Source organism: Girardinichthys multiradiatus, chromosome 8 (assembly GCF_021462225.1).
Source record: "Girardinichthys multiradiatus isolate DD_20200921_A chromosome 8, DD_fGirMul_XY1, whole genome shotgun sequence".
In the NCBI taxonomy this organism is placed as follows: Eukaryota; Metazoa; Chordata; class Actinopteri; order Cyprinodontiformes; family Goodeidae; genus Girardinichthys; species Girardinichthys multiradiatus.
The window spans coordinates 12,672,792-12,744,087 of NC_061801.1; the positions used below are offsets into that span (position 1 = coordinate 12,672,792).

Sequence of the window (71,296 nt, forward strand, 5' to 3'; positions counted from 1 at the left end):
TTACCTCATGGAAACAGGAAGTGTAGAATTATTAAATAAAGGTTCCTAGACACAGTGATCAACATTAAAAAGCAAATTGTTACCTGAATTCTATATGAGTTCTTAAAGAGAAACAATTTTGTGAGATTCTGCAGCTGCAATTATTCATATGATCATATGAGGTAAATAAACTTCCACAGCCCCTATGGTAATGACATGTACAGTATATACAGGGGTTGGACAATGAAACTGAAACACCTGTCATTTTAGTGTGGGAGGTTTCATGGCTAAATTGGACCAGCCTGGTAGTCAGTCTTCATTGATTGCACATTGCACCAGTAAGAGCAGAGTGTGAAGGTTCAATTAGCAGGGTAAGAGCACAGTTTTGCTCAAAATATTGAAATGCACACAACATTATAGGTGACATACCAGAGTTCAAAAGAGGACAAATTGTTGGTGCACGTCTTGCTGGCGCATCTGTGACCAAGACAGCAAGTCTTTGTGATGTATCTAGAGCCACGGTATCCAGGGTAATGTCAGCATACCACCAAGAAGGACGAACCACATCCAACAGGATTAACTGTGGACGCAAGAGGAAGATGTCTGAAAGGGATGTTCAGGTACTAACCCGGATTGTATCCTAAAAACATAAAACCACAGATGCCCAAATCACGGCAGAATTAAATGTGCACCTCAACTCTCCTGTTTCCACCAGAACTGTCCGTCGGGAGCTCCACAGGGTCAATATACACGGCCGGGCTGCTATAGCCAAACCTTTGGTCACTCATGCCAATGCCAAACGTCGGTTTCAATGATGCAAGGAGCGCAAATCTTGGGCTGTGGACAATGTGAAACATGTATTGTTCTCTGATGAGTCCACCTTTACTGTTTTCCCCACATCCTGGAGAGTTACGGTGTGGAGAAGCGCCAAAGAAGCATACCACCCAGACTGTTGCATGCCCAGAGTGAAGCATGGGGGTGGATCAGTAATGGTTTGGGCTGCCATATCATGGCATTCCCTTGGCCCAATACTTGTGCTAGATGGGCGCGACACTGCCAAGGACTACCGAACCATTCTTGAGGACCATGTGCATCCAATGGTTCAAACATTGTATCCTGAAGGCGGTATCGTGTATCAGGATGACAATGCACCAATACACACAGCAAGACTGGTGAAAGATTGGTTTGATGAACATGAAAGTGACGTTGAACATCTCCCATGGCCTGCACAGTCACCAGATCTAAATATTATTGAGCCACTTTGGGGTGTTTTGGAGGAGCGAGTCAGGAAATGTTTTCCTCCACCAGTATCACATAGTGACCTGGTCACTATCCTGCAAGAAGAATGGCTTAAAATCCCTCAGACCTCTGAGCAGGACTTGTATATGTCATTCCCAAGACGAATTGACGCTGTATTGGCCGCAAAAGGAGGCCCTACACCATACTAATAAATGATTGTGGTCTAAAACCAGGTGTTTCAGTTTCATTGTCCAACCCCTGTATGTCCTTTAAGTTGGAAGGCAGAGAAACCAGAGCAAAAAGGACAAGGGAAGGATATGCTTCCTGCTTTGTTTCCTGTGTTCTGCTGACAGAAGCTGGAATTTAGGAGATGAGCCCATGTAGAGCCAGATTACTGATGAGCCTGGAGTCTGTCTGCTCTTTCTGCATTAATCAGCTATTAGAAGAAACTTTTTTATAACCTCCTATTTTATAAAGTGGAGCTTAATGAAAGACATCTGCGTATACTTGAGGAAGAAAAAGAAACACATAGATGAATAAGACTAGGCTTTTATATATTTGTTTTTCTAATTTATTTTTTACATGTGTCACTACAATAGTTTCTAATTTATAGGCTGCCGTGGATTTAGGATAGACAATATTTTGTAGACATTTTCCATTCCTAGGTGAAATGTAATAATAGTTGGAAAAGCAGGGCCATCATTATTTTTGGTCCCAAAAATACAATTATAATAATAGTAATAATAATTACTATTATTATTATTATTATTATTATTATTATTTGCCCACAAGTACTTTCAACTTGAGGATTTAGGCCCATTTAGCGCCACCGTGTTCTTCCCTTCTCAGTAAGCATTGGAAAAATCTCTATTGGCAATACAGCAATCAAACCCTTCTTATAATTTGTGAACAGCTGTTTGGATACTGGTATTTTGATGTTTATCTTTGATGATGAGCTCCAAGTCTTTCAGGTAGGAAGGTCTCCTTCCCATCACTTTAATCTTTAGCACCCTCCAACGATTCTCTATCCGATGCAAGTTTGCTCTTTGGCTGGACCACTTTTAAATTTAATATTACTTTCAGTCAGAATAAATTTGTTGGTGAAAATAATGAAATGTAAGTAAGTAGTGTGGTTGTGACTAGGTGGCTAACCTTAAAGGGCCCCCAAATGAAATTGTGCTCAGGGACTCACCTAACCTTGGTTATGCACTGCTGAAAGGGTTTAGTGAGACATACATCTGTTCCTCTATTATTGATTTCTTTAGAAGGGACATACATTAAACTTTTTACTGTAGTACAACAGATTTGTTGAATGTCATTCATAAATCCACAGCTTTATCTTGACAGAGCAGGGGTGGTTTCAGGAAAAAAAGATCAGAATGACGGCAAACTAATGAGAGGGTTTATTTTTATGACGAAATGCTGACAAAGCCAAGCTCATGGGATGTGTCCTTTCCTCAGTTTACAACAGGAAGGCCACACAATTTAAACATCAAGCTTTTAAGGGCGTGAATTATGGAACTCTCTTCCACCGCAGCCAGAACCTAAGATAGCCACTTATCTCTGGGCCATAATTGAGGTAGCCATAGATTTTATCCTTTGTTTCCTTCCCTGTTCTTTAAATCCAGCCCCCCACCATCCCAGACTAACAATAAAACAATAAGAAGTGCTGCAAGTAACAGAGGAGGATCCCCATTATCATATTCTATTGGAAATAGCGCACATTTTAGAGTTAAAATGAGCCACATATTGTGTCTCTGCACACTTCCAACCTTCTTCTGAAAAACAGGAAATATTTTTAGTTAGGAGAAACGTTGGCCAAGAACCTTACCTACCCCCTGGTTTCCTGACAAAGTTGGGAGGAAACTGCCGAAACTTGTAAAAAAGTGGTGACTTCAGCAGATATTTGTGCTTCTTCACTGGGCTATGACCACATACCCCCCAAACTACCCCAGTTTGTCTTGCAGATGCATGCGATTATAAGGGCAGGGCAGCTCACAGGCTCACTTTGGACACATCAGGGAATACTGTAACTGTTTATTTAAGTCAGCAGGAAAATACTTGCCAGTGTGCTGAATAATGTGGATTTATCATTAGTGGTTCTTCTTCGGATGGATGAAAGCAGATGTCCTTGACCACCTCCTAACATTGCCAAGTATTTTTTGCAGGGATTCTGCAAATTCCATCATAATTTTGTCTACCTATAAATTTGATACTCCTTAAAGCTCTGTACAGTAAAAAGTGCATCTCTGTTTATTAATAATAAAGAAACTCTTCACTCCCTTATTGTTTTACTGCAGACTCAGCAAAAGCTTCTTAGATCACATGACAGGTCACAGAGTGCAACAGTCTGAGACTTCCTGTACATTGTGCAAGGCCTGGTTTAACGTTTTTATGCAAAAAGGAAAGAAGAGCTTTAAATAGGGCAACACAAAGATCTATGTTGTTGTCCAATGATTCTGCAACACATTGTGCTTTTGTCCATTCCTTCATCTGACATGAAAAACTAACTATGGAAATAGAGATCTCTCCTGCATCAGTTTTTGCGCTTACAGCTCAACGTTGCCCTCCTGTGGATACATATCTGCATTGCAACACAGTTTTTTTTTTTTATGGTTTCAAGAGTTTTTTCCAGATACAATTCTGACATCCTTAGAAGAATTTGTTTGCCGGCAGTTTCTACATTTTGCATGTTTACCGATTCGCACCATTATGTCAAGGAGTTACAACATTTAAAAAGAGAGAGAGCGAGGGAAAGAGAGAGACAGAGAAAAAAGAAACATCAAATATTTGCTTGCTTTGCTCAGGACATGTTTGTGTGGTTGCACAATCCTGGAAAGACAGAAACCAGAAGCGTTTCTCTAACTGAAAAAACAAAAATAACATGTTATTAATACTCTTTACTAATGCCGTGAGCTATTTAGCATTTCTTTATCCAGTGCTAAAAAAGACTCATAACGTTGAGGAAAAACTGAACAGATTCAAAGCAAAATATTTGATATATACAGTCTTCATTGTGCTCTGTCAATTTGTCATGTTTGCTTTCAAGAATTCATGCATTCATGAATTTCTTTACATTGCCCTGCAAAAGTGTTTACTCACCTTAAACATATTGTGTATTTAAGGTGCATTAGAGAAAACAGCATTATTAGGAAAACAAGGAAAACACACAACAGGTCAGCTGCAAAGCTGTGGATAAGCTTAACCCAGGATTAGGACAAAAAACAATATTCTAATCTTTGAATAGAAAAGAATAGAACACCTTTATTGTCATTGTGGAAATATACAACGGGATTAAAAAGCTCCTCCTTTGCTGTACAGAGAGTATAAACTAGAAAAGAAAAAAACAGAAAACTAGAATAATAAATATATAATATATTGCCCAGATAACTATTATTGCACAGTGAATATTGCAAAATGCACAAACTTTTACTTTTAACTGTTTTTTGTATGAAGATGTTTTCTTTACAAATAAACAGAACAAACTCTGCTTAGGGCGATTCCGAGCACCAAATCAATATTGCTGCACATGAAATCCAAACTGTTGATTGTGACAACAACAGTACAAAGTTTTTCCTGGCAAAGTAATGATTAACAAGAAGGCAGGATAAAAACGCTAAATCTCACTCTTTTGTGATTTAAAAGGTTAACGATGAGATTTGCCATCGCTCTCCAGCTGAGCCTCAGCACCCTGTGTCTAACTCTGACACTTTTTGATGGAGGATTGTATGTATACTCTTCTTAAGATATTTTTTTTTCCTTTGTTTGATTTACTAATTTTTCTTCTAAGCAATTCTATGATACCTGAGAGCATTTAATGTATACATATCAGGGGAGCAGTACTTCCCGTACCAGATTCTGTAAACTGTATGTGGAGCCACTGGTCAGAATGGAGTCTTTGTGATCCTTGCACAAACACCCGAGTAAGTTTCCATTTGGACAAAGCCTTTATAACTTGCCTTATAGACTCTTTTAAAGAAAGGTTTGTTTATGTGTGTGAGAACATAAAGCATTTTTGGTTCAAATTAAGTATTTTTGCAGCATCTATAGTTGCCATATACCTTTTTAACGCCACGTTCAAGAGGTTCGACAAAGCCTTTTTGATATCTTCTATCCTCAGTGGCGTTCACGAGGCATAGAGGTGTTTGGCCAGTTTGCTGGGAACCCCTGTGTCGGATCAATAGGTGACAGACAATCTTGCCAAACGACAGAATTATGCCTGATACCAACTCCCCCTCCTTGCTCAGGCACTGACTTCCAGTGCAAAACAGGTACTGAAGACTCCTATAAGTCACCCACATTGTTCCTCTGTGTTTTGTTTCTCTGGGTCTCACTGGTTTAAACTGCCTCTGTGTGCAGAGCTGAAAACATGCATCAAACAGAGATTAGAGTGCAACGGGGACTATGACTGTGAAGATGGGTCAGATGAAGACTGTGATCCAACCCGTAAACCCTGTGGGGCATCTGTCCTGGAAAATAATGAGCAAGGCAGGACAGCAGGATATGGGTAAGGCTTCTAAAACATGTTCAGATCTAATCAGATAAAAGAGTCAATATATCAGTTACATGAAGATTAAAAGAAAGACTCATTTTATTAAAGTCGCTGTGAGGAAAACAACTGCAGCCTCTTAAGAATATGAGTGAACGTTTGGGTTAATTTTGTTAAATAATAACAATGCTGACCATTTTGTGTAACATACACTTGGTATTATTATTTTTTTCCCAATAGCCATTCAACTGACAATTTCACAGTATTCAGAAAGACTAGATGCCAGGGATAGCAGGGTTTGAATTCAATTTAAAGAGTAAATATTTTAGAACTGTTGCAGCAGTGGGCACAGCTCACATGAGCTCACTTTGTTCAAGTTGTTGTTTGCTTAAAACCACACAGTTCAACTTTAGGACTCTTAAACTGAGTACAACCCACTGAAAAAGAGATGTGATCCATTTTAGATTTTAAAGACAGCCGGCTGCTCATTATCAGCCCCATTGTGTGGATGAATGTAGTGTGGTCAAAAATACTGACTTGGCCCAGTTATGCTGGCAAGCTATACGTATTAGATGCCATGGATTTTCACAGGCATGATTAAACAGCACTGCTAAGAGCAGATCAATTACTGTTTCTAATGTAGTTCAATCATTGTATAATTGTAATTTATTGGTGCATGAAATCCTAGTCTTCCATCACCATCCACATTCTCAACCCACAACAGCAAATAACCACTCAGCTATTGTACTGCCAGCGATTTAAAAGTGTAGAAAACACCAGATTAACAGTGAATTTGATTATATTTTTACTTCCCTTGTGTGTCTGCAGCAGTGGAGTTAATAAAGCAGCCAAGTATGCAAGTTTACATAATCAGAGACCATTTCTACAGATCAGCCTCCCAGTCTATACAATTTGTCAGTGCAACTGTGTATATTATCCCGCTTAAAGTATGAAAGTTCACGTTCCTGTATTTGCTTCGCAAGAGACCTTTTGTTTACCTGTGATAGTGCTGATCTGGAATTCACGCGAACATCTCACACAAAGGATTATGGGTTAATGAATTCGGTGGATAACTGTCTGTGGAGCAATGAAATTGAGCACCCCTTATAGGCTACAGACAAGTCTATGTCTTGAAAGGGCTGCTGACATCAACAGGTCTGTTTAGCTGCTCCTGCATGATTGTTCGGAGAAATCTTGTATGTGCTCATCAGTCCCAGCTGTTTTATTCCTGTCATAGTGCAGAAAGGGCCTATTTTTCTTTTCAATGTGAGTTTTCACCTGGTCTGCTATGTTACTAATTTTTCTCATCAATAAATACGTGTAAATATAGAGTAGTTTGGTTGATAATTAATGATTCAAGCAGGATCCTTGGAAGATTTTTCCTTCAGGGTTTGGGTGAAATGTCCTTATGTATGATAGGAACAAGTTACAGGGCCAAGAAATAGATTAAGTACACTGTTTTTGAATATATAATAATTGATCATTCAGTGACAAAGAAAAATAACACATCTGATTGATAGTTAGGTTGTTAAAGTTTTGGTGAACTATATGAGACTTATTTACCTGTTAAGTTATGTGGTAGTTCTATTTAAAATAGGGCTAATACATTCTACAGCAGAGAATAAAACTAGATCATCATACACTTCTATTGGGTCATGAAGCATGATTAAGAACATATATGTTTAATCAAGGAAAAAGGTACCTCAATTACCATTGCAGTTTTGTTACATACCAACAAACATGATACAGTAATTTCAAGTAACTATTACCTCCATGCACCAGGATCAACATATTGGGTGCAGATCCTCGAATGAACCCTTTCAATAATGATTACTTCAATGGAAGATGTGATAAAGTGAGAAACCCATACATGGGGAAATTCGACAGACTTCCCTGGAATGTTGGTGTGCTCAACTATGAGGTTAGTCCAGGCAATGTCTCACTTGCACAGTGGTGTTGGGTTTACTGCTGAAAACTCTCTGTAATTTCAGACTCTCGTCGAGGAAACTGTTTCCAGAGAAATCTTTGAGGACACATACTCAATCGTGAAAGAAATACTGAATGAGGTTACCTTTAAAATTGATACCGGACTTTCCTTCAAACTCACTCCCACTGAAAATTCTCTATCCAACACTAGCGTCAGTGGTGGGGCTGGGGTTGAATTTTCAAAGAAAACGATGATTAAGGATGTCACAGAGTACACCACCATTAAGGTCATTATTATGACTGCTAAACCCAAGTTCTACGTCATTAACTAAGAGATCAACTTTACTTTAAAGACACATATATCACATTTGTGCCTGTCTTGCCGATTCTTCTCATTGTAGAACAAGAGCTTTATGAGGGTAAAAGGTAGAGTACAGATGAGCACCTACAGGATGCGCTCCCGTGAGCTCAACGTTGCTGAAGAATTCTTGAACCATGTCAGATCATTACCTGTGGTGTATGAAAAGGGTATTTATTTTGCCTTCCTGGAAGACTATGGAACCCACTACACAAAAAATGGAAAGTCCGGGGGTGAATATGAACTGATCTATGTTCTAAACCAGGACACCATCAAGGAAAAAAGTGTGTATATGAGCAATTCATTAAACTCAAGTTTATTGTTCTGATCTTTATATGGTTCTGATGGACTTCTTCAGGCCTATCTGCTGAAAAAGTCGGTTGTTGATATATAACTGCAGCCTTTGCTGCTCGATTCTTTCAGATTTAACGGACAGAAGTATCCAAACATGTGTCAAAGTGGGGATCTCTGCAAACTTTGCTTTTTCTGGAGGTGATGCAACAGGACACATCCGACCTGAGCACTGTCCAAACACATCAGCTAAAGAAACAAGTGTGTTTTTCTTGCTTTTTTTGAACAGACTGAAGAATGAAACAGTGTGGTGTTTATATGTGTTTTATGTGTGATCATGATATAAAAATGTACTATATTTCCCCCACTTGTTCTGCACAGCTAGTGCTGAGGGAAAGGCGTTGGTGGATAAAGTGATAACTTCAGTTAAAGGAGGAACTCTTGAGACCGCTGTTGTTATGAGGGCTCAACTGAACAAGGAGGGTGTCATGAATATAGATGCTTACCGAAACTGGGCCAGGACCATTGCAGACGTCCCTGCACTGATTAACAGTGAGGTATGAATGATGGAGTGGATAACTAAAGTTTTGATTTGCGATTTAATTTGGTTTATCCATGTTTGTGTTAGCTTTGCCTGGATCTGTTGAACTGTGCAAAAGACAACTGTACAACACCTTCAAAATAAACTTAGAACTCCAATTCCCAAAGGTTAGACATTTGACAACTTTATCTAAATTTCCTTGGACGGACTTAATATTAATACCCATAAATCAACTTTTGGCACTAAGAGGATATTGTAGCTTGAGCTTAACAACATACATTCTACTCTGGCAGCATATGGATCATTGCGCAGGGAACTTTGACTAAAGCAGCAGTACCATATATAACATTGAACTTGGGGCAACTCGTTGATCTCCTGCTTACAATTCGAGATTCTGGCTTTAGGGGACTTTGTTGTACTCGTACTCGTCGTCTTCTGCTTTATCTGGGACCGGGTCGCAGGGGCTGCAGACTCAGCAGAGACACCCAGACGTCCCTCTCCCCAGACACCTCCTCCAGCTCCTCCGGGGGGAGCCCAAGGCGTTCCCGGGCCAGCCGAGAGACATAGTCCCTCCAGCGTGTCGTGGGCCGTCCCCTGGGCCTCCTCCTGGTGGGACGTGTCTGGAACACCTCCCGAGGGAGGCATCCAGGAGGCATCCGATATAGATGCCTGTGCCACCTCAACTGGCTCCTCTCGATGTCTAGGAGCGCCTCTACTCCGAGCCCCTCCTGGATGGCCGAGCTCCTCACCCTATCTCCAAGGGAGTGCCCCGGCCACCCTACGGAGGAAGCTCATTTCAGCCGCTAGGCAGGAACTCCCCTCCAACCTGCAAAGGACAGGCCACCATTTTCCGGCCGAGAACCATGGCCTCGGACTTGGAGGAGCTGATCTTCATCCCAACCGCTTCACACTCGGCTGCGACCCGCCACAGCGCATGCTGTCTTGGCTAGAGGGGGCCAGCAGAACCACGTCATCTTAAAAAATAAGAGACGAAATCCACTGGTCCCCCAACCAGACCCCCTCCAGCCCTTGGCTGCACCTAGAAATCCTGTCCATAAAAGTTATGAACAGGACCGGTGACAAAGGGCAGCCCTGTTGGAGTCCAACATGCACCGACTTAGTGCCGGCAATTCGGACCAAACTCCTGCTCTGCTTGCACAGAGACCAGATGGCCCCTAATAAAGGGCCCCAGATTCCATACTCCTCGAGCACCCCGCACAGGGCACCACGAGGGACACAGTCGAATGTATTCTCCAGGTCCACAAAACACATGTGGACCGGTTGGGCAAACTCCCATGAACCCTAGAGTACCCTGTAGAGGGTATAGAGCTGGTCCAGTGTTCCACGGACGGGATGAAAACCATACTGCTCCTCCTGAACCCGAGGTTCGACTATCGGCTGGACTCTCCACTCCAATACCCTGGCGTAGGCCTTACCAGGGAGGCTGAGGTGTGTGATCCCCCTGTAGTTGGAACACACCCTCCGGTCACCCTTCTTATGAAGGGGGACCACCACCCCAGTCTGCCAGTACAGAGACACTGTCCCCTAATGCCACGCAATGTTGAAGAGGCGGTTCAACCATGACAGCCCCACCACATCCAGAGACTTGAGGTACTCAGGGCGGATCTCATCCACCCCCGCAGCCCCCGAAACTTAAGAGAAGTTGGTATTCTTTTTGACTGATGTTTTATTTGCTTTCGGTAATGATGTTTGTAGATACAGTTTTAGTGTAGATTATCTTATTCATCTGACAGCACATTACAGACCAACTACCTCCCAGTTCACAGCAATGGATCAGTAGTAATTTAAGCTTCAATTTTATTCATTATTTAATGCTAAAAAGTACCAATTTTAACCCCCTAGTGGATCATTTAGTTCACAGTTCCAAACTTAAGTTGTCCAAAAACAACTGCATTAACCATAAATACATAATGTATTGTAAAATAGATTCCCTTTGGAACAAGTTGTTCCTTCTGGACACTAAACTAAAAATACAGCTGTGATTTTATGTGTTTTTCGCAATTCCACCAGCTGCAATAAATATCTTGTCATTTTTTCCAGCCTGAACCCATCTACAAGTTAATTCCACTGAACACACCTGACGCAAACAGCAGAATTTCAAACCTTAAGAGGGCTATAGAAGATTATGTTGCTGAATACAACATATGCAAGTGTAAGCCATGTCAAAATGGAGGTACTCTTGCTCTTCTTGATGGAAAGTGTATTTGTATGTGCACTGGCCAGTTTGAAGGCTTGGCCTGCCAGAACGTCAGGGCAGATAAGGCTTCACACCAAGGTAAGAAAGTAAAAAATATACAACCTTCCAAATGATTCTTCATTTAAGTTTTTTTGCTCATTCTATATGTCAATAAAAAATATTTAGCAGCTCAAAGGCCCACTGTTGCTCATGAGGGCAACTGGACCTGCTGGTCATCCTGGTCCTCATGCAGTGGAGGAAAACGCAGTAGGACACGTCGCTGCAACACAGACGGACTGGGTGGATCTGTCAGATGCAGAGGAGAGGTCACTAGTGAAGAATACTGCTGAAAGCATGATTTATCAAACTGTCATCCGATCAAATACAATTAACAGAAATAAAATTAACATTTTGCTGTGGGGCAAAATTTAAAATTGAAGCTGTTTTCTTGATGTAGACTTTACTCAAAAACGATTTGTTCAGTTTTTGCATTTTTGTTACAAATGTCTCAGATTATTAAGCAAATTTTATTATCAAAGACAATTCAATTAAATACAAAAAGCTGTGTTTAAATTGTGATTTTATTTTTTTAAGGAAGAAAGCTGTCTGGTGGAGAAAACCAAAAAAAAACAGAACATCTAAAGCCCTGAGGGCTTACAAGAAAAATGTGGAACATTTTGGAGAATGTACTTTCCTTTGGATTTGGTGAAGAACTAACATAGCATTTTAAAAATAGAACATCATACTGAGAGTCAAACATGGTGGTGGGAGTGTGAGGGTCCGGGCCTGCATTGCTGTTTCAGGACCCAAAGAACTGCTCTCTACTAAAAAATCTTGAGGAAGAGTGATGGACTATCAGGGTCTCAGATAGTAAGAGCTCGTCCTGTAAACACATGCTTCGTCTGTTTCAGTTGTGTCTGATTGTAGTGTGATGCGCTTTGGAGTCTTTGGACTTGATAAAGCACAATACAAGTGCAGGCCATTTACTTATAATCTTACGCACATAAACTAGTCTGTTTTTGGAGTGGCCTAGTCAAAGTCCCAAAAAAGTTTTATTTAATTGAGATGCTGTGGAATAACCCTTAACAGGGTGTTAATGTTCAAGACAGAGTTGGCCAAAATTCCTCCACAGTGACGTAAACAACTCCATGCCACTGTTTGCAAATGCTTGATGGCAGCTTTTGTTGCCCAGGATGGCACAACCAGTTATTGTGATTAGGGAGCAATAACATTCTCTATTAGGGCCAAGTTGATTTGGTAAGCTTTTTCCTTTAATAAATGAAATAATCATTTAAAAAAACATATTTTGAATTCACTCAGGTTATCTGTCTGTGCCCAGAGCACCAGATAAAAAACAAAACTCTTTCATTTGAATCCAGAGGAAGTCAGTCTTTGACTACAGATGAAACTGTGCATGTTTATCTGCTTTAGTTTCCTTTGACAATATTTGTTAGACTGCATATTAATGGGCCAATAACTCATTCTCAAAAGCACATTTCTGTGCAAATTGGAACCAGATGAAGAGAAACTGCCTGGGTGGAAAGAAAACTAACACTGAAGCCAGCCAGAGGCAGTAAGCAGACAGAAACAGATCAGAGATTTAGGAGCTGGACATAAACATAGCATGAGGACAGCCATTATGTGCAAACTCCATTTTTATCTTTAGGCATTAAAAGTTGCTAGAAGATTTTAACACATACCCACTAAAACACATATGAAGGTGAGCTTTGAAACTTGTCTTAATAAAACATAGACCTAAATTTGAAAGGACTGGAAATCTGAAAGATTTAGTCAAAGCTCATTGCTGTTACTTTGTGGATTTCAAATGTGCAACTTTACATAAAATGAGATTGCCAATGTATTACATGTGTTCAAGCTTGACTATTTGGGCCCATGTGGATAAACACATTCTAAACCCCAAGCTTTTTCGAATGACAGAAAATGATATTTTTGTAATTTTGTTTCAGTTTCAAATTCCAGATATTCTATTGTGATATAATATCTCAGTATGAAGCACAGTTAATCTAATTTGTTGTAGTTGCTGTTGTTAAATTATTATTATGGGACCATTGCATTAATGCTTGTGGATTTGCTTTGGAGAATGAATAGCTGTCAAATTTGCTTTTCTTAAAAAATTGTTTTTAGCCTTGAATGACCTGAGTAGGCAAATGGAGATAAAGATAGGCAGCAGTGATTTCTCTGGATTGCACAATGTTCAGATATATCCACAACACTGCAAATGTGGAATTTGTTCAGAAGGAACACACCAAAATTTCAAAAATATGTGCATGTATGTGTGCATGTTGTGGTGGGAAAAGGGTGGGGTGTGGGGGGGTAGCTTGCATACTTCAGAAATAACCACACAAAGGGGGTTGATGGTCTCTGGCCTTTAGGATGTCAGTATAATGGAGTAAAAATTTGGGATACTATTGAGCTCCAAGGAGATCTCATTCACTCTGCACAACAACCCAGCCTTAAGCAATTATCTTAGTCTTTGAAAGTTTTGTTCTTTGTCCAGGCTGCAACAGAGGAGTGCGCAAAAAATAATGGACCTTCTGTCCCTGTATAGACTCCCCACTTCTCTTTTTACTAATATTTACACTGACTAAAAACTCTGTAAAATGTGAAAAAAAAAAAAAAATAACTGGAATAGGTCAGTCACTGAGCAGGTTTTATTTAAATTGTTCTCCATAATCTGGGAGAAACGTTTTAGCCATATCCAACATATACTTTGTAGACATAACATTTTATGGAATTGCTCATATGAAAAAAAAATGTACAACAGTTTGTTTTTAAGCTGCTGAGAGACTAAATATGATTGAAAATATTAAACAAATTTAGGATTTTTGACTAAAGAAACAAAATTTTGCTAAGCTAAATGTGCGTCTCCCCTGCTTGGAGAAAAAAATTAAATTTAAACTTTTACAATGGGTCTTATTCACTTGTCTTATTTTTATTTTTAAAACAATTGGTCAGGGTTATTTGCCCTCTAACGAGTGTGGGAGCTTGGAGTGTTGGAGTGTGCACTTAGAAGTGTATGGAAACAGCTGGAGTCACCCCTTTCTTCCTTCCTGGGTCTTCAACAGCATGTTATATCGAACTGCCACGGCAGATTACTCCACACATCTGTCCCAGCACCGTGGAAATGTGGTTATGCATCCTGTCAGCTCTGTTTTGTGCTCCCTCTCTCTCTTTAAGCACTTGCTCTTCAATAGGACAGCGGGAGGGAATCAGGGGAGGACAATCGCTGTCCAGCATACCCACTAAAAGCCACCTGATTGGCTGAGAAATATCCCTTCCTGGCACCATCATTCAGCAAGGCTTAACCCCCCCCCCCCCAACCCCTCATTCAACCAGCTTGGACCCTTCCCCCCTAACTATCCCTCATAAATTAATCCCATCCTCCACCTTTGGCACCTCTATAAAGTATGTTTTGCAGAGTTCCACTGGGATCTTAAGCCGAAGTGCCTTATTTACATTCCACTGTGCTCAAGAGGAGCATAGGATCTAAAATCAATTGCTATAAAGGCCCTGATAGTCTTCAAAGAACATATATTTGAGATGTTCATTCAATGATGACCTTAAGCACATATTGTGATCTGGTATTTACAATGCCTGTTTTTGCTAGGGCACAGAGGAGCTAACAGTTTGATTTATGGTAGGTTTTATTAAAAAAAGAGGCCAGGCTGTTAATTCTCTGTTTTCATTTGGGAAAAACAACATCCCTTATTTTTCCAAAGACAAAAGTTAATTGAAAAAAACACAAAGCATTTATACATATTAATGGCCAAACACCAAGATATGGACACCGTAGAGTGCACAATTGGCTCATTCCTTAGAACTGAAATCCCATGACAGCTTATGTTGTTTTAAGTAATTTTGAAAAAATGAGAAAGACCTCTAAGCATTAATCTGTTAAAGTAACTGTTAATCAAAACAAATGAGGAACTGTGCATGGAGCATCAGCAGGAGCTTGGCCGAGGGTTGAGTCTGAACTCTCTCACATTACTCCTCTCCTCAGTCTTCTGTTGGGACAGCTGTCTTCTCTCTTCTTCCACTCCATGTGAAGGGAGACAGAGGAGCAGAGTGAATGAAGTGCCTCGACATTGTGCTGCTGCCCCATTGTGTGTTTTGCATCTGCATAAAAGAGGTGCCACTCGACTTTTACTCCAATCAATGGGTTGGAGAGCAGATCGTTTTTTTCTAGAAAAGGAAAATAGCTGCCACCGCTGCTTTTAGGACCCATTATCACAAGTGAAGGAGGGGGCCTGTATTTTCTTTTTTTGGAAATCTTAGAAACCATAACGTGAACCACAGGCATGTCTGTTGAAGACATCTAGTATAGAAAACCATAACCTGAGAAACTAATTTATTCAAACAACCATGTTCTATAATGTATACACTTACATTTAAAATAACTTAACTGAATACTATAAAAGATCTCTGGAAAATGTGTGGTCAATAAATATAATACTTCAAATAATCTTTGTACACTGATAATACTATGAGGATCCAGTGAATGCTGGTCATTTCAGTCATTTCACCATTTCGTTTGTCAAATTTTGGTCGCTCTATATACAACTTGTACAAAGCTGCCTAACATAGGATGTTCCGAATCAACCATTTGTCAATTTGTCAGATCAATCAAGGATTTATAATATTTTCTTTGGCATTAGTGGCCTTTATTGACAGGAAATATGATGAAGGGATAAGGGGAAGACTTGGAGAAAGCTACCTGAGATTGGGAATCAAACATGACTATTACTGCAATTTGTATAAATATGCTAGTAAGAAGTCACAGAGTTTTTCTGATTTGATCAGGGGTCACAAGCTCATATTTAACCACAGTCAGCTGGCCCAAACAGGTGTCAAAATCAAAATAAATGGCAACAGGGTGTTATATGTTTGACGAAAAAACTCAGCAATTAATTTAAATGTGCCCTGCGATGGACTGGCGACCTGTCCAGGGTGTACCCCGCCTCTCGCCCGTAGACTGCTGGAGATAGGCACCAGCTTCCCCGCGACCCACTATGGAATAAGCGGTAGAAAATGACTGACTGACTGACTAATTTAAATGTGGGATTTGAGCATTTGTATGTATTATAATCCCCATAATTCAGACCCTTTAACTTGATGTGCAATGGTTAGATACATGAGTGCTAAATGGTTTGTTTCCAAAATCAAAGCAGGAAGGGAGGAAATGAGAACAAATAGGTACAAATTGGGTTCCAAACTGTCAAAGAAGAAAACTGGCCAAGAGCAGAACCCAGTCTTTTCCATAACAAAAACATTAAATAATTGAGTGAGGCAAAAAGATGTCAAAACAACTTTATTCACTAAAGTTTTACATTCATTGGTCTGTGTTTTCATAGCAGGCACATAAAATCTCCACTCATCAAGTCACAAGCATATTTTTCAAGCACTGTGTGTTTAGAAAGTTTTAAAACAAAGCGAGGCAGCAAAGGCAAACTAACCAACTGAGCCCTTTTTTTGGCTCCAAATCCTTTCTTTGGTCTGTTGGAACATGTATTCATCGGGAGTTAACACCTCTGTCTTAAGAAAACATCCATGCTTACAGAGACAAGTGTATCATTGTAAGAGCTTCCTGTAGCCGATGGCAGAATCTGCCCTGGGGTTAAAACACATTTAGGTAGTCTAAATGAACTTTGGTTTCTCTCAAAGGTAAGTGACTGCTCACTCAGGGAGTTTAGGCACTTGTAGAGAACACATCTTTCCTTTATCTGTGAACACACTGGGCGGTACAAAGGTGGGGCTCACCTTCCCAGTGTATCTCTCATGTATATATATATATATATATATATATATATATATATATATATACACACACACACATTTAAACTCATATAGAATCATTTTTACATGATATTGTGAACTTTGCAACTGCTTAGGGGTCTTAGCTGACCTGGGGGTCCTAAGAGCACTGGAATTTACTCTGGAATAGGAAATGGGCTGTTATGAGGCTTTCATGGTATTTTCCATGCCATACCATATATTTGTGTATTAACACAAATATATAGAAGAAAATCTACAACCTAACCCAATCACTTTTATTTGAAGCAGAAGATCAACTATTATTTATGCGGCTGCGAAAACAATTTAACATCCTGACTGTTACAGATTTAAGAATTTTATCTGTAGCATATATTTATTGATATTTTCATTTTATAATTAGAAATAGGCAGAATATAGAATAAACACCTGCAAAATTTAGTAGTAGATTTTAAGTACATGTTTTTATTGCACAGATTACAACTTTTTCTGCCATTTGTAGAGTAACACTGGGAGTATAATAAAATTGACAGTGTCCCTGTTGCAAGCAGGAAAATCAGGGGGTTTGCTATTAATTTTGGTCCTAACTCCTGTTATCAATACCAAACAATAATTCTGACCTCAGGTGAAGGTCTTGTGTTCTTGGTCTTGTGTTCTTGACTGGGAACTTTAAAATCTGACTTCATCGTACACGTTAAATACAGCATTCTAAATGTTAACCTTCATAATTTAAAAGTAATATGAACAGAGTTATATTTTAATGCTAATGAAATCATTTCTGCTGCTTGCGTCTGAACTAGGGTTGCATTTCTGTGACCTCTCCCCCCTTTCACCCTAAACTCTCCCCCTCCTCCCCAACTCTATGGAGTCCCGCAGACCTGGCAGAGTCTGCGGGACTCCATGGAGCTGCAAGTGAGGACTCCATATGCAGTTCCATACACCATTGGACCGGCTCTGGTCGAATAAAATTTTACAATAAAATAAAAAATTGCATAGTTCTTCAGATAAATCTCGTGAAAATTACCATAAAGGTCAAGGTTTTTAGAGGTTTTTGATAAGTTGGGGGGCTGCTTGAATGTTCAGCATACTGATAATCATCCTGGTAAATATAATCTTCCTCTGTGTCCTCCTCAGAGTCTGAAAATCCGCTCCCTGCGAGCCTGTCGCTGGAATCCGTGCAAAGAGTCTTCATGCTCAACTTGATGTATTCGCAGATGTTTCTTTCAGTGCCATCGCAGATGCACACGTCAAGCTGCTGCGCCTTCGGTATGGAGCGCATGTTGGCGATCATTTTGCGGCAGCTCTCGGAGCACCTCTGCCCGCCGAAAAGTTTCCGGCAGTGGAACAAATAATCCCTCATTGCTGAGCTGCATGCCCGGTCTGTCTCGCACTGCAACCGGGCCTCGGTGCAGCCCATGATGCTGGTCCGCGGCACGCACGGATCGATGGCTTGCTTTGTGCTCCTGCACACCGGGTCCGTGGCGCAGTCGCAGTCCTCCAGATCCGGGCCGGTTCGGGTGAGATTGAGCTGAATGAGAGATGATATGCAGTGACTGGGACACTTCTTGCGTACTCCGCTGATAACGGAGGCGCAGGCATGGAGGTACTGGTCATACGCGTAACGGCACTCTGGTTCTTCGTGGCACTTGAGGATGGCTTTCCAACACACGGGGCGATGGTTATGGTTTGGAGATCCACCACAATAACCGATGGCTATGATCAACTCGCAGCATAGCAGAAGTAGAACCCGCTCCATTAAGATGGCACAACTTAAATTATCCAAGGGTGTAAATCTGACTTCATAGGAGCGTCTCCATCATAGTCTCCTCTGAATATGACGGGTCGTTTCTCATCTAGTCCCAGATGGGAGTTAAAGGCGGTGAAGCGCCACAATAAAGCGCATAGCTGCCCCTTAAGGATTGCCGCATCGTTAAAACCATGTTTCAGGTTTGGAAACTTACAAACTTGAAATGAATCCTCAGTTTCAGTTTGTCACGGAAGAGTCTGGTCCCCGTCAATCTGGGACCACACAGATGGCTAAACGTTTAAACCTCAGCAAGACGACTCCAGAATACTTTCTGTTTTCCCAAAAGTTATCTCGAGTTTTGTCTCCCGGAGAAGACCCGCTGACAAACATCAGTTTCAGTCTCCAGTCTGTGGGTAATGCGGGAGGCGCAGCTGCAGCCTGAGTTGGTTTAGAGACAACAGCGGCTGATTGGTCCGCAGCAAACTGTTGGGATTCGGTCGTCACCTATTGTGGTCGGTGACGCAAGCTACACATACAAACTGCTGCTTAAACTGTGCCATGCTTTCTCGATAGATAGATAGATAGATAGATAGATAGATAGATAGATAGATAGATAGATAGATAGATAGATAGATAGATAGATAGATAGATAGATAGATAGATAGATAGATAGATAGATAGATAGATAGATAGATAGATAGATAGATAGATAGATAGATAGATAGATAGATAGATAGATAGATAGATAGATAGATAGATAGATAGATAGATAGATAGATAGATAGATAGATAGATAGATAGATAGATAGAACAATAACTAAGGGCTCTGCCATATAAAAAGTCTCCAAGGTTAACAGCACTTTAAATGAAGGCTGATTGAAGCAGTTTGGATCTTGTGGGCAGCAACAGAAGAGAGTAGAGAGAACAAAACAATTTAATGATTGGCAAGACCCTTCCTTCTGACCCTGTCACATCACCAAACTATTACTTAAAAGATCCGGCAGCTCTCTGGGGTCTTTGGACCCCAAATACCAATTAGAGATATTGGAGAGGAGTCAAAACAAGAGCTGAGGAGTTTCCGAGCCATACTGTTCAAACTCCCTCCCTCTGCCTCATCCAGCCAGCATTCCACTCCAACAAAATGACTTCAGACTTAATTTAAAACATCAAAGTTGAGGTTTGAAAAGCTTAAATGTTGAAATGCTCAAATATTTATGTTAACTACAAAATTGTGGCTTAAAATCTCTACTTTTAAAAGAGACAGGGTTGTCACAGCCTTTTTTCCGCTACAGTTCAGGAAAAACTGAACTACACACCCCTACTACATTTCACTTACATTTCACTTTTAAGACTGAGTTCATAATGCATAGCAGAGCCCAAATCCCATCAGTGTTGGATGGTGGCCAAACAAGAACAACAGCCAGATTCAGTGGAGCCAGCAGCTCTAAGGGAGCGCTCCCTGTAACTGTACCTCTTAGACTACTTCTCACTTACATTCTTTACTTCTGCACCAGGCATTTGAAATTGTTCCAGTTTAAGGAAAAAAGGCCAATGTTCATGGTATCTTGCATGTGATGGTGTTTCCAGAACTGGAATGCGGTTCCCCAGAGTAGATTTGTAAATGCTTACAGAGAGACAGACATGCTCTTCAGTTTGTCTCCACTGCTGTCAGAAGTCATTATACACAAGCTTCGCTGCCAGAACAATACATCGAGCTTTGTATTAAACAGCCTCCAAAGCCTGGAGACAGGCAGAAGGGGGCGGGAAAGGGCTGGAGGAAATGAAGGCAGTAATAAAGAGCTGCCAGGAATTTTTTGCAGACGTCTTCTTTTTTTTTTGTTTTTTTTATTTTGGCTAGTGAAACTTTTCAAATGTCTGTTTCATTCTGTCGGTGAGGAAAAAAAGCTGTTTATAGGATTTTTCAGAAAAATGGGAACCTCCAACCTTTTGTTCTCCTATAAAGGTTCAGCAACAATTATCAGACAGATAATTATTCTCACATCTCTTGTATGATATATCTTAGAAATATGTTTTTAATGAAAGATTATATGTGCTTGATTGTTTTGATATCCTGTTTTTTCAAACGTAGCATAATTTGACTGATATCATTTTTCTTGGTTGACATGCTCTACAAACAAACAAACAGGTTGGACGGCCATCCGTTAAATATTCCCAGTGCTTCCACAGTTTCGCATTCAACGTTACAGCTTTATTCCAAAATGGATTCAGTTAATTTTATCCCTATAACCTACAACACACAATACCCCATAATGACAAAGTAAAAAAAATGCCTGTTTAAAATGTTTGCTAATTATTCTTTTTTTAAAAGTATGTACCTTATATGTTTTCTCAGCTTTTGCCCAGGATTTTATTGAAGCACCTTTGGCACCAATTGCAGCCTCAGTCAGTGTGGATGGGCAGCGTTGTCAGACAGCCATTTTTAGTTTGTTTTTATTGGATTTAAGTCTGGCTGGGCCACTAAAGACATTCACAAATTGTGCCTGAAGCCATTCCTTTGTTATCTTGGTTGAGAGGTTCCAGTCATTTCCATTTTGGAAGATGAATCATCTCCTGTCACCTGGTTTTCACTTGCCCTTTCGAGCAGTTAATACTGCGTTCCTCAAGTGAATGTACACCAGTCAAAGGTTTTCACTTGCTTGAAGGTTTTCCTGAGCCTTTCGTCTGAGTTCCAAGTCACGTTTGAGCAGGTTTTCTTAAAGTAAATCTCTGTATCTGGCTACTGTCATCAGACTCTCTATGCCGACCATCTATGCAGAAAAAAGTCCCAGAGCACGATCCTGGCACTACAATGCTTAGCAGTACGTATGCCGTTGGCCAGGAGATGAGCCGGTTTTCCTCCAGACATGATGGCTGCAGTTCAGGCCAAAAATATTTTCTCATACAATGAAGGATCTCACCTCAGGCCTTCTATACAAGAACCTCACCTTACTCAGAGCATCAGATTCAAATAGTGATGGACTTTTACAGCAATGTCCATGACACACAATGATAATTTACAATAAGGGTACAAACCTCCAAAAAAGTATTTACAAATACATCTATGGTTGTCATGTTTGAGTTGAGACATGTGGCATTTTGCCAGTGTTCTTACCAAAAACACCCCTCTTTTAATAAAGCAGTTTAGATTCCTAAAAAGCCCATGTCTTTATCACACCAGAGATGTTTCAAGATTATAAACAGGATCTGAGTCCAAGAGCCTCCCCTCTGGAGAGGTTTTGCAACGCAGCAGGAAAACAGTTTTCACTTTGATCAACCAGATGCTTGATAAACCGGATATGATGTGAGAATGAGCATAAACAGTTTTTTTTTCTGGACTTGTTACGCAAAATGATGATTTTTCAACGCTTGCTTTCTGAAACTCTAAACGGAAACTGCAATAATTGAAGTGAAGGTTATAAAAGATTCATCTTATGGATTGTGACTGAAAGGCTTTGCCATCACTAAAGTGATTTTTAATTGCAGTAAATGAATTAAAAGTCTGAGTTGTTTAGACCTTCATAAGGACGCTGGTTGTTTTATGATAAGATACCAGCTGGCACATTTTTCCAAATGTGATAATGTAAGTTCCAAGTGTGGCAGACAATAAAGCTAGACAATATACCCAGGAGACATTTCCACCGAAGGTATCTGAGTCTAAAGTAGGAGGGAAGTTGCAGTGGTTCAGATGAAGAAGGACCTCAATGCAGACAGCAGTTTTGATTCTGTTTGAAACATGAACTCTCCTTGTCAGATATTTATCCTTTCAACAAGAAATGGCTCCTCAGGGACAGATATCCCACCACCTGTATGTCAACACAGAGAAGCCTTTGTTCACAGTATGGTGGAAGAAAATTACTGTCCAACATCTTAGAGCTGAACAAAAAGAAGAGAGTACACATGTTTCAGGACCTTTCATGAGACATCTTGATTTCAAAAGGCTTTAATCAAAACCAGGCCAAATCAAGTGCTCAAATTTTTCCTGTTATTCAAATGGTTCTCCATGTGACAGTGAAATTACTGCTTGTGGGAGTCATAAAGCTAAAGGCAGCTCTCAAATGAAATAGATTTGGATGTCACACTGAGTCCCATCAGCATCTTAGGATATTTAACAAACATATGTTTGTTAAATGTACGACTTGAACAAGATCCTGTTATGTGTCGGTTAGCTGAAAAAGTGGCAACCTATAGTACCTTTTTCTAAAATGAAACAGAAATCTTAGAATAGTGTATAGTAAACATTAGGAAAGACAAAAAAAAACTGATGTGGACCTTAGATTGAGCTAAATAACCTTTTAATTACACAGACTCTGCTTATGAGATTGTCTCAATGCAATACTTTTTTTATGACAAAATGTTGAAAGAATTCTGTAAAATTTTACTGACTGAATTAATTTTCTTTAAAGTTAATGGTCAAACTTTATGTGTCTTTCAAGTGCCTGCCTTGAAGGAATGCACTGGCTGCAGGTGGCGATCTTCTTAGCTGGCATGTTGGAAGTTCCCTGTCCTCTGGAATAGAAAAGAAAACGGATTTGAAAACATTTAACTAATCCTGCAACAAAAATGCTATTGAGCACTTTTTAGAAATTTGTTTCTTGGGTCAGGAACAGATTCAGGGTGTAAATAAGAAAATAAACCTGCAAAGGATTTAATTAATGGTTGGTGAACCTGTGGTCACAAGGTTAAGAACATATTTCTGGAATCACTTCGGTCACTTTAGTCAATTTTGTTTTTGTGAAAAACTATTAGTATGAAAAATTAGATTTAGACACCTCCAGATGAAGGTTTGATCAATTTTAAAAACTAAGGGCCAATATGTGCGAAGTTTCTGCCAAGCTAAGCCAATCTTGAATCTTCGTTCATATCAGTGCTATTCATCTTTATCTAAATGTAAATAGTGATATGGATTTCCAAAAAGCTTTGAGGAAGCTCTTAGTACACTAAAAAGTGCCCTCAGCATTTATTGGCACCCCTGGTAAAGATATGTAGAAAACATTTAAATAAATGCATAGTTCAATGCAGCAGCTAATCTCTTACAGAAAATTGTAGACAAATATGGCCTTTAATTTCATCATTTGTTTTGATGAGGGAAAAATCAAAAAATTGCAATAAAATCACAAATAAATCTTGACAAGCTGGCATTATAACAATCTATCTTTATGTGCAGTTACTGCACAGTCAGGAAAATGCTGTTACCTACTGGAACATTTTAAGAACTTATAAGAAGATACAAAGATTTATTTATGAGACAGGAGCCCAAGTTCAAAAAGGACGGTGCAAAAGTAATTCATGAAACCTTGGTAAGTACACAACAAATTGCTGACTTTAAGACAGCATTCTTTAAAAATGATCCAACCATATACAAGTAAACACACTGAAGAGCATCCTTTGATATCCCATATTTTCGTTGACATGGGAGAAGCCTGTAGTTTGATGGTTAGTCCGTATTCAGAGACAGTAACCACATATATGCATTTAAACCAAATATGTTGCCAAAGTCACAGCTCCAGCTGCAACAGGGACAGTGTGTCTGAGGACTTGAGTTCATGGTGGCAGGCAGGAGGCGGCAATTTGGGGGAAATAAATACATTTTTCTTAAAGGGCATGGGAATGGAATGAGTAACAAAATCTAAAAGAACACTTAAAAGGCATCACTAAGCTAAATCTTGACAGTTGATATAACAGAAAAGGGTCAGCTTGAAAAATATAAATCACATATCCTAACAAAATTTTAAAATGTTAAGCCCAGAACATAATTGAAGAAAAATACAAAGATTCATCTGACTAATCAGTTTCATATAGAAAAAAAAATCAAATTTAGTTTTGGTGACTTCAAATGAAGCCAGAATGAAGACCATTATTTTCTGCAGAATAATAATCTGCAAGAAAACCTATTCAAATATCATCTCTTTCTTAATAGACATAATATTGGAACAGGAAATCATGCTGAACATGCTTAGTGCACAACAGATCAGCACAGATTTTTGGACATACAGCTTTGGGAAGTTTAGTGTAAGCATTTTGATACCTTTTGAATCTAGGTCAACGGTTCTTTCTTCTCAGTTGGATTAAACAAATCCACCAGTTTTTATTCTCAAATATGAGACATGACTTTCATCCAAAGGAAAATATTGAATAAATTAACTATGAGGTCACACTGTATCATTATTGTTCAAACCCCATGTTTAGATTTGGGTGAATGTGTACATCTTTTGTTGATTACAAAACAGGATCTATTTTTTGTGCTTTAAGCTTTTCTGATTTGCTGATTTCATGATTTGTTTTCTGCCAAAAACAGGAGTTATGAAGCAACAGGTACAAATTTGGATACTTTCTGACTGAAAGGTTAAGGAAATATTTAGATTAGCCGTTAGCTTGTTTCTGGGTGGTCTGGGAGAAACTGAGTTTATGTTATAGTTAAATAAAAGGTTTCATGGTCTGTTTTATGTCTGGGTAAAGCTCTGTCAAACAAAAGAAAGCAGATGTAAAATGTACTATCATAGTTTCAGTTTTAGTTGAGTAACTTAAGAAAACCTATGTGACATGAAAGTTAGGTGGATTCCCGTAAAGAGGGCAGAAAGGAAGAGTGTTTAAGACTCCTTGTTGAACTTAGTGAGTAATGCCTTTTCTAAGCTAACGTTAGAGTTGGTAAAACACTGGCAGTGTATTGGAGATAAAGTGATATGGTGCAGCAAGAACAGCACAATGCAAAAGTATTCACACCCCTTGAAAATCTTTTACAATTTGTCACATGACAATCACAAATTTCTGTTTCAGCCCACATAGTCCTCCCCCCAAACACCCATAAAATTTACATGCCAGCCAAAATGTTCAGTTTTGGTTCCGTCTGAGTTACAGTGCTCCGTAAGATATTGAAAGATTAGGATACTGTTTTGTAGCCAAACCCTGCATTAAACCTTTCTTCAACAACTTTCTCCCTGACCTGTCTGCTGTGCTCCTTGGTCTTTATGATGCTGTTTGTTTGTCGATGTCCTCTACCAAATGTCTGAGGCTTTCAACAGCTGAAAATAAATTGCACATGGGCGGACTTTTTACAAATGGGTAACTTCTGATGACCTTTCAGATATTTATTTTTAAAAGTTATGAAAACTTTCTATTATTTTTCCTCTAATTTACAACTTTTCCTTCACTTTGCTGTGATGCACTTCTTGTGTTGGTTTATCACTTTAAAATCCCAGTGAAATAAACTGAAGGTTATGGTCCAAACATTACAAAACGTAGAAAAGATTTGTATTTTCCAAGGCACTGTTAATATGTAAAAAAATAAATATAAATAATATGTATTAAACAGTACAGGGTCAAAAGGAAAGGCTGCACAACTCCTAGTGTCACAAAATGGAGTTTCAACTAACACAAATCTAGTCCTGAAGACAGGGAATGGCTGTTGATGTTGTAAAGTAAGCTGTTAGCTTAACCAACACAGCACAGACGCTCCACCATTATGCTCTTCATCAGACTGTAAAAAAAAAATAGATCCTGTCTGGACATGGACTGCATATCAGTCAGAAAGTAAGGGGATATAAAATGAAATAACAGGTACGGACATGTCACAAAGGGAAGCTGACCAGACAGTGTTCTTTTAAAACCACTGATACAGACGCAGCATGTGGCGTAGCGACAGAGTGCATGTCCTACATACGGAGGCCTCGCACATCAACTCAGCCATGCTGGGTTTGAGTCCCAAACCCGGAGAGCTGTTGTATGTCTTCCTTATTTTATTTTTAAGTCCGAAGGTTGCATATACATACAAGATTCTTATGCCTTTAAACAAATTGGGAAAGCCCAGACGATTAAGTAATATCTTTGAAAACTGTTAATTTACAACATTTTAGTTAAATGGAGGCACAACTGTAAATGTATTTTAAGGCAACACCTTCAACATACTGCTTCTTGTGTAACATCGAGGGAAAAAAATTATTGAAATGAGCCAAGATATCATGAAGAGAATTGTGGACTCTTGCAAAACTGGTTCATCCTCGTGTGTAATTTCGAAATGCCTGAAGGCACCACATTCATCTGCTCAAACAGTTAAATGGAAGTGTAAAAACCATACCAGTGTCCAACCTTCATACTGTTCAGGAAGGTGATGGGTTTTGTGTCTTTGAGATAAATTTGCTTTGGTACAAAATGTACACGCCAACCCCAGAACAAAAGCAAAAGACATGAAGAGGCTGGCTAAAGCTGGTAAGAGAGTGCCATTATCCACAGTGAAACCAGTGCTGTACCAACAAGGTCTAAGAACACATTCACTGATTAAGAAGCCACTACCTCAAAAACAAAAAAAATCAGCATCTTAAAGTTTGCAGATGCAATCACAGACAAAAACCTTAATTTTTTTGAGAAATGTCCTGTGGTTTGATAAAACTAAAATTCAAGTGTTTGACCATAACAACCACAGTTAGATTTGGAGGAAAAAGCGGAAGCTTGCAAATCTGAGAACATCATCCCAACTATGAAGTACAGGAGTGGGAGCATCATGTTGTGTGGATGTTTTGCTGCAGGAGAGATTGGTGCATTTCATTGAACATCATGTGGAAATACTGAAATCAGTCAGAAACACTTGGGCACAATGGGTCTTCCAAGTGAACTATGACGCTAAGCATGATGGGAGATTAGTTACAAAGTGGCTTAAGGATAAATCAATGTTTTGAAGCGGCCATTGGCAAAAAAGGAAACTTTAGTCTGATTTAATGTTAGACTCTGTGAAAAATAAAGTTTAGGTGTCTTTTTATGCAGTGTATGTAAATTCCTTGTTTTGGCCTGATATAATACAGGTCCTTCTCAAAATATTAGCATATTGTGATAAAGTTCATTATTTTCCATAATGTCATGATGAAAATTTAACATTCATATATTTTAGATTCATTGCACACTAACTGAAATATTTCAGGTATTTTATTGTCTTAATACAGATGATTTTGGCATACAGCTCATGAAAACCCAAAATTCCTATCTCACAAAATTAGCATATCATTAAAAGGGTCTCTAAACGAGCTATGAACCTAATCATCTGAATCAACAAGTTAACTCTAAACACCTGCAAAAGATTCCTGAGGCCTTTAAAACTCCCAGCCTGGTTCATCACTCAAAACCCCAATCATGGGTAAGACTGCCGACCTGACTGCTGTCCAGAAGGCCACTATTGACACCCTCAAGCAAGAGGGTAAGACACAGAAAGAAATTTCTGAACAAATAGGCTGTTCCCAGAGTGCTGTATCAAGGCACCTCAGTGGGAAGTCTGTGGGAAGGAAAAAGTGTGGCTGAAAACGCTGCACAACGAGAAGAGGTGACCGGACCCTGAGGAAGATTGTGGAGAAGGGCCGATTCCAGACCTTGGGGGACCTGCGGAAGCAGTGGACTGAGTCTGGAGTAGAAACATCCAGAGCCACCGTGCACAGACGTGTGCAGGAAATGGGCTACAGGTGCCGCATTCCCCAGGTCAAGCCACTTTTGAACCAGAAACAGCGGCAGAAGCGCCTGACCTGGGCTACAGAGAAGCAGCACTGGACTGTTGCTCAGTGGTCCAAAGTACTTTTTTTGGATGAAAGCAAATTCTGCATGTCATTCGGAAATCAAGGTGCCAGAGTCTGGAGGAAGACTGGGGAGAAGGAAATGCCAAAATGCCAGAAGTCCAGTGTCAAGTACCCACAGTCAGTGATGGTCTGGGGTGCCGTGTCAGCTGCTGGTGTTGGTCCACTGTGTTTTATCAAGGGCAGGGTCAATGCAGCTAGCTATCAGGAGATTGTGGAGCACTTCATGCTTCCATCTGCTGAAAAGCTTTATGGAGATGAAGATTTCATTTTTCAGCACGACCTGGCACCTGCTCACAGTGCCAAAACCACTGGTAAATGGTTTACTGACCATGGTATCACTGTGCTCAATTGGCCTGCCAACTCTCCTGACCTGAACCCATAGAGAATCTGTGGGATATTGTGAAGAGAACGTTGAGAGACTCAAGACCCAACACTCTGGATGAGCTAAAGGCCGCTATTGAAGCATCCTGGGCCTCCATAAGACCTCAGCAGTGCCACAGGCTGATTGCCTCCATGCCACGCCGCATTGAAGCAGTCATTTCTGCCAAAGGATTCCCGACCAAGTATTGAGTGCATAACTGTACATGATTATTTGAAGGATTACGTTTTTTGTATTAAAAACACTTTTCTTTTATTGGTCGGATGAAATATGCTAATTTTGTGAGATAGGAATTTTGGGTTTTCATGAGCTGTATGCCAAAATCATCCGTATTAAGACAATAAAAGACCTGAAATATGTCAGTTAGTGTGCAATGAATCTAAAATATATGAATGTTAAATTTTCATTATGACATTATGGAAAATAATGAACTTTATCACAATATGCTAATATTTTGAGAAGGACCTGTACACATTATAGAGTCATTTGAAAAAATTAGGACATTCTATTACAGCCTGTGTATTTCTTTACATTCTCGGACAAATTTATATTTAATATAAATTTTAACAGTCGTGTATATTCCCAGTAAAATACATAAACAATAAAGTCAGAAGATCTTTTCTGTAAAATGTAATAAAAAATACAATTGTATGTAAGACATAAATTAAAATTAGATTGAACAACATGATAAGATCCAAGAAGCTGTTTGAGGCCTTCAGAGAGAAGATTGTAGTAGCTTATGAGTCTGGTAAGACGTTTTAGGAAGTCTAAAAAAAAATCTGAAATCAGCCAATCCAAAATACAGAAAATAGAGTACAAGCAGAGAACATTCAAAACAATTATCAGCATGGGGGATGCTTAACATTTTAGTTGATCTGCAGTTTCAATGTCTTCTTCAGGCCATGGGGAAAACCGCTTAGAATAAAGAAAACATCTCTTCTGGGGCATCTCTGGCTCAGATTGCTTTTCTGCAGAAGCCTAGAAAGAAAGTTTGAAGACAAATTGTCTTTATTACCCATTTACCATGAACGTTGAATTACTTGAACAACAGATCATACTTAACTTTTTGGATTTTCTTCAGTCAGCTGGTACACAAACACGTAGTCGTAGTCAACTCTGGATTCAAGTTTAAAGAATTATTACAGCTTGACAGGAAGTTGGATATTCATGCGCGTTTTCTCCACTGTCTGCATCTCTAGGCGAGTGAAGGTGGGATATCCATGACATCATGGAGAGTCAAGCTCTGGCTTCTCCTTCCGGGGCTGGTCTAAAAGTAGGTTAATGCTGTCTTTAAAGATGCAGAGTTTCTTACCAGTGTCTTTGATTGTCTACAGTTCAGTTCATGTTTCATCTCATGGCTGGTGCACAACACCATCAATTTGTGGACATTCTTTAATAAAGAACTGAACATTTTAAAGAGTGTCCTAATTTTCACACTTGATTGTGTGTAAGTAACTGGTTTCAACTGTGTAAAATGCATTGAAATCCAATGAGATTTTAATGCATTATATGAACTCCAATAAATCATTTCACATTCCCGTGATTCTTCAAGGCTCCGATAAGCTTTTTTTCTGTAAACAATTAGCGATTCTTCTTCATGCTCAGCATTTCAGCAGTCATAAAAGTCCACACAAGCATGCCACAGTCAGTAGCAAGGGATAAGCAAACTGTCAGACTTTTTGCTTTTCTTGTAAATATAAATATTGACTTCACACTCTATAATCATACAAACTCTGAGGGAAATTGAAATAAACAAGGGTGTCTGAAATGTCAGTGTCAGTGTGTGTGTGTGTGTGTGTGTGTGTGTGTGTGTGTGTGTGTCTCATGGGCGCTGCGGCTCCAAAGCGCTGACACTGACAAAGACATTTTTAAAATGGAAGAGGGTTCATTTTCAGAGGAAAGAAGAAAAAAATGGACTCTTTTCACTGTGCCGGAGCTGCATTAATTATTCTGTTGTCTCCCTGTCTCCATATACACATAGAGGGGTTCTTTGAGAAGCATAGAGCATCTTGTCTCTGTCTAAAAGTTGATTTCAGTAACCTCTTATATGAGTCACACTTTTTAATTTCACCAGCAGAATAAAAAGAAGGATTTTGTTGTTGTTTTTTTTTATATTTCAGTGTAGTTTCCAGTCAATGTGTTTTATGTGGAAGAAAGATTGAGATTTTCCATCTTTTTAGAAGCTAACATCCAGCATGGTAAATAACACAGTCTGCATCTGCAGGCTTAGTTGTTCTATGGTCCATAATGACTTCTTTAAATCAGCTTGATTGAATAAAGGGGCCTTTTGAGACAACAATGAGTTTAATGTTGTTGTTTGTCCCAGTAGGTCTTTATGACTCATCAGTGCCGCACCAACACTTATTGACACATATTTTTATTTTCACAAGCTCATCAGGGTCGGTTTCTAAATTTCTAAATCATTAGCAGCGTGAAGTACGAAGCATTAAATCTAAAAAATAAATAATCCTATATAATCAACTCTTCGCATTTAGGCTTTCAAAATGATACAATAAAGTGAAACTTAATTTTGAAAGAAAATAATGTTTTTACTGGTAGATTATTTCTTCTCAGAATTTTGATTGACTCGCACAAATGGCTCGTCAAATAATAAAAGAGTAACCTTAATCCTTATTATTGACCCTAAACCTCACTGAAGCATGACATGCAATAAGAAAATTCAAGAATCATTATTTTATATTGCAGTCTATCGCTTATTTATTACAAGCATATGAACCACTGACAGGTCTGTGATTGTAGTGTATGTAAAAAGAAAGCCATGCTTAGCCTTGAAGATGGCTAAGTGACTTTTCGCATGAATGTGTGCGTAAACGTGGATTGTTGTGTAGAAGCAATTTCAACAAGCCTCCAAAAGAGTTCTCTCTTTAAAGTTTAGTTTTAGCTGTCATTTAAAGGGTGAGATGTAATGCAGATGTAATGTTTTGGGGTTTATGCAGGGATCACTCAGGTTAAAGATCTGCTGATCGGACAACTGAATGTTCTGCACTCCGCAAATCTGTCTTTTATGGAAGATGAAATTCATCAGTAAAAAAAAGCCATCAGAGGTCCGGTAATAAGTCTTCCACAAGATACAGTATGTAGTGGAGATAGCAAATCTGTGGGAGAAAGTGCTCCATGTACATGAGACCAAAAAGGTCTTCAGCGAAATCCTTTGTTTGGCAGAGAACTACCACTGCACAATAACCTGAACACATTAATGAAATATGGTGATGGCAGCATCATGCTGTGGGGGTGATGTTATTTAGCAAGGAGAGAAAAGCTGGTGCGAGTTCATGGAAAGATGGATGGAGCAAAATACAGGGCAAACCTGGAAGAAAACCTGTTTGTCTACAAAAGACTTGAGAATGAGGCAGATGTTTAAATTCCAGCAGGACAACAACCCTAAACACACAGAGCTACAAAACGTGGTTTGATCAAAGTATGTTCATATATTGGAATGCCCTAGACAATGTCCAGACCTAAATCCGATTGAGAATCTGTGGCAAGATATGAAACGTGTAGCTAAAAGAGGCTCTACATCCAATCTGATTAAGCTTAAGCTACTTTACAAAGAAGTATGGGCAAAACTTTCAGTCGATAGATGTTCAAAGCTGGTAGAGAGCAAACATCAAAAGAAACTCAGTGATTAATGAGCATCATTTCATTAGCATTTTATTTAAAAAAACACAGGGTATCTATGTGATAGCACCACATGGCAACAACATTGTGAAGCTGAGTATGTAGATACAGTTAAGGTATCGGTTCTTTTATCAGTGCAGGACAGGGATTGAGTAAAAACAAAACAGAAGTCCCAATAAATGAGTTTTGGATCTTGCTTGTTTTGTCGGTCTTGATATACGTTTCTGGCCATCAGAATTCTGGCCTGACAAAGAAAAGAGAAGCAAATCAACAGAAGAATGAGCAATATGCAACTGTCTGAGATGGTGCTCTTGTTCATGTCTGCTCCATTGTATTATGAGTATTTGTAAAGGACTCAGTGTACCTCATTTGTTATGTTTCTTGTAGATGGAAATATACTCTTGCACATCATCAGGGGATCCCATGACTACAGGGACTCTCTGGTGGATATTGGTTGGCTGGATGTCCAAAATGTTCTGTGACCCAGTAGTGGCCCTGCCTCCTGCCTGCTCCATGATGAAGGCCATGGGGTTGCATTCATACAGCAGCCTCAGCTGAAAAAACAAGAAAAGATCATAGGTTTTGCCTGGGTATTACATCAAGAAGAGCATTTGCTTTCAGAATCTCTGCTTTCTAACCTTGCCCTTTGGACTCTTGACATTAGCAGGATATAAGAAGATCCCTCCATACACCAGTGTCCGATGAACGTCTGCCACCATTGAACCAATATATCTGCTACCATATGGTGCAGAACCATCCTGGATACAAGATTTACAGAGTCCAAATTAATGTCTACTTTCTATATATTACAAATGTAAATGTAAATCATCAGTACATGATAACCATTGTCTCATTTGGGTATGCAGTACTTTCATTGGCTTTACCTCTGGGTGTTTCTTCTTATGAAGGTACTCAGTCACATCTGGATAAAAATGCTGTGCATATCCTTCGTTCAAACTGTAAATTTTACCCTTCTTCTTGATCTTAACGTCTCGATCCACCAAAATGAACTCACCAATTGCCTGAAAGTGTACAAACACATAAAACATAGCATCATTAAAACAGCATTTTAGTGTTGTTTTCAATCATCCATTTTTGTACATACTGAAGGAAGTCAAGGAACAATAATTCCAGCAAAATCTGAAGTCTTACAGGGTCTAGCATGAAGCCGTTCACACCCTGACCGGTGGAGATGACCATCATAGTGGCGCTGCCGTACAGGGCGTATCCAGCTGCTACAATGTTTCTGCCGGGCTGTAGAGCATCCTGCTCACATGGCTCCCCATCTGTGGTCTGTAAAAAATGGGGAAAACTTTCAAGAATTGGCATGGAGACATGGGAAAACCAACAAGATGAGACTCAATAAACAAGGATATTGTTCTGCAAATACAAAATAAGCTTTTATTATCTGAGGCACAACTGAAAAGCCGAGAGGATGTAAAACCTTTAAAATTTAAAATCAGACGAGGTTAGGTCTAATTCCTATTGTAAATTGAAGGGTCTACCAGCCTTGCCTGTTAAAAACTCCATGGACAAGGAGCTAAAGCTATGGAACAAGTACTGCATTTAATTTTGTTGTCCAATTACCTTTGAAGTCAGAACATAGATCTGGGAATGACATCAAGCCCAAATTAATTGTGTTTGAGTTTCAGGTTTGAGAACCAGTGGAATCTACTAGGTTTTACGCTCCTTGACAAAGTTAACTATAGTACAATAGTAACAATGTATTTCTCTGCGTTTTGTACTCTTGGGATTTTTATAGATCACGTGTGTGAAAGATCTGATTAGGTACAAATTGTCAGAAGAGCATATGAACTGTTCTGTTCCTGCAGCTATCAATAGTCTTTATATGAAAAGAAGACATATTGGATTTGAAGCTTGGTGTTGGTGCTAACCCTCCAGCTTTCCCACTTGTAATGTCAACTTCAAAGGGACTGTTCTGGTTTTAGAACCACTGTAAGGACCACAAACAAGCATGCAATCTGGGAGTAAAGGGTTTCCCTATGATTATATAAAGACCTAAGTTTGGTTATCATGTTTAAATCATCATTTGTTTCTGTTTTCACCTAGCTTAAGTATTTTGATTTTACTTAGAAATTAATTAGAGAACTGATGAGATACCATGTTAATAAGAAGGCACAGCCTGAAGTAACAAATGCCTAAAGTGTATTTAAGCATCCCCTTCACATCAGATACCCAACAAATAGCTACGTTCTACAGGTGAATGATGAACCCTGAAACCCATGTTATGTGTAGGTTAAAGGTGAGATCTATAAGGGGCTTTAACTATATCAGTCATTTCTTTTATTTATACGTGTTTTTTTTTAACAATACAAATCTGACAGGTTTTGCATGCCTTTGTATTCACCCCCCTTTACTTGAATACTCCTTTAAATCCAGTTCAACCAATTGCTTTAAGAAATTAGTAAACAGAGTCAACTGGTGTTTGTTCACTAATGTTCTCTTTAACAAACCTCTGAGGTCTTTACACTGACAGTTGCATTTATACTGAGATTAAATAACACACAGGTGGACTCCATGTACTAAGAAGGTGATTTCTAAAGGCAAATAACTGCCATGTTTCTACCAATAGGAGGAGCTAGAAGTCAAATGTTGAGCAGTGTCAATTGCTATTTATAGCTGCATGTCTGAAGCATATCTTGAAAAAAGTCCACAGTGTCATTTTATGGCAAACAGTAGTAAGATTTGGTCATTTTCATGTGCTTGGAATACAGCAGAGTCCCTGACCTTTTTGTAGATGGCAAAGATTGTCCCAATGGAGACAAGACAGTCGATGTTGGAAGAGCCATCCAGTGGATCAAAGCAAACAATGTATTTTCCCTGAATGAATGAAGAAAAAACTGTGATTTTTTTTATTTTTATTAAAGGGGCAAAAAGCCTTTCAGCCCCGTCAGACAAGCATAACTACATGCTGTTAGTTATGCGGACACATACTCTCTTTTCTGGCTCCACAATAATGGCTCTCTCATCTTCCTCTGAGACCAGGACGCAGGAGGTGAAGGATGACTTGATCATGTTGATCACCAGGTCATTGGACAGAACGTCTAGCTTCTTCACCTGGTCCCCGGTCACATTGGTGCTTCCCGCGATCCCATATCTTCACAGGGAGAAAAGAGGAACAGAGTTATCTTTACAGCAAAAGCTAAATCTTTACATTAATAAATCAAAGCATATCATTATATTGTATGTCTGGGTACACAGCAAAGAAAATAATAGTATACCTTTGGTCGGGGGACAAGTTCAAACTGCAAGCTGATTTGCATGCTTCTCATATTTAATAAACAGTTGACCATCTTATCAGTTAAAAATTAAAAACATGATTAAAATATGCTTTCATATTAACTCAAATTTAATAATTGGACAGATCACTTCTAAGTTTTTAGAAATGCATGCACATTTTGCAATAGTGCATTGTTTTGAATAAAATGTCAAATGCTACTCACAAGTTAGCAATCCCAGCCTTCCTGACTGCAGAAGAAATAGCTTTGACAGCAGTACAGACGGAGTTCAGCAGGGTTGTCAGTTCTCCTGTTCCTTGGGCCTTCCTGCCTTCCTCGAGAACAAACCTGGTGAGAGTCACCACATTGGTATCAAAAGCTCCTTTATCGGACATTCTGCCGGCTGGCTGGGACTGCGACCTAATGCTGGAAAGGGGTCGAGGTAAGAGTGTATCCAACATTAAAAAGTGGACTCTAGAACAAAGATAGGAGATGTTAGAGGGGCGTACAGCTCTTCCAGCCAATCACAAGTTGCGTGTCTAACACGTAGGAATTGATTCATCAACTCTGTGACTGTGAGTCTGAAAGAGCAAAGTTCAAAGATAGTGGGCAATTTTAAGATTTAAAGTAACAAAAGATTCAATCATTTTAAGAAAACTTAAAGATGTTCTTTTTCTTTCAAGCTGAACTTTCATAATTTAAATACATTGATCCTCCTTAGAGTGGATGTTTTCTCATTGTGTTCAATATGCTGAAGTCCAAAGTTATCCCTGATAAAGAAACTTTAACTTATCAACAAGTTTTAAAGCAGCTGTTACAAATGTTGAAAGTTTTTTGCTCATTTAACAGAAATGTTGACAAACTATATGACAAGGTATGTTTTGACAATGAAAGAATAACCATAATTATCCAAAAGTTCTTAATTTTCCTACCAAACTGCTTAATGTTTCTTTTCACAGCACTATCCCCAAAATGTTTAAAATTCTAACCTCAACATTCATTGTTCTTGCTCGCCTCCCTCCATTTGTCTTTGCAATGCAACATAACAAAAAGCCTATCTTAAAACTGTTGGTGCATTAAAGTCAGTATGGTTTCTGTGTGCAGAGACGGTGCAGCCTAATGCGCCATCTATTTATAATGCAAAGACGAAACGGGGCAGGTACACATGGATCACAGGAGTTTAAGTCTTAACACCAAGCAGCTCGGGGAACTGTCTCGCAGCACAAAACTTAAACTGAACTTTGAACTTTACACGACCCTGGAAACGCTAATGAATGACTGTTATTTCCAGGATTAGGATGACAGTGAATTTTATACAGGCAAACGAGCAACAACACTGTACGTCAATAAGAATGGTTTAAAAAGCAGTAAAATTATTTAAAATTATCAAATAAACAACTTAGCAAAACACGAGCACGTTTTTTTTTTTCACAAAAACAAACGCCGTACGTCAATGAAAACAGATCTATATTAGTAGTTCCAAAGTGTTTCCACACGATGTCGCTGTTTATGCGGGCCTGTTTCTGTTCCATGGGGAAATGACTGTGGGGAATTTATGCATATTAGTAGTAGTAGTATATTTTAGAACTATCTAGCAAGATTTAAAAATATGTCGCATCCAGAGCCAGAATGTTTTCTTTACCAACTCTTAACGAACCCATTATATATGTTTAATACCTGTTGCTATTTTCATGAAAAACCTTTAATCTGACAAAGCCTCAGCTATTCTAATTTATTTAATATGACTGTATGGTTAAAGAATCAGAGAAGAACATTTTGGACATATTAATTTATATTTCCGTAGTATTGTGCCATGTAATGATGGCCACCCATTCACACAGCAGAGCCATAAAGAGGACATGCTTTGTAATCAAAGAGGAGAACAGAACTGATGAATATTTTACTGCGTCCACCACTCATCACCTGAGTGCCTCCCACCCAGCGGCACCTGTCCTCTGCGCAGGCGCAGGGACGGACCTATACCTTCGGAGAGAAAACTACGCTGAAGTAAGGTTTAACAGACTGAAACATGTGAGGAACGATGAAATGCGACAACGTGAGAGTTGCATCTGCACATAGACATCGCTGTTGGACTTTTTTTCCCCCAAGTGTTAAGTTATTTAAAACTTTACCTTTAAGGTCTGCATCACAAGCATGTATCTTCTGTGTTCCTGCTGCTGCACAGGTGAGTAACTCCTTGAGTAAAAAGTTTTAAAAACATCAAACTCCACCGGTAACTCAGCGGTTGTCTTGTAATTAAAAGTGGTATGTATGTTTAAAGCAATGACACTGCCTTGCAGCAAGACGGTCCAGGGTTCGACTCTCGCCTGGGGGTCTTTCTGAATGGAGTTCGCATGTTCTCCCCGTGCATGTGTGGGTTCTCTCCGGGTACTCTGGCTTCCTCCCACAATCCAAAAACTGTTAGGTTAACTAGTCTCTCTACATTGCCCTTAGGTGTGAATGGGTGTATGCATGGTTGTCCTGTGTTGCCCTGCGATGAACTTGCGACCTGTCCAGGGTGTACCCCGCCTCCTGCCCATAGACTGCTGGAGATAGGCACCAGCTCCCCCGCGACCCGCTTTGGAAGAAGTGGTAGAAATGACTGACTGACTATGACACTGGATCAATAGAATCATTTGTTAAATGTACAATTCATAGCAGCTTCATTACTCATAAATGTGTCGTGACATTGAATCAATCCTCCAAAACAAAAGTCATGCTAATTGTATTTTTTTTTTAAAGAAAGATAAATTTAAAGGCATATATAGGTACAAAGATAAATTATAAGAAATTGCCAACATGTACATTTGAAAAAAAAAAGTTGCATATGATTTATTAAAGGAAAATAATTAATTATGTATTGATCCCAGAGGAATAGCTGGCTTTTAACCAACACTCACCTGTAGGCAAGAAGCTGGTAAAAGACTCAATTATGGGACTCAATTAAAGCCTTCTATAATTGCTGACTATCCTTTTGCATGTTTTCACTGGTATTTTGATTACCTCTGTCCAAGTCTTTGAGGTTGGATGCCTCCTTGCCATCACCCTAATCTTTAGCTCCCTCCAAAGATACTCTGCCAGATTCAAGTCAGGACATTTTAAAACAGAAAAGCAGAAATTATTCATATTGCTGCTAAAATGTAAACATACTGATAATTACTGTTATAAAAATGCTGTTACATTTTATTTATTGTAACTTTGATTATTGCATTTAAGCAAAATATATGTACAGTGGGGAGAACAAGTATTTGATACACTGCCGATATTGCAGGTTTTCCCGCTTGCAAAGCATGTAGAAGTCTTTATTTTTTATCATAGGTATTCTTCAACTGTGAGTGACGGAATCTAAAACAAAAATCCAGAAAAATCACATTGTGTAATTAATTAGCATTTTATTGCATTACAGTATTTGATACATCAGAAAAACAAAACTTAATATTTGGTACAAAAACCTTTGTTTGCAATTACAGATATCAGACATTTCCTGTAGTTCTCGACCAGGTTTCCACACAGTGTGGAATAGCAGTGCTGTAGTTCTGGGCTGATCCCTTGCCTTCCTCATGATCATTGATGCCCCACAAGGTGAGATCTTGCATGGAGCCCCAGACTGAGGGAGATTGACCATCTTCTTGAACTTCTTCCATTTTCTTATACAGGTCCTTCTCAAAATATTAGCATATTGTGATAAAGTTCATTATTTCCCATAATGTCATGATGAAAATTTAACATTCATATATTTTAGATTCATTGCACACTAACTGAAATATTTCAGGTCTTTTATTGTCTTAATACGGATGATTTTGGCATACAGCTCATGAAAACCCAAAATTCCTATCTCACAAAATTAGCATATCATTAAAAGGGTCTCTAAACGAGCTATGAACCTAATCATCTGAATCAACGAGTTAACTCTAAACACCTGCAAAAGATTCCTGAGGCCTTTAAAACTCCCAGCCTGGTTCATCACTCAAAACCCCAATCATGGGTAAGACTGCCGACCTGACTGCTGTCCAGAAGGCCACTATTGACACCCTCAAGCAAGAGGGTAAGACACAGAAAGAAATTTCTGAACGAATAGGCTGTTCCCAGAGTGCTGTATCAAGGCACCTCAGTGGGAAGTCTGTGGGAAGGAAAAAGTGTGGCAGAAAACGCTGCACAACGAGAAGAGGTGACCGGACCCTGAGGAAGATTGTGGAGAAGGGCCGATTCCAGACCTTGGGGGACCTGCGGAAGCAGAGTCTGGAGTAGAAACATCCAGAGCCACCGTGCACAGACGTGTGCAGGAAATGGGCTACAGGTGCCGCATTCTCCAGGTCAAGCCACTTTTGAACCAGAAACAGCGGCAGAAGCGCCTGACCTGGGCTACAGAGAAGCAGCACTGGACTGTTGCTCAGTGGTCCAAAGTACTTTTTTCGGATGAAAGCAAATTCTGCATGTCATTCGGAAATCAAGGTGCCAGAGTCTGGAGGAAGACTGGGGAGAAGGAAATGCCAAAATGCCAGAAGTCCAGTGTCAAGTACCCACAGTCAGTGATGGTCTGGGGTGCCGTGTCAGCTGCTGGTGTTGGTCCACTGTGTTTTATCAAGGGCAGGGTCAATGCAGCTAGCTATCAGGAGATTTTGGAGAACTTCATGCTTCCATCTGCTGAAAAGCTTTATGGAGATGAAGATTTCATTTTTCAGCACGACCTGGCACCTGCGCACAGTGCCAAACCCACTGGTAAATGGTTTACTGACCATGGTATCACTATGCTCAATTGGCCTGCCAACTCTCCTGACCTGAACTCCATAGAGAATCTGTGGGATATTGTGAAGAGAACGTTGAGAGACTCAAGACCCAACACTCTGGATGAGCTAAAGGCCGCTATTGAAGCATCCTGGGCCTCCATAAGACCTCAGCAGTGCCACAGGCTGATTGCCTCCATGCCACGCCGCATTGAAGCAGTCATTTCTGCCAAAGGATTCCCGACCAAGTATTGAGTGCATAACTGTACATTATTATTTGAAGGTTGACGTTTTTTGTATTAAAAACACTTTTCTTTTATTGGTCGGAAGAAATATGCTAATTTTGTGAGATAGGAATTTTGGGTTTTCATGAGCTGTATGCCAAAATCATCCGTATTAAGACAATAAAAGACCTGAAATATTTCAGTTAGTGTGCAATGAATCTAAAATATATGAATGTTAAATTTTCATCATTACATTATGGAAAATAATGAACTTTATCACAATATGCTAATATTTTGAGAAGGACCTAGAATTGCACCAACAGTTGTTGCCTTCTCTTCAAGCTGCTTGGCTATTTTCCTGTAGCCCATCCCAGCCTTGTGCAAGTCTACTATTTTATCCCCGATGTCCTTACACAGCTCTCTGGTCCTGGCCGTTGTGGAGAGGTTGGAGTTTGTTTGATTGGGTGTGTGGACAGGTGTCTTTTATACAGATAATGAGTTCAAACAGGTGCAATTAATACTGGTAATGAGTGGAGGACAGGAGGGCTTCCTTAAGAAGAACTAACAGGCCTGTGAGAGCCGGGATTCTTATTGGTTGTTAGGTGACCAAAAACTTATGTCATGCAATAAAATGCTAATTAATTACTTCAAAATCACACAATGTGATTTTTCTGGATTTTTGTATTAGATTCTGTCACTCACAGTTGAAGAATACCTATGATAAAGATTAAAGACTTCTACATGCTTCGCAAGTGGAAAAACCTGCAAAATCGGCAGTTTATCGAATACTTGTTCTACCCACTGTATATGCCAGCTAGTTTCTGCAATAGTGTTTAAGTAAACATGCTACTTGTGCAAAATAATATCATTTTTTTTACTGTTCTGCTGTTTTTAAAGGAACACAACTATAACATGGCAATATTAGCCGGGTATTTAGTAGAGTTGTCTGCTCTGGTAGCTTGCCTGCAGTTTATTGTTTAACAGCAGATTATAGCTTTCCACATTAATTTTAACTCTGCATTATTTTAATAAGAGTGATGGAAAGAACCCCTTTATTTTCTACACCATGAATGTATGTAGTTTTAATGTTGAGAACTACTTTAAAGTAGATAATGTTTTCTTTGAGTGTAGCAAAAATGGATGCGTACTCTTTTTTAATGTACGTGAACAGCAGCGCACAGCAACAAGCGGTGGAGGAGCAGCGCTGCGCTACTCAATGCCCCATACAGCAGGAGAAACTCAGGTCACTCCAGCACTTTCTTTGGCGTTTCGCAAAACAATTTAAAACCATAGGAACCATGTATGACAGAAATTTTAGCTGCTTGAAACCGTAACTTTTTAAAACCACAGTATACCTTGATACCGGTAATGAGCCAATGCCTACCTACTTGTAGCTTCTATTTTGGACTCATTAATACCAGAATACACAACCCCCTTTTTTTCTTTATTGCATTGATTGGGGACAGGTTTTAAGGGAATTAAGTCTTAACGTTCAGAGTATCATTAGCTATTTAAAGATTTCATTTCTCTATCTCTCTCTGACATGTAGTGTCAGGGTTCTCATGTGCATAAGTTGGAGTTCTAAGTCTTTGTCTATTCTGAAGCAAATTTTAAGAAGAAAAATAGAGGACTTGCATTAAAATTTCAAAACAAGTGCATCAGTCTTGATAAATTCTATTGAACCTCTTTTTTGATCCCTCTTTGTTTGCATCTGTCAGTCCATCATTCTCTCAGTCTGACTCTTTTTTTTTTTCTTCCTAGACTCAATACTAGAGCACACAGAAGTCACCTCATTGTAAAGCCATCAGGTGTGGAGGAGTGTAGTACATATGTGTTTTTGTAGCAAATTATCATACCAATGCAGAGAGAGACAATTCTTTCAAACCTCATCACTATGAGATATCACTGGCTGGAGGCAGAAGTCTAACCTAACATTACCAGCATGCATTAAAAACAAGAATGCATTCATTAAGAATTTATTTACTAGCAGAGAAATCATATTGCTTTAAAGAGCGTTATTTAACATATTGACATGCATCTAAATGTCCACCATAACAGCTCAGTAGTCATCAGTATTGCATTTGGACATTGTTTAAAAATGTAATGATCATCATCTGCAGGATATAATATTTCAGTTGAATATAATGTTTTGATGGAGGCTTTTTGCACAAGTTTTGGTCAAAGTGTAATAGGACTGCCGTAAGGTCAAAGCCTCCTTTAACACCACACCAGTATCGTTTAGATATGATCCTCTGAGTAAAAAAAGAAATAGTTCAATCTCTCTGACCTTCCGTTCTGACGTCTGCCATCAAGGAGGCTGGAGGCTTAGCAACATAAAAATATGTGACTTGCAAACTTATTCTATTCACAGTTGTCACTTCTGTACATCCCCTTAAACAGAATCTTATTTTGGAGAGTAAACCATTTTAGCATTTTATCTTGATAGTTGTTGGAAACTGGGACCAAAAGTTGAGATTTTCTCAGAGAAATATGCCCTGGTCTTTTTCAGACCGAAAAAGAGCTTGTCCAGGCTGTGAGCAGTGAACTGACAAGTATTTTTGAAGGCAAATTTGAAAACCATATGGTAGACAGAGAGACAGACTTCCATGCAAGAGAAAGGAGAAATAAACGGAAATACAAACTTAGCTGCCAGCAACGACTGTAGAGGTGGGTCCTGTCAGTTTTTGCTGTTTTTGAATTGTTGATTTTTTTTTTTTTCTTCCACTGGCTGATGTTTTCTTGCAGATGTCTTTTATTTCAAATCATGTTTCTCCCAATCAGTTATTAAAAAATATATTATAAATCATACCAGAAGTTATCTTGTGTTTATCTTTATACACTTCATTAGAATTTCCTCTGTGAGCATTAAATTGAACAAAATGTGCATTAGCTCTTACCCTTACATTTTAGCTGGTTTGCTATATTGCCTGTACTCTTTGACTAAGTCTTTACCGAATGCAAGATTAAATCCAAAAGGGAGGCATTCGTTAGTCCACTGAATGCTGAGAACAGAAGCTGCTTACTGATGAAAAATTGATATGACATAGTGTCGCAGTTGTGCCATGAGTCTTAGCCAATTCCTCAGAGCAGTTTTGCAGAATTAGCTATCATGTGGCCTAGCCAGGTATTACATTTCCTCTGTGCAAGCATTGTACACCTAGCTGTTATTGAACCTGGATTTGGAGAGAGAAAGTGAACATAAAAGTGAGGCAGTGAGGGGAATGACTAATTACTGTGATGTAAAGCAAAGTATGTACATTGTTCTTTCTTTGTACAGAATTTAAAGATTCAGAAAAATTTGGATTGGACGTAAAAGGACATTATGGCTCAAAATGGTCACATCATGGGAAACGTGGCAGGTAACTATTGATTTTATATGAAGTACTTCAGTGCTACAGTGTGTCATCATTTCTGAATGATCTGTCTGTGTGTTACGTATGTGTTCAATTATTACATAATGGATTTTTATTCCAAGCTTACAGTGAATTGAAATTATTTTGTTTTAACCAGTATTTGATAATTAAATATGAATGCAATGAATTGCAAGTGTATTATTTCAAGTAGTTTCTCTGCTTTTTGTTTACTCACTGTCTAAAATAATCAGGGAATGTCTGTGGTTAAAAAACCTGCCAAGACAGAGAATGGTTGAGCATTTAGAAGGAGAGTTTTATAGTAATTATAGAGTGGAGTCAGTCTATGTAGGGAGACGTACCATTTTGGAAAGGAATGGCTGCTCCCTCCTCCTCTGGTGGGACAGGCTAACAGAGATTATAGTCAAAAGCAGTTTAAGGTGAAAGAAGGCTTCTGACTTGAATAGAATTGTGCATGGAGGAGCATATCGTGCTGAGGTAAGGAAAAAACCTATATTTTATTTTGTAAGATTCACTGTGAAATTTAAACCTAAAAGTTAAATGTATGCAATGTTTATTTTTCTGTTTGTCCCATGTGCTTCTGGTCCTTATCTGGTTCATTTTTATTTCCTAAAAAGGTTACGTTAGTAAAAAGGAAATCTCCGTTCTTGACCCAACAGGTCAAAGCACTGAAGACTGTATTCCTGAATACCAAAGAAATAACTCCCATTATCAGTTGGACTTGGGCCTTTTTCAAGACAGCATCAACATTAAGCGACTAAGCCTTAAGCGGAGGCCCAGAGTGGCTCTCAAAGATGTGGAAAAAACACAGATTGGTGTTTCAAGTGGACGGGTGCCTTCTGCCGAGTCCCTGACACTTCCTGGTGGCGATGATACGAGACAGTTCGGTATGTCTTCTACAGCAAAAGGTAGACCTCCGCTGCCCCCACCACATAGTTCCTTATTGGATGACAGACGTTCCAAGAGTGAAGGTCCTGGCACCTCTCAGAAACATTCAAAATCAAAACCTCAACAGGCAGAGAAAAATGTGGCTCCACAACTACCAAGCCCAGGGATAGAACAGACAGTTTTGGAAACCCATAAACACATAAGCCAGTCTCCACCTCAACCCCTTCCCCGTCGCCGACTAGCCAGCTTTGGAGGCGTAAGCCCTGCTGGGTCACACTCACCCTTCACTGGTCTGGGTGCGTATAATCAGAACAACAATGGGAACAAGCCAGCTGATGACATGAATGCCCACCTTACCTCGTCCCTAGGAAGTAGAGGCAGCACAGGGTGTCTGAGGTTGAGCCCACAGAGCTCTGGCAGAAATACCCCAGTCACAAGCCTTGGGTCTATGCACCTGCAACATGTCCGTGACCAGATGGTGGTAGCTCTAAAAAAGCTGAAGGAATTGGAGGAGCAGGTGAAAATCATTCCTATCCTTCAAGTCAAAATCTCAGTCCTTCAGGAAGAAAAGAGGCAGTTGGTCTCTCAGCTAAGTGACACAAAGAGTATAAATGATATGGCCTGGAAAACATCATATGGGATAGAAGGGTTTGACTTTGAGAAAAAAGGGAACATTGAAGCAAAACATATTGAAGAGTGTGGACACACTGACTTTAGAGAATTCAGGCAACTCGGTGAAGAGATGCAGGCATTGGATAGAACCATTAAAGGGCGACATTTGTTTGCATGGCATGAAAAAGGCTGTTGTCCATCACAAGAAAAGATTACTAAGTCTATTGGCATTGAAACTGATGCTGTTATGAAAATGACTTTATCTAAAACCTCAAAAGAAAACAAATCTGTGCACACAGACCAGTTAGAGACCAGATCAATTGCAACAGAAGTGAATGAGGTCATTCTTGGAATTGACACAAAAAAAGAAGCAGAACTTGAAGCCCATCGAAAACGTAATGCTGCCTTAAAGGAGAGGATTTCCCAGTTAGAAACGGAGTTAAAAGAATCAGCTCTTCAGATAGAGCTGAGCTGTCTGAAACTGGAACTTCAGGCGGCAGGAGCCAGGAACCGGGTTGACAAGGCCTGCTTCGCTAAGCCGTACACTGTAAGTGTAGGCACAATAACAAGACCATCTACTAAAAGTCAGGGAGTTGGTAATCACAAAGAGTTTCAAGATTCCAGCGCAGGGGATGCAACACAAGTAAAAACTGTGGCGGTATCTTGCAGGCCAAAGATGAAGGATATATGTACAGGCCCAGACGTGCCTATGAGGCACTGGGAAGTCAGGGAACGAAAGGAGACCAGTGAAAAGGCTGTCGGGATTCAAGTTTTCACAAGCACAGTGGGAATTGGGACAGAGGTAGAGCTATCTGATGCCAAAACCAATACAGAGTTGGCACTAGAGGATCTAGTATTTATAAAAGAAAAGCTGAAGTGTCATTCTGTGGCTTGTGGGGAATATTCTGTTGATTTCCCTATTTGCGAGGCAAAGGAAATGATTTCTCAAGGTATTACCACAGATTCAGTCAGAGGAGTTGATTTGGGAATAATGGTATCACCCCAAATGGCTTCGCACCGTACCAACACAGTGTCCAGTTCAGTGACTCGCTTCACCAACACCAGTCAAACCTTTAGCAATGACTCCAGCACAAACACACTCATCAGCAAGCATGACAAGCACACAAACACTACCCATACATTCACTCGTACTGTATCCGTTGGCAGTGGGGTTGGAGGGATTATTTGCACAACGGAAACTCGGACAGTTGGTGTAAATACTGCCAATTCAGAGTGTTATTCAAAACTACCACCAGACACAGTGAACAAGGCAACCCGAGACTGTGGTGTTGGGTTAACAAACATCTATGAGAATTTCCTTGTTGGACTGAAAACACGCAACATGGCTTCCGGACCGTCGCATCTTCCTGATCCCATCAAGACAAGGAGTATAGGTGTAGGTGAAGGTAGGATACGGGATTTTTCTGTTTTATCTTGCATACCCAAACCAAAGTTTGAGCAATCTTCACAGTTTCAGTGGGATCACGAGTTAAACCATTACATAGAGAAGATGCACAGGCTCTTGAAGGAGCACGGAGACCTTGTTACAGGGGATTGCAGTGACCATCACACCAGCTCCAAACCAATCAGCAATGTCAAAAATATGACAGAAGCAGGGGCAGTTATACATCAATTCACCTCTCAGCCAACAGGTAAGACAAGATAAGTTCAAATGTATTGTTTTGACTATTTAAACTTTTGGTGTCCTGTACAATGTGATATTCACTGGTATGTTAATCTCCTTTTTGCTACAATTTGCTACAATTGTGCTGGTGTCCACTTAAAGAAATCTGATATTCGATAACTTCCTTCATTGCCACTAGTGGTACAATGGTATACAACTCAAAAGTGTTCACACATTTGTTAAAAGTTCAGGGTTTTGAGATTTTACACCTTTTGATTTATTTCACTCTTCAGTCTTCTTTGGTTAGAGTCTATCACCCTGGCACAACCTGACTTGGTTATATGTTCCCACTCTACCTTGCAAAGGTTATTCCAATCTATCAGTTTATGAGGACAACCCTTGTCCTCACACTATCTTTAGATGACCCAATAAATTTTCATAGATTAAGTTCTTGACTCTGGCCATTTGAAAACCAAAATTATCTTCTGGCAAAGCTATTCTCTTGTTGATATAAACACATGCTCGGACTCATTGTGAAACTTGATCATGTTTGCCACTACCATGTTTTACAGTTGTGCTCTTTTCTGTGATGCACAGTGCTCTTTCTGTGCTCAAAATGCCTTTCAGAACTGTGGCCCAAAAGTTACAGTTTGGTTCCTTCGAAACATAACATACTAAAACCACCCTCAAATTTCTTTGAAAGATTTTATAGGCCTGGGGGTTTTCTTTGGAAGAAAATGCTACTTTCTTGCTACCCTAACACTTAGTCCAGACGTTTGGAAGACACAAGAGATTTTCGTCCCATGTAGAACAAAATCAGTACTTATTGGAAAATTGTTGCAACTTCCTGTTTGCCTCCCTGAACAATTTCCATCGTTGACTTTGCTAACCCTATACTGCATCCAGCATCAAGACCAATAGAAAGCCTGCAACACACAGCACCCAGAAGCAGCAAAGGGCGGGTGGACTCAGTTCCAGAAGGCCACATCAGCCTCAAGCAGACAGGCACAAACCGTCACCCCAGGGTGCCAACACCAAGTCTGAGCAAGCACACAACTATGGCATCACTGAAGCACAGTTTGAGCAGCCTTCAGGCGAAAGAGGCCCAGTAAAGGAGGGCACAATACCATTCCACCTGGTAAGCTAGCTTTTGGGAGGTCAAGAGGGAGGGATGCCCACCAGAGCCTAGTGTAGTCCCCATGGCCCACAGCTGGCCCGACACACCCCTCAGACCCATAGGCCACCCGACTGGAAATGCACACTACGGGAGGCAGCCCCCTGCCAGCCCCCATGAGGGTACCAAAGATCCCTAGGCCACCACCCTGCCTCCAGTCCCCGCTGAAGCAACACAGGTGCAGGGGGCATGAAAAAGAGGACCACACCATATACCCGGCACCCAGCTCTTGCATGTGTGTCTGTGGTAATGTGAGATGCTGCTATGAATGCAGATGTGTATGTCTACAGTGCATTAAAACTGGGTCTATGGCTGGGGTGTGCAAGACCTCATTGCTTGACTGTCTCTAGTGTATTAAAATTGAGGTGTAGGACAGCGCCAAACATATCGCGGGGGGGGGGGGGTTCACTACATGCCTGCAAAGTCTATCATCCCACACCTCAACACTGTACTGATACGTAGCATATGTTAGGAGGGAGGGAATGAGCCCCTCTCCCGAACTGGTCCCTGCTAGTCCCATCTGCACGCCCCACCAGACTATTTTGTTGTAATTACTGTGGACTGTCTTCTCTGTACCATTTTGTAAATATAATACTAAAAGGCTGGTCAACTTTTTTGTACCTTCTTCTGACTGATACCTTTGTACAAAATAATTTTTTTAATCTTTAGTAACTTCAGCTGACTAAGGCTTTAGCTAAAGAATACACATTTGAGTAAAATCCTACTAGGACAGCTAAACTTTGTTTTAGGTTCAACAGATGCTTCACATTTTAATTTTAGCCTGTGCCATGTTTACTGGTATTCTTGCATTCTCTTTTTTATTTTAATTCTAAAATGCATTTCCTGTACAGCAATTTGGTTAACATCTGTTTTTAAATATGCTTATAAATTAATTTGGCTTTGAAATGTAAGCTCAAGAAGACAAAATATTAAAATGAAATCAAAAGGTATTTAAAGAAAGTTTTATTCGCACAATTATGCACCCAGATTATTGCACACCTTTATATTTTGTATTTACCCCTTAACATATTTCATAGTTTTTCAATTGAAGTGTGTGAGATTAATGTAATTAAACTTGAAAAATATTTGGAATGACTTATCATAGTCTTATTTTATTAAGTTCCAAAAAGCTGGAATTTTAACAGGGGTGTGTATACTTTTGAGACCCACTTTAAATTTCCTTTTGTATAAAAATAAATGTTTATCAGTCATGTCATGTTAATGCTAATCAAAATCTCCCCTCTTGTTTTTCTTTGCTGCAAACAGACTTGCTTTCCCCATCTCAGCCTCTAGGTGTCTCCAAAGAACATCCAGAAATCTCCAAACAAGATGGTAATGAATCAGAGGTGAAGAAAATGATACAAATTTTAGAGCAGCAAGTCATCGCAACACGACAAGGTTAGTAGAGTCCTTTCCGTTTGTGTATTTGTATCTTACACTGTTTGCCCGAGATTAATCTTCTTTAGAAACTGTCAACATATACTGTTCAGGAGGCGAGCTTGGAGATTTCTCAGGGTGCTGTATAAACTTGTTTAAAGATCACAGGATGTGGCTGCTTTTGGTTTGGCCTGTGGGATGCACTTGTAATATTTGGAATTATATTTGGTTTTGGAAGTCGTCTCGTCCCAAATAGCAGTTTGTGGTCTTGGATATAAAATTAAAAGGGCTTTGTAGGAGGAACTAGTGTTTGAGAATGCTTTCTCTTTTTAAATGAGCTTCTTGACTTGGAAGAAATCCAATCATTATATGACATCAAAGCTGCCTGAGTTTGTTTGCAGTGATTTGCAATGGACACTAAATGCAACACTAAATGAAGTGACGCCTGTAAGATTCTGGTCTGTATACCACATGTTGTATGTTAATATGATTTTTTATCTTTACGGTCCTCAGTAGAAATCACATGTTCACAGCACAAACTCTGAGACGATGCAGCTAAATACAGTCATACCAAAAACATTTATGCCCCTGGGGTATACATGTTTTTAACTATAGAGTTCAATGTATTTTTTTATTGGGATTATATGTGATAGCCCAACACAAAACTTTTCAAAACTTTTTACAAGAATCTGCGAAGTGTGGCATGCATATGTATTAAGTCTTCTTTAGTCTGATATGCTTAAAATCCAGTTCAACCAACTGGATCAGTACTCAGATAATTTGTATATAGAGTACTTGTCCCTTAATTTCAGTGTATTTGCAGCTGTTCTGTAAAGGTCTCACACATTTGCCAGAGAGCATCAGTAAACAAACAGCATCATGAAGAACAAGGGACACACCAAAAAGGTCAAGGATAAAATTTGTGGAGAAATTTAAAAAACGGTTAGGTTTTAAAACAATATCCTATGCTTTTAACACAGAGCATTTCTCAATCCATCATTGAAAAATGGAAAAATTATGGCACAACTGCAAACCTATTATGTGATGGTCACAGTTAAAGTAAGAAAGGCAAACCTGGAAAAAACTGTTAGAGGCAGCAAAAGACTGGGTTTGAGGTTAATCTTCCAACAGGACAACAACTTTAAACATATAGCCAAAACTAAAATAGAAAGGTTTAGGTCAAAGCAGTTTTATGTGTTTGAATGGCCCAGTCAAAGTCCAGACCTAAATCCAAATAATTATCTGTGGCAAGACTTGAAAACTCCAGTTTCACACAACAAATAAGCAAAAACTTCAGTCAGTAGAGGTGCAAAGCTAGTAGAGACATACCCCAAAAACCTGCAGCTGTAATAACAGTCAAAACAGTTCAGAAGAGCATCCTGCCCCAGAATCCAAATGCATGCCACACTTTCAGATTTTTATTTGTTAACATTTTAAAATTTGTGTATTACGTTTCTTCTATTTCACAATTACAGTAAACACTACTATTTTTGTTTTTTTGTTTTATGGTAAACCAGCTGGCTCATTTTTGACAAATGGCATTAAACTGCTTTTGTGTGTGTGCAATGGACCTTCATTTATGCAGCTAAATCCTAAGAAGCGAGGCCTGTGTTCTTACTTCCAGACAGGTCAGCTAATGCCTGTAAGCCCTGGTCTGTAATAAAGAAACAGGGTGCTGACCAGTGCCATACAAGCAACAGGAAAAGCATGAAATTTATGAAGGTGGCTGCAGGGTACGTATTCAACATCCAGCAACGTTTCACAGCTGAAGTTCTTGAATGTGATATATTAATTTATTCTTAGATTATTTGAGCTTTTGTGTTTCGCCTTGATTTGGTAGATTGGAACCAATATCCTCTTTCGAGTATGAGGAAAGAGAAGGAAGGGGAAATGAAACCTTAAGAAATTTTTCCCAAGATGGATGGCAAGCAAAAAAAAAAATAGATGGCTCCAACAAAGGGTCAAAAGGCAGTTTGAAATTATCTAGACAACACAGGTAATGTAGAAAAGATCTATGAGTTTTAGGGCAGTAGTTTATGTTGTATTACAATGCTAGAACAAAACGTAGCATTGCATCAGTTTGAATTGAGTGTGATGTTTTCCTCTGAAGTCTGTCCAATACTAACCTTTCTACTTTTCAGATGCTATTTAAGTGAAAGTATGTTTTCTGCATGCCAAGCTTTAAAGATGCACCTGAGTGTGGACCCAGCTCTGTCCAGCAGGGATTTGGTATGTTTTTCAACAGCAGGAATCAGCTTGTCTGCAATTTTCTTAAATACTTCTTTAATTGCATCTTTCCACATCTATCAGATACTTTGGTGTCTTGTTTGGTTTATCTGTCATATAATATCCAAATGTTACCCTTTATCCCAAATCTGAGTTGCTTTATAAAATAAATCCTGAAAATTTGCAGTTCTGTGTTGGTTGTTTTCCTTACGTCTTCTTTTTCTCTCCCTTGCAGCAGGAGTCTCTATACACACTCCAGCAAGAGTGGTTCTCTGTGTCTAGCCACAAGTCAGCTGCTCCTGACACAGTAGGGGAGTACTTATGTGCGTTCCACATGATTTCACCCTCAGTGTTGCAACACATAGTCAACATGGCTGATGGCAATGGAAACACAGCTCTACACTACAGTGTTTCTCACTCTAACTTTGGTGTTGTCAAGAAATTGCTTGATGCAGGTACATAAATACTTACGTTAAAAGGTCATTGTTTATTCAGTATTGTTAAGCTTGCAATTCATACATATTTTTGCTCTTGCCTGGCTGCATAAAACTACATTAACAGGTATAGTATAATGTATGCATAATTGAACCATCTTCTTATGTGAAAATACTGCAATAGTTTATCTGTTTAGTCTAAATCCACTCTGATTAGTACACATTCATACATTTGGCCTACATTGTGAACCCTGTATTTGTATCACCCTGAATACATTCAATTCATTTCAAAAATACTTTATTAATCCCAAAGGGAAATTAAATGTTGTTATAGCTCATATTATGAAGGTTTCCTCAAAGAGCCGTTGTAGATGCTGATGGCTGTGGGCAGGAAGGATCTCCTGTAGCGCTCCGTCTTACAGCAGATCTGAAGAAGCCTCTGACTGAAGACACTCTGTTGTTGTAGGACAGTCTGATGAAGAGAATGCTCAGGGTTCTCCATAATGTTCTTCATTTTATGAAGAATCCGTCTTTCCACAATGATCTCCAGAGGTTCCAGAGGAGTCCCCAGAACAGAACCAGAACCTTCTTTATCAGCTTGTTGAGCTTTTTTAAGTCCCTGGCTCTGATGCTGCTTCCCCAGCAGATGATGGCAGAAGAGATCACACTTTCCACAACAGACTTATAGAGGATATGCAGCATCTTGCTGCAAACACCAAAGGACCTAAGCTTCCTCAAGAAGTACAGTCTGCTCTGTCCCTTCTTGTAGAGGGCTTCACAGTTGCATCTCCACTCCAGTCTGTTGTCCAGGTGAACACCGAGGTATTTATACTCCTCCACCACCTCCACTTCTTCTCCCATGATAGAAATCGTTTTTGACTTATTCCTGTTTCTCTTAAAATCTACAATCATCTCTTTTGTTTTAGTCACGTTCAACATGAGATGATTGTTTCCACACCATGCCACAAAGCGGTCCACCACCTTCCTGTACTCAGCTTCTTGTCCATCTCTGATCCACCCCATGACTGCAGAATCATCCGAGTATTTCTGCAGATGACAGGAGTCTGTCTTGTACTGGAAGTCTGAGGTGTACAGAGTGAAAAGGAATGGTGAAAGTACCGTCCCCTGTGGTGCTCCTGTGCTGCTGACTACCTGGTTAGACTCACAACCCTTCAGTCTCACAAACTGTGGTCTGTTTGTCAGGTAGTCTTTGATCCAGGAGATTGTTGAGGCCTCCACCTGAGTCTTCTGGAGTTTCTGACAAAGCAAATCAGGTTGAATTGTATTAAATGCACTGGAGAAATCAAAGAACATGATCCTCACAGTGCTGCTGGCTTTGTCCAGATGACAGTGGGTTTGTTGGAGCAGGTGTATGATGGCATCTTCAACTCCAACTCCACAGCAATAAGCAAACTGAAGGGGGTCCTGATAGTTTATTGTTTGCTTACTCAGGTGGGCCAACAGGAGTCTCTCTGGGACCTTCATGATGTGGGATGTCAGGGCAACAGGTCTATAGTCATTGAGGACTGATGGGTGAGTTTTCTTTGGTACCGGAACAAGACAGGAGGTCTTCCACAACACTGGAACCTTCTTCTGGGCCAGGCTAAGGTTGAAGAGGTGCTGCAGAATCCCACAGAGCTGCTCCACGTTCGAACATAATGGAGGCAGCATCATGCTATGGGAATTTCTTTCTCAAACAGGAAAAAGGCGTCTGGTTAGACTTGGATGAAACAAAAGACATGGTAGTCCTGGACATAAAGCTGTTAGATGTTGTATAAATATGAGACTGGGGCAGAGCTTCACCTGTCAGCAGCACAAAAAGCAAAAACATGCAGCTACAAGTGCTGCATAATTATATAGATCAACTCATATTTATGTGTAAGAAATTGCCTAGTAAACGTCCAGACCTTAATTAAACTGAAAATGACTTTTTGACTGATTGGCTAAAGAATCCAAAGATCAAGGCCAAGCTATTCAGGGTTTTGCAATGCAAGTGGAAGTGATTTATAAAATCTGTGCTACAGGTCTCAAAAGCCAATGGACCAAAATCAATTTTAAGACAAGCATGGAGTACAAATATATTAAGAACTAATAATTCTCAAACTCACATCAAAGGATGTTCCTGAGAAAGCATAATTATTTGTTTCTTGAAATGAATAGGAGTGAAAAATCAACTGTCCATCATTAGCAAATTTAGCTACATCCTGACTTTTATTTAATGTGAGAATGAGAAGCTGAGATGTATCAGGGTCATTTGATGCTTCATATTATCAGTTCATCTTTCTCAAAACGTTTGTTGCACTGCAGGAGTGTTTTCATTTTTGCTACTGGTAAGATAAAGCATTGCTTCAGTGAAAGCTTGCAGTTTTCGTTAAGCTGTATCAGTAAAAGTTGCAAAACCAGAAATACCTAATGTAGAGTACTTCAATTTGACACTTTTGCTTACCGCAGAGGAAAATGTTGAATATTTTGATATTGTAGCACTTATATTGTTGTTGTCTATTCCTTTTGTTTTCATCTTTTAAATATCCTCACCACAGAGGCATGCAACGTGAATCAGCAGAACACAGCAGGTTACACTCCCATAATGCTGGCTGCACTCGCAGCTGTGAAACACCCTAAGGACATGGGGGTGGTGGAGCAGCTCTTCAGAAAAGGAGATGTCAATGCCAAGGCCATCAAGGTCAGCTCCAGCCATCACGACTAATATGACTTTTGTCAGAGAAGTGTCAAGTTGTTTCTAACTGAAGGAGTGCTTGGTAATAATGTAGCATTTCAATCGAATGTGTGTTTACTCATAACACTTTTGGCATCCAAAGCAAAAATCCATTACATTAAGGCTGCTAAAATGAAAAAGGAGAAGATGAAACTCATAGAATATTTCTTTTTTAATTTGAAGAGTGCTTTAGCACAATTTTCTTGGTGATTTAGCCATTCATGTAGGTGACTTTAAACATACAACCAGATGTGTAAACATGTAGTTTAAATTAAAGCAAATAGTTCTGTTAGAATGGCCTAGTCAAAGTCCACTGCTAAATCTAACTGACAATGTGTGACGATACTTGAAAATTGAGACTCACAGATGCTCTCCATCTAATCTGACTATGCTTGCTCTATTTTGCATAGAAGAATGGGCAAAACTGTAACCCAGAAGACTCTTGGATTGCAACAAGGATAGCTCTATATAGCACTGTCACATCAAGGTTAAATTCAAATGCATGCCACATTGTCTAGAGGTTCTATTTAAAAAAACAAATGATGAAAACAATGGGTTATTTTCCTTCTCACTGCGCTACTTACCGTTGGTCTATACCATAAAATACCATCCATCCGTCCTTCCATCCATCCATCCATTTTCTAGACCCACTTTTTCCATACAGGGTCACCAGGGAGCTGGTGCCTATCTCCAGCAGTCTACGGGCGAGAGGCAAGGTACAACCTGGACAGATCACCAGTCCATCGCAGGGCAACACAGAGACACACAGGACAAACAACCATGCACACACCTAAGTGCAATTAATAGAGACCAACTAACCTAACAGTCATGTTTTTGGACTGTGGGTGGAAGACGGAGTACCCGGAAAGAACCCACGCATGCACTGGGAGTACATGCAAACTCCATGCAGAAAGATCCCCAGCCATGAGTCGGACCCAGGTCCTTCTTGCTGCCGGGCAACAGTTCTACCAACTGCCCCTCCGTGCAGCCTGCCATAAAATACCAAGTGCAAGAAACTTTGTAGCATATTCATCATTGAAACCTTTCCTACTTTAACATCTAGGTTAGTATTCATTTATTTTGAGCTTTGTCACTCTTTTTGTTGTGGAGAATCTCTTGCAATCTGTTTTAGATCAAGCATATTCGCCTTCATAATTTGCAGCTCCTTGTACATGTAAAGTCTTGCAACTCTAAAAACTGTTGCATTTCCACTAAGGCCATTGAGACTAAAAGCGGTTGTAACGTGCATAGACATTTTTTTCTTGGTCTGGTAAACAGTTGCAAACATCCATTAACCTGTGCTTTGATAGGAAAAGAATAATTAGTTTGAAATGCCCACAAAAATAAAAGCAAAACTTAAAACCTTCTTCTGTCAATAAATACAATAAATACAACTTCATGTTCTTTCTGCTAAGAGTACTAAGTGAATAAATTATGTTTAAACGTGAGAAGTGTGGCCTGTTTGAATTAACACGTTTTTGATGCATCTCCAAACATTCTTGAAATCTGATCATGATCATCACCATTTCCTGACTTCAAGCCCTCTCCCTGCAGGCTGGTCAGACTGCTCTGATGCTAGCTGTGAGCCATGGCCGGATGGACATGGTTCAGGCTCTCCTGGCACAGGGTGCAGAAGTCAACATCCAGGACGACGAGGGCTCCACGGCTCTGATGTGTGCCAGCGAGCATGGCCATGCTGAGATCGTCAAACTGCTGCTGGCACAGCCCGACTGTGATGCCACCCTCACTGACAGCGTGAGTCATTTCCTCCAACAGCTGCTCTCAGCATGCCGGCTTCAAGCTGAGAAGAAGAGTTTTCCCGCCTTGTGTCACAAATCGTGTTAAAATTAAGTAAACGTGACAGAATTCCCATGAAATTTGTCCAGTGGACAGAACTTGAAAATCTTTCAACAGTCTGTAATTCAAAGCATGATAACTTGAATTGTTTTATGTGCGAACAGGACAACAGCTCAGCCCTGTCCATTGCATTAGAGGCTGGTCACAATGACATCGCTGTCCTTCTGTATGCCCATGCCAACTTCTCCCGATTCACAGGGGTAAGCATAGATTTCAAGACATGTACTCAAACTAAACTCAAACTATTTTTTCCTAACATATTTGCTTGTGTTTGATCATGTTTCCAGGGAGCAGCTCGACACTGTGGCAGGTTTCCTTCTTCCTCAGGAGGAAGGAGCATCTTTGAACCCTGAAGGGAATATTCATAAAGCTCATTTAGGAGATGATTTGATTCAAAGCTTGAGCAACAAACTGACTGAAGCTACTCAGTCAAAATGCAGCATTTTCTGCAGTTGTGTATGCGTGGTAAGATTCTATATTAGCATGGCAGAGTAGTTTACAATTTGTTTTATCACAAAATATTTGATATATTTTGACGTTAGTGATACGCATAACTATGTGTAATGTTTCATTTGTGTTATTCAGAAAATATTGACTTAATATATAAACCTTTTATTGGATAGCATGCAATGTCTTTGGAGGTAAAATCCATTTTTTCTATCCCAAACTAAAATTAGCATCTCTTCCTATTCTTATATGTTATTTAAACATGATACCAGAGCCACATAGGTTTTAATTATGATTTTTGTTTAACATGTAATTCTGTGTTTCATTTATGGCATTAAAAAAACTTGAATGAATTATGGAAAGAGAAATATTTTGCTTTGTTCTCTTTGTTTTGAAAATTTGTCAACATAAGACAGCACAATGAACTGTCTTTTTTCTTTTTCTTAGCCTGGTTAATTGTGTTCAATTTCTGCAGCTCATTGATGATTCTTAAGTTTGTTTTTTAAATAAATTATCTACCATGTTTTTAATTAAGATGGTGTCTTGCAAATGCATTTTACTGGGATAAAATCCCAATAAACATTGAATTTTTTGTTTGTAACTTAACAAAATGTGGACAATTGCAAAGGTTATGAATACTTTTACAATACTTTGTAAATGGTTTCTGGCCATTTTAAACAGACTATGAGACATTCAGCAGGTGATCCCACCTTCGGTACCTCACATTTCCTACAGTTATCAGCCCAGAGACAATGTTCACACTGCTCTCACCTCCTAATCTTTCCGTTCCCACTATCCCACCCAGGGATAGTGGTAATTGTCCTTTTTAGATTCACTCTCATCTAGCTTTTCTTGACTCCTTGAAAGATAATTTTATAAGGTTTATATAACAGGGTGTTTTAAATTTTAAGGGCTCCTCAGAGAACAGCTCTGACTGACTGGTTTAATCGATGCATTTGTGACCTGCCACTGCAAATCGCAGCATGGAGAACTGATCAAAATATTCTAGTCACTATCCCTGACAGCAGGTTAGAAGTGAAGTTTACATTCCAGCAACTCATACATCATTACCGATTTTTTTCTGAACAAGCTGTACCCCAGAGTTCTTTGTATTTTAATGAGTATTTAGAAGCATTAGAAGCAGCAGCATACTATGGTTTGTGGGTGGAATATTATACTCTCTATACCAAGACAGTTGGTGAAAAAACCTGATTATATATTAATAACAAAAGATAATGAGATGATATGTGTCAATGCACTAAACAGTTTTTCTGCATCGACTAATGAAGCTCCTGTCCAGTGCTTTTAAAGGTGCTGCTTGGGTGTAAAACCCATGGATAAAAAGTGAGAGTATAAAATCAAGCCAGCATGTCAGTCCAGCTCCCCCCCCCCCCCCCCCCCCCCCCCCCCACATTCCTGTGAGACGGTGCGTGTCTGACTGAGAGCAGCCGCCTGACTCATTTCCCGGCAACAGCAGTAAAATACAATGATATACAAGGTCCAATAACAAAATTTGCCATTTCCATGGCAACAGCAGTTTCGAGCAAGTGGTTCTTAAACATTAATCTGAAATGATATCTCTGATTCGCTGAGGTCAGCCAATCCGCTCGTGTGACTTTCATTTAAGTTGAAACAGTGTTGTATATGCTATCTATTTAAAGAAAACTATTGTTTTTTTAAATGGTGCAAGTCATGTTAAGATGACATGCCAGGAAAACAAACCATTCAGAATGTCATGCCAGTTTTGCAAATGAATCCCTTTATGCACCTGGAAGCAAACGCAGCATTCAGGAATATTTTTGCTGGCTGGTGAACTACATCCATGCATGTGCAATAAATGCTTATGATATCCACTGTGGTGTGATTTATTATATCTTATATTTCAGGTTTGCAAGCACCCCATCTTTGTGTTCACAGTTGATTAGTTTATTATAATTTTCAAAATGCATATTTTTCCATTTTGGTCTGTTTTGAAACAAAATATGTATATAAAACTGGTAACAAATTAATTAACTGACACCAAAGTGTTTGTGTAATAATCCAGAATGCAGTTATCCTGTTATAAAGCTGAAGTTTATGAAGTGTTTCAATGTTACAAATCTGAGTGATTCATAATTTACAAAACTTTGATGGTTATTAAAGAATAGCTTAGAAAAAGCAGCTGATATATTCTGAGAAAATCAACCGGTTAAGCTACTTTTTATGCTGACTCAGGCTCTTAGGTGTCCTAGATAATAAAGTTCAGTTAAAACGCAAACTTGCTAGTAATAGGAAAATCCATAGCACATATTAAGTTTTGTTTTACTTTTTTTTTTAAGAAAAGCAGGACATATGTATAGACATAATTTCCAAGAATTATTTTAAAGCTCTCTTTATGTCATGGTAACTCATAAAAGGCCTGGATTATTTTATGATGATTTATAGTATGACTGTAATGCTCCTGGCCATATGTGTCACGCGTTGTAGGTTGTTAGCAAAACCAAAAGGCAGGCAGGAGCTTAAAAGCGGCATAGTGAATATAATTATTTAATGATAAATAAAGCAGCAAACTAACAGTCAAAACACAAGGAGAGACAAGACACAGAGCATGAGCAGAGAACCAGGTGACATGACAGGAAAAAAACTGAAAACAGGTCAGGAGAACAGAAGAATCCAGCAATGAGAGATGAAAACTAGAGAGCTCATATACGGGAGAAGGTGAGGGGAAGGGCATGACAAGCAAGTGTGAGCAATCAGGTGAGAATGACTAACCACTGAGGAGAATTAAGGTAGGAGGCTGAGGGAGAGGGAGAATGAATAACACAGAGGAGCTGAAAAGAGATAAATAAAACCCTAGGAAAATCTAAAAGACAAAATCCAGTATAAAGAACACAAGAATTAACTAAGAAATAAGGGAATGAACTTAAATGGCAAACCATGGAAATACAGAAAACAGATACATGAAAGGAACCCAAAACTCAAATATCATACACTAGATGCATCCCTCCCTCTGTGCTCTTTTACTAAGACAGGATTCTGAGATGATAGGTAATACATTAATCTTCATATTATCCATACCATTCATTTTGACACAATAATAAAGTTACATTTGAGTCACATAATTAAGACTGACAGATGTATGCATATTATTATGAGCAAATAGTATGTCCAGTATGTGTTTAAGTCTCAAAGACACAAGATTTTATGCCTGTTTTCCCATTAATCAACGCTTTTGTATAATTGGTGACCAGCTTTTGCATGTTTCCACTGGTATTTTGATGATTTATCTTTACAGATGAGCTCCAAGTATTTAAGGTTGGAAGGCCTTCTTACCATCAACCTGATCCTAGAATCCTTCCACAGATTCTCTGTCAGATTCAAGAAACATTCACTGTATGTGTAAAGGTCTCTTATTCAACAATTCTGCACTGATTAGTTACTAACTATTTATATTTATATTTATATTTATTTAACTGAAATATTTCAGTTAGTGTGCAATGAATCTAAAATATAAGAATGTTAAATTTTCATCATGACATTATGGAAAATAATGAACTTTATCACAATATGCTAATATTTTGAGAAGGACCTGTAGGTACTGGAGAAGGTGATGGCTGGAACAAGGAACAAGTAAAACATTTAAAAGTTGCTAAAAGTGTCTAAAGGGGCACTGCCCCTTGGAGCCTGGAGATCCATGGTTCAAAGTAATCCAACTGCAGATTAATCATGTTTTCTACCAAATAAACCTATTAGTGCTAAGATGTTTGTGTTGGATTTTTAACTTCTTTGTACTGCCCACAAGCATCGTAAATAATCTTTTGTAAAAGGTTTAAGCTGTTATGAGAGTAGAGGCCCCTTCGCTCGACTCCTCGGGCTGCTGTTTATCTGATCAGACACAAAGTCTGGAGAAGATTATCCCAGAACTGGAAGGTTTCGTGTTTCTGTGTGTTTAGAAAGGGTTAGGGTATTCAGCAGTAACTCGTTGGACTCAGAGAAAGGACTAGAGAATTGATTGCATCAGAGGTGTTTTCTCACCGATTATTTTTTATTTTGTTTATCTGTAATTTCTTGGTTAAATGTTAACTTCAATTGACCAGTATTGTGTTGTTGTTAAAGATAATGAAAATGTATGAAAGTATGCATTTTAAAGATTTAAGCATTAATAGGTTAAGGAATGAAAATGTAAAGTTGTACTAAGTTATTATGAGCATAGCTGCGAGACCAAAATTAAACATTTTAGGGCTACATGCAATGTGCTATTTGTGGAGACAAACTAAAACTGCACACCAACAAGAACGCCAAGAAATAAATGTAAGACGTATCCCTGATCACTTTAATACCTGTAGAATAAAGGAGTACCTTAAATAGAACCTATCTGACAACATGATGTACACTAAAAGATCTTACAAAACAACACATCATGCCTCAATGTACAGAAATACAACAGCAGGTAAGAAGCACAGGCGTTAAAAAAGAACCCAGAACAATATTTGGAGCACTGCATCCCTCATCTGCCTCAGTTAAGGTCAGAGGTTATGATTCATTAGTAAGAAGGCAACTGGACAACCTCGCATCCATGGAAGAATTCCAAGAACAAAATCACTGCTGAGTAAAAAGAAACACAAAGGCCCATCTCACATTTGACAGAAAAACACCATGGGACTGGGCGGACCTTTTAAGCAGGTATGTAACTCATTAAAAATGTTCTGTCATGATCCATTCATAATCAAAAAAGATTAATCCGTTGTGTCTGGCACACCATCTACGTCTGCTTCTGTTTTCACTTCTGTTTTCACTTCTTTTCCTATTTTCTGTCTTTCATCCGCAATGTGTCGTTGCCAGGCCATTTTAAATATTTGTGGTATAGTAGAAAAGCTACCTTTCTATCTACGTGTTGCCCCACAGTGATCATCACTGCAAAAGACACGGAAGGAGCGGTGGCCTACTTGTAAACCTTTGTGGCTCCCACTGTTTGTAGCTCAGGAATACAGACATTATGATATCCATCTTCCCACAGAGTCCTGCCACAGCTCGCTCATGCTGGCTGGGCTCTGCCAGCTTGGATGTGTTACCCAGGCAGAGTGGCCACTGCTCCTCCATCTGTGTGAATCTGTTCAATTCAAGATCACTCACGAAAAAAAACGTTAATCCTGAATGACTTCTTTCACTTCAACTGACTAGATTTTTTTTTGTTGACGAAATTGGCTGAAACCAGGCAACAATAGTACCTTCTCAGAGCTCCTCCCTCCCAGCTGCTCCTTCATCAGCTGGCGGGTCATGATGGTGGTATTGCCACTACCTATAGAGATCATTTTTAAATGCAAACTTCTGCACGTGACAACTTATTTTTCAGCAGCAATTTTTTGTGATTCAGCTCACCTAACCTGTTGCCTACTCCCCACCTCATTATAATAAGGACTTTGTACAACAATTCTCTGAATGTTTTGCAGGTTGTATCTCCAAATATCATCATCTTTTATTTATGGTGATTTTAAAATTCATGTTTGCTGTTTTGCTGATTCACTGGCCTCTGAATTTTCAAGGCTTTTGGCATCTTTTAACCTAACTCAATCTGTTTTTGGACCAATACACCACCTTAGTCACAAATTTGACTTTTTTATTTCTAATGAACTCTCCATCACCCTCTGTGAAATATCTGAATATATTATCTCAGATGACTTCCTTATTATTATTGAATTTACAGCTCTCCTTCCAGCCAGTAGGCCGCTGGCAGCAGGTTGTTTCTGTTGCATCCTCACTTCTGCCAAAGCTGGCCAGTTTTCTGCTGCTTTTATGGACTCGATGCTTTATTCGTCGGTTGGACAGGACACTGATATGTCCTGAGGTCTTTCTCTCCTCCTATTATACAACTTGCAGTGAGAGTCTGGACTCAATTGCCCCATTTCGGTTTTAATCTACCTCAACCCAAGGTTCAGCCTTGGATAAATGATGCCACATGTGCGCTCAGACAACAGCACAGAAAGGCTGAGCATCAGTGGAAGAAGGACAAACTGAACACTCTGGAAATTTAAAGAGACAGTCTTGCTCTGTCCTGGAAATCTGTTAAAAATTCTAAATCTCAGTTTCTGTCTGATATTATTCATAGCAGTTGTCATTGTCCCAGGGTGTTAATTAGCACTGTTTACTCTGTTCTAAATACCCCCACTTCTACGAATGCAGACCACTCTGTTGCCCCCAATGTTCCACCTGTGTTTGACCAGTTTGAAACTGTGTCTTTTTTTTTCTTAGTGAAATTATGAAACATATAAAATCTGCTAAGTGCCCTCTTGACTTTCTTCCTGCTAAGTAGTTGAAAGATGCAAAAATACTGTGGATCCTGTTCTCTTGTCTTTAATCAACTCTTGTCCTAGCTCAGGAACTGTGCCAGCTGCCTTTAAACATGATGTGGTCAGGCCCCTTCTTAAAAAAAACAGGTAATATTTGACAAGAATTGAAATTCCACAAGCAAATCGACTCAGTTGTAAAATCAAGCTTTTAACATTCATGTCTTCTGGCCAAATTAAACGCTTTCTAAATTGTTCTGACCTGGAGATGGTCATCAATGCCTTTATCAGCTCCAGAATTGATTATTGCAGCGCCCTTAATTTCGGTCTCTCTGTCATTCCTGAATTGCCTTCAGCTTGTCCAAAACGCAGCTGCCAGTGTTCTGACCATCACCTCCAAACGTGAACACAACAACCTGCTCTGTCCTCTTTACATTGACTTCGTGTCCATTTCAGAATAGATTTTCTTATTATTTGTTTTTATAGCACTTCACGGCCTGGCCCCACTCTATATATAACCCCTGATATAAGCCATTTAAATCAAATCTCAAAACTCATTTATACCGACTGGCTTCTAACAGCAAGAAGCGGCGCAATAATCTATTCATGATTTTTAATATTTTTTTTGCCTGTTCTAATGGTTCTATGCTATGCTTTGTTTATTTCTTTTTTCACAGTTTGTAATTGGAAAACATTTTGCTCACCTTAATTGGCTGTGTAAAGGGCTTTAAAAATAAACGATTGATTGATTAATTGATTGATTGATTGATTGATTGATTGATTGATTGATTGATTGATTGATTGATACCCTAAGCTTCAGTGCACTTATGCAGATTATTATGCAGCAGGACAGTGATCCAAAAAACACCAGCAAGTCAACCATTGAATGTCTTAAAACTATCTGAATTAGTAAAGATTCTGGAGTGACCTAGTCAAAGTCCAGACAATAATCTGCTTGGTCCAATATGGTTGAATTAAAACAGTTCCGCAAAGAAGAGTGGGTCAAAATTACTCCACAGTGATGTAAAAAGACCCATAACAAGTTATCATGCTTGATAGCCGCCTTTATTAGTTTTGGAGGGCAATTACTTTTTCACACACCTAATAAATGAAATTATCATCTGAAAACTGCATATCATGTTTACTCAGCCTACAAATTTGAACCACTTGCAGAATCATGCACTGTGCCAAAAAAGAAAACAACAGAAGCATCTGAAAAGGGGCAAATATTGTTTAAAGCGTTGTATAATTCCTGGTTCTCCTGGGTTTTTTAATTTCTTCATTTTCCCAGGGTAGATGGAGTGGGCTTTTTGGGATATTTTTCTTCTACAAAATAAGATGTTTTCAATTAAAATATTTTGAGACAATAAGATAAACAGATTAAAGTAAAGCCACATGCCAGATCCGTATAGACTGAAACCAGTGGATTTTATTTCTACACTTTCACTCATACATTTTATGTAATTTGCAATAGCTAAAGTGCAAGATTTTGACCATTTCTCTGTAAAGTTAAGACATCATGGCTTGTGGTGCTTTATGATAAACGTGAAACAGATTGAACTTGTTCTCTTGTTTGTCGTGTGAGCTCTAACATTCTGCACAACATGCTGAAAGAAAAACTCTAATTGATTCACAAAAACCAGATGTGCTTGACTATTCGCCCGAACTGGGCTGCTCTCCTACTATTGTTTCAGCTTCAACAGCTCAGTGCTGCATATTTCTATTTATTTATTTTTCTCATTTTCAGCTTTCGAAAAGGAGTCAAGTGTAATTTCAGTCCATAACACTCATGCAATAGCTGGAGGAATTTCCAGGCTGCTTCTATAAACTGCAGGTTGCTGTGGTTGCTGTAATTGCTGCAAACTGCACCTTTAACACCTCTGGAGGCAACTTCAACCTGCAAAACGGGGCGCAACATTTAAAAAGACAAAAGTCAAAAATGGGTCTGATAACTTTAACAGCGGGGTAGGATGACAAAAACCATCTGGCAAAACATGCAGAAGGAGACAAGCCTGTCACAATCAAGAAAGGAAAATACTCCCGAGAGCTGCAGAAAGGAGATGGGTATGGCATTTATATTGTTTTTTTTACCCAGCCCATTGATTTGTGTATGAAAACATAGCGCTTTTATTCTCCCCCCTTCTGGGCTCTGCTTCTGAGTGATCAGCTGATGAAGAGACTAGCAGCACGCCGCTATGCTGGTTTGTTAATTCTCTCCCCCACAGCTGCAGCCGACCCTGATAGCCAGCCTGCAGACTGCACTCAGGTAAATATCCTCATCCATGCCTTTCTGTCTCCCAAGGCTCCCGATTGAGCCAGGCTACATCGCATGGGAAGGGAGGAAGAGATGGATATAAAAGTGTGTGTGTGTTGTGTTGTGTGTGAAAGAGAGAGAGAGAGCGCCTGAGAAAGAGAGCGGGCGTCTGAGTTTAAATGCCTGCCTGTGTACGCGCCTGTGTGAGTGTGAGTGTGTGTATCAGGGCAGGAAGAGAGGGAGTGTGTAGGTGTGTAACAGATGAGAGGGGAATCTTTGCCAGATTAGTCAGAGAAGAGGCTGGCTTGTTAGGAGATGGCATACGCATGGAGCACCACATGCACACTAACATATACACAGTCAATCAGACGGCTCTCAGCTGGGCTGTGCATCTTTGAGGATTACCCCCCTTTATCCCCTCCAGTATGCTGCTGGAGCGACCGCAGCCCCCCACACAGAGAGTAGCGGGGCTTTCAAAGCTGTCATCTGCGTCTGAGCCGACCGATGATGAGCAGGATTTGAGATTGTCGCAGCTCTTGTGCTGTTGTCACCTCTAACTCACTTCCCTGCCATGCCTCCATGCTTTACTGACTTAGCGATTGTTGATTTCCCGCATGTCTCTCCTTGTTCTGACTAATGTGCGTGCAAAACCCTGCATTCTATCATAATTTTATCTCTGTCCTTGAGAAACCTAAAGCCACATGTGCATGCTCTATTTGAAAGCAAATGTGAGCACCGTGTGATCTTGTCTGATTGATGAATCAGTATTCTGTTTGGATTAGACTGCGTGCCTTCGCCGTCCCTCCCCTCTTCACCAGGCTGCTGCTGCTTCTGCTGCAAGAACTGCTGTTGTTGCACGGATACTCTCGTTTCTTGTATTTAATTGCCTTTGTTGGAAAAGCAGCGGTTGCGGCAGATATTGATGAGAAAGAATGAAGCCACACTATAATTCACATTTTGTGCAATTCCACAGAGAGCGACCCAGAAGAATAACAGCAATCATTCTTGATTGCATTATGGCTTCTTAGAACGTACTGTGGCTGAGCCTTTTCGCATTTATTCATGTTGCATGTTGAATATTAATAATTTGGCATCAAATCCTCTAGACTAAATAATGTGTCCTAAATTTGCAAAGGCAGCACAACAGTTGGGTCACTACACTCCCTGCAAATTCTGAAATGAATGTGATGAATAAATAATGTTTTATTTTAATATCTAACCAGTTTAGTAGAGATAGGACAACCACTGATTTTGTGGCCAAGGTCTGACAAAATGCAAAATATGTATATAATTTTAACTTTCTGGATGATCTGACAATGTAACTCTATTCCTTAAATGTTCCTTAAATAACCAAGGATTACACATTTGTCTCAGTGAAATTATCCAGGCTATTATTGGACAGATGTATCTGTTCAAATAAACTCATGATCATGAGTGTTTAAGGCTCAGACCCGCTGGGCTCCTTAAAGCCTCCACCTCAAAAGATCCAAAAACTACCAGCAGCTCTGCTCACTCTCCATGATTCAATATGTCAAATTAAGCTAGCTGTCACTTTTCCTCGTCCTCCTGACCACACCTCCTGCATTTTTCTAAATTTGTCTGAGGCCAGGGTTATGCTTTTATATCAGGTTTAGTTCCACTTTAAACACTGATATAAAAAATTAGCAACTTGCTCTTCACCCCTCATTAACAACTTCCCCACTGTGTGGTTGTCAGCATGTACCGTTAGTACTAAGGTATGGTGTGATCATTGTTCAGAAAAAGATCAGATTTGTAGTTTCAAGTCCTAGGTCAGCTGATCAACATAAAATCAGCCAACTCCAGTCACCGTTTGTCACCATTTACTATTTGTCGGTTGTTCTCCACATTGTAGCCAAATGAATTTCAGCTTGCACTTAAACTTAAGCTCTGAGAGGTGTTTTTGGGGGGTATTTTTTGGCTTAAAACTATAGCTTGCTGTCTGATGTTTTGTAGGTATGAGTCTTTAGACAGCTGTTGTATCTAGTTTAAGAGCATGATGTAAGCATTATATGAAAAACTGTATAAAACTGACAAACAATAAACATATTATACAGTGTTTCATCCACCTTACCTGATCCCTGTGCATCTGTTCGAGTTTACTAGGTTCCCCCACCGACTCCTCCCTCTTCCTCCAGCCTGAGGCAGGAAAGAACAGCTCCCTGGAGGACATGGAAGAGGACATCAGTCTGAAGAAGCGTAAAGGTGATCACCATGGAGAGAAGGAGCTGCAGGTGAGCCAAGAAACCAGCGAAAAGGTCAAAAGGAAGCGAGGTCGCCCACCGGCTGAGAAACTGCCTCCAAATCCACCCGAACTCACTAGAACACTGAACACTCTGGTGGATATGGTCATCAACTACAAGGATGGGTAAGTCTAATGCTTGTGGATTTGTGTCCTTACAGTGCAAACTACTGCTACTAACAAGCCTACACACAGCCTCTAGCTTTTAACCTAGGTATTCTGAAGTTACATTTAAAGAGCTAGTTTAACACAAGTCTAGAGTGCTGATACTGAGCTTTAAGTTGAGGATATTCTGATCCAAGAAAGAGGGAGGAAGAGTTAAGAATAAAAGTTCAAAAAGTATTGTTAGTGTTTTTAATGCTTTATCAAAAGGCCTGGAGCATGAAGCCCAGGGGATATCCTCAAATTATTTGTTTTTGCCTTTTTGATGCCCTGCCAACACTCTGCGGCAGCTATCTTTCGATTTTTTTAAATAACACATATTTTTGTATGAAATATAGCGATTGAATAATGATCTCTCTAAGTCATTGCTGACATGCCCTCTAGTCAGACTTAATGCCCTTTGATGGAATCACAGCAGACATTAAGGAAACTTTAGACCTTACCTTGGTTTCATCTATCACATTACTAATAGGCATTATATTGTAGTGTATTTGGTGTCTTTAGTGTCTTTTATTTCCAAGTATTTTTCATAGTCTTTCCATATGTGCTTCTGGTTCAAGTTGGTCTTCACTGCATCTATCAAAGGATTTTTGTTCCGGATCTTTTGAGCTTTTCTAAGATGTTGATAAAGTCTAATTCAGCTTTCAATTCTGGAAGTCAAGCAGAGACAGTCTAAATTTAATGATGTTGGAGAACACACTGCCATGGAAAATAATTCTCCAGTATTGCCTTACCATGCCTTTGAGGCTGTTGCATACATGATTTTATCACTGCATAAGCCAGGCTGCCATGGATTTGTTTGGATGGGTCAAAGGATTCTGCAACATGAGCACAGCAGCTCTCTCACACCATGCATACCTTATGTGCGTCGCTCCTGTAAACTTGAGACAACTAGAACTCAAATATCACAGCAATGACTCGATAACAACATACCTTTGTCTCACACTAAGCTTTCCAGACCTCACCTCAGCATGCTGGATGCTTGAAACTAAAAGTGAAACTTACTGCAAGATTTACATTCTTTGATTAATTTTAATAATTATCTGACCTCTTGGGGACACTAATAGAGCAATGTAATTCCATTCCCAGACAGTCAGTTGATCCATAAATATGAATGAATAACAAATAAATTAATGACGCCACAGCAAAAGTAACATACCCAGTCCTGACACAGCAAAATCCAGTGAATTCCACACCTTGATCCGCATACACACTTACTATTTAGTGTGTATTTGTTACTTTGCAAAACCTTTTTATAGCCACGTGTTATTTCCTCCCCGCTTTTGACGTCCCTGCTTACTTACATTTTACTCTAGATACAAAGCACAGAATGTAATGTATTTAGATATTAAGGCTCAGAACTTATAGCCCCTGATGAAACTAAACTTACTTTGAGCAACTTCTAGCTGGTAGATATTATTCACATAATTCATATAACCACATTCCCTTGCAGTAGATCATAAAAAATTACCTTAAATCACTGACATTTAAAACTTTAAACATTACCATGGCATGTGTAAACAGGTGTTACTGGTCAGTTGAAAGCCCCCATGGAAAAAGGCTCCTTTCAGGGATAATACATTGAGTTTGTGATCTGATAGTTACCCGACTTAGCAACACCCAAATTAACTGATTATCAACAAGTGGAGATGCCAGAAAGATTGGTTCATTGACGGGCTCTCTGATTAAGCTAGCAATAATTATCAATACTAAGCATTAGACCATTTTTTACTCATACAAACACCAGAACATGTTCTGTGATAGTGTTTGCACTTTACTGTTTGTGTCTGATAGATTCTGTAACTTGACAGAAGAACTTTGGGATGCACTATTTAGTCATATTAACTTGAGGTCTGATTTTCACTTGTAAACAATTTAAGCTTTTAATTAATATAAAATAATTTTTATCTGTAGTTTCTCACCTAAATTTATTTTGAAATTAACTTTCGAACAAAAGAAAAATATTAAAAGCATGATTTTTCTCAAATGATAAAATAATGAAACTGTTCCTTTTTACTTCTTTTTTTGGTTATCTGTAAATGTGAGGAATAACCTTACATCTAGAGTCGTAAGACTTCAGAAGATCTAGAAATGTCAGCAATGTATTACCACTGAAGTAGTACTTGATCAGATGACATGTGAAACCTCACTTTGTTCTTGCAGGCTGGGACGACAGATCAGTAAAGGTTTTGTGCAGCTTCCTTCTAAAAAAGAAGTACCGGAGTATTATGAGCTTATCCGAAAGCCTGTGGATTTCAGGAGGATCAGAGTATGTGTCACGGATCGCCATCGAGACCCACACACAAATCTCATCATTATCTGGTCTGCTAACATTTGTTCATGCATAAAAAGTTAACTCTAGCATATGCATTACACATCAGGTTATGTCTTTTGATAAATGTGGATTGACTGATTAGAATAAACATTATTTAAGCAAAAAAGGAGAATGTATATTCTAAACTCGTATAGTTAACCTGACATTAACAGATTTCATCTGTAATTGCACATAAATCTTTCTATATGGTTTGAAGACTTCAGCTAATTGATATACATGTGGAGAGGTTTGTTTTTCCATGAAGTTCTGTATGAATATATTTCAAAATGTATGAAATTTCTGAATACTAAAAAGGTCCATTTTTGGGAGGCCTGCATAACAAAATCCATTGAGTTATGAAACATTGTGCTGCCATACAAAACACAAGAGGTAAATGGTATTTGGAAAGTGTATTATAAGGCAGAAGACGAAACTCTGACTCAGAGTTGGAACAGTGTTTCAATGCCAGTATTGTGAAATCACAAACCCACAACTAAAATGACTGCCCTACGCCGTACGCTTGCGATTCTGCAACATTTGCAATCGTTAGTTTATGTTCAGTCATTACGCCAATGATGTTGTTAATCTGGGCCTTTTGATGGTTTATTTGAACCATTCATCATCACAGTGTGGAATGAGCCTACAACATACAACATTTAGAATGTTTTACAAAACAACAAAAAGTTGCAAATTCAAATTTATTGTTGATTTTCTGCAACAGACAGAGGCACACAATTATACATGCGAGCTCAAATGAATGCATACCATCACCAACTTTGGAGCTATTTCTCAACAAGGATCATCGGTTCAAACAGTTTGACCTTCTCAGGTAGGTCACCATTTTGGCAAGGTTTGAAATGGGACAAAAATTGTCACCCTGAGAAGACACAAAATTGGCCAGGATGTTCAGGAACAACAGAAGCTACCAACGCTCATAAAGTGGAACTCATGGAAGACCAGTGTCACTGTCCACAGTGAAGCAAAAGGTGACAGTGAATTTCATC

The 71,296-nt window shown here is 39.3% G+C and overlaps 5 protein-coding genes across 10 annotated transcripts in view; 3 read left to right on the forward strand and 2 right to left on the reverse strand.

The window, feature by feature from the left end:
• The first annotated feature begins 4,798 nt into the window (after positions 1-4,798).
• c9 (complement component 9) lies at positions 4,799-11,593 on the forward strand. The gene is made up of 11 exons (XM_047371945.1): positions 4,799-4,944; positions 5,051-5,141; positions 5,339-5,489; positions 5,578-5,725; positions 7,490-7,628; positions 7,699-7,920; positions 8,035-8,275; positions 8,415-8,543; positions 8,664-8,839; positions 10,885-11,119; positions 11,207-11,593. Exons 1-11 carry the CDS (start codon positions 4,871-4,873, stop codon positions 11,368-11,370), a joined length of 1,770 nt encoding a protein of 589 aa, XP_047227901.1. The 5' UTR covers positions 4,799-4,870; the 3' UTR covers positions 11,371-11,593.
• A 4,740-nt stretch (positions 11,594-16,333) lies between these two features.
• Positions 16,334-19,038, reverse strand: gas1b (growth arrest-specific 1b). Its single transcript, XM_047372936.1, has one exon. It carries the CDS (start codon positions 18,564-18,566, stop codon positions 17,811-17,813), a length of 756 nt encoding a protein of 251 aa, XP_047228892.1. The 5' UTR covers positions 18,567-19,038; the 3' UTR covers positions 16,334-17,810.
• Positions 19,039-32,142: 13,104 nt separating this feature from the next.
• fbp1b (fructose-1,6-bisphosphatase 1b) lies at positions 32,143-35,834 on the reverse strand. 2 transcript variants are annotated; one of them, XM_047373033.1, is made up of 8 exons: positions 35,591-35,834; positions 35,082-35,244; positions 34,875-34,967; positions 33,279-33,419; positions 33,011-33,148; positions 32,765-32,884; positions 32,491-32,680; positions 32,143-32,365 (listed from the first exon to the last, which is right to left on the reverse strand). In XM_047373033.1, exons 1-7 carry the CDS (start codon positions 35,824-35,826, stop codon positions 32,492-32,494), a joined length of 1,080 nt encoding a protein of 359 aa, XP_047228989.1. In that variant the 5' UTR covers positions 35,827-35,834; the 3' UTR covers positions 32,143-32,365; position 32,491. The 2 variants fall into 2 exon arrangements, with proteins under 2 accessions (XP_047228989.1, XP_047228988.1); XM_047373032.1 differs by having other exon boundaries at positions 32,143-32,370; positions 35,591-35,833.
• A 7,753-nt stretch (positions 35,835-43,587) lies between these two features.
• On the forward strand, positions 43,588-57,573 carry LOC124872179 (KN motif and ankyrin repeat domain-containing protein 1-like). 2 transcript variants are annotated; one of them, XM_047371919.1, is made up of 11 exons: positions 43,588-43,672; positions 44,344-46,836; positions 49,249-49,380; positions 50,984-51,092; positions 51,200-51,355; positions 51,501-51,588; positions 51,821-52,040; positions 54,560-54,702; positions 56,290-56,490; positions 56,697-56,792; positions 56,880-57,573. In XM_047371919.1, the coding sequence occupies exons 1-11, from the start codon at positions 43,636-43,638 to the stop codon at positions 56,943-56,945; spliced, it is 3,741 nt and encodes a 1,246-aa protein (XP_047227875.1). In that variant the 5' UTR covers positions 43,588-43,635; the 3' UTR covers positions 56,946-57,573. The 2 variants fall into 2 exon arrangements, with proteins under 2 accessions (XP_047227875.1, XP_047227877.1); XM_047371921.1 differs by lacking the exon at positions 51,200-51,355.
• Positions 57,574-65,098: 7,525 nt separating this feature from the next.
• The window catches only part of LOC124872204 (probable global transcription activator SNF2L2), a 9,115-nt gene continuing 2,917 nt past the window's right edge, over positions 65,099-71,296 (forward strand). Inside the window, exons 1-4 of one of the 4 annotated variants that reach the window (XM_047371962.1) lie at positions 65,345-65,366; positions 65,470-65,568; positions 67,681-67,942; positions 70,142-70,247. In XM_047371962.1, the coding sequence (XP_047227918.1) occupies positions 67,746-67,942; positions 70,142-70,247 (303 nt within the window). In that variant the 5' untranslated portion in view covers positions 65,345-65,366; positions 65,470-65,568; positions 67,681-67,745. The other 3 variants (XM_047371960.1, XM_047371961.1, XM_047371963.1) reach the window with 3 other exon arrangements.

Coding starts and splice junctions, on each gene's coding strand:
- c9 (XM_047371945.1), top strand. CDS start 4,871: ATGAGATTTGCCATCGCTCTCCAGCTGAGCCTCAGCACCCTGTGTCTA. Junction 5,142..5,338: donor ATCCTTGCACAAACACCCGA/GTAAGTTTCCAT, acceptor TTCTATCCTCAG/TGGCGTTCACGAGGCATAGA. Junction 8,276..8,414: donor GGACACCATCAAGGAAAAAA/GTGTGTATATGA, acceptor CGATTCTTTCAG/ATTTAACGGACAGAAGTATC.
- gas1b (XM_047372936.1), bottom strand. CDS start 18,566: ATGGAGCGGGTTCTACTTCTGCTATGCTGCGAGTTGATCATAGCCATC.
- fbp1b (XM_047373033.1), bottom strand. CDS start 35,826: ATGTTGGATACACTCTTACCTCGACCCCTTTCCAGCATTAGGTCGCAG. Junction 33,420..34,874: donor TCTTTGCCATCTACAAAAAG/GTCAGGGACTCT, acceptor CATTTTTTACAG/ACCACAGATGGGGAGCCATG. Junction 32,681..32,764: donor TCAAGAGTCCAAAGGGCAAG/GTTAGAAAGCAG, acceptor TTGTTTTTTCAG/CTGAGGCTGCTGTATGAATG.
- LOC124872179 (XM_047371919.1), top strand. CDS start 43,636: ATGGCTCAAAATGGTCACATCATGGGAAACGTGGCAG. Junction 49,381..50,983: donor AGTCATCGCAACACGACAAG/GTTAGTAGAGTC, acceptor TCTTACTTCCAG/ACAGGTCAGCTAATGCCTGT. Junction 51,589..51,820: donor CTCTGTCCAGCAGGGATTTG/GTATGTTTTTCA, acceptor TCTCCCTTGCAG/CAGGAGTCTCTATACACACT.